This window comes from Lathyrus oleraceus, chromosome 7 (assembly GCF_024323335.1).
Source record: "Lathyrus oleraceus cultivar Zhongwan6 chromosome 7, CAAS_Psat_ZW6_1.0, whole genome shotgun sequence".
Taxonomy (NCBI): domain Eukaryota; kingdom Viridiplantae; phylum Streptophyta; class Magnoliopsida; order Fabales; family Fabaceae; genus Lathyrus; species Lathyrus oleraceus.
The window spans coordinates 506,802,472-506,873,424 of NC_066585.1; the positions used below are offsets into that span (position 1 = coordinate 506,802,472).

General features: G+C 32.8%; 6 protein-coding genes across 6 annotated transcripts; 4 read left to right on the plus strand and 2 right to left on the minus strand.

Moving 5' to 3' along the window:
• Positions 1 to 2,792: 2,792 nt before the first annotated feature.
• LOC127105962 (two-component response regulator 24) lies at positions 2,793 to 3,573 on the plus strand. Its single transcript, XM_051043187.1, has 2 exons — positions 2,793 to 3,188; positions 3,288 to 3,573. The coding sequence occupies exons 1-2, from the start codon at positions 2,898 to 2,900 to the stop codon at positions 3,558 to 3,560; spliced, it is 564 nt and encodes a 187-aa protein (XP_050899144.1). The 5' UTR covers positions 2,793 to 2,897; the 3' UTR covers positions 3,561 to 3,573.
• A 9,939-nt stretch (positions 3,574 to 13,512) lies between these two features.
• LOC127105963 (uncharacterized) lies at positions 13,513 to 20,634 on the plus strand. The gene is made up of 10 exons (XM_051043188.1): positions 13,513 to 13,801; positions 13,899 to 14,073; positions 14,879 to 15,037; positions 16,278 to 16,371; positions 17,955 to 18,025; positions 18,296 to 18,347; positions 19,143 to 19,191; positions 19,294 to 19,428; positions 19,902 to 20,021; positions 20,206 to 20,634. Exons 1-10 carry the CDS (start codon positions 13,566 to 13,568, stop codon positions 20,393 to 20,395), a joined length of 1,281 nt encoding a protein of 426 aa, XP_050899145.1. The 5' UTR covers positions 13,513 to 13,565; the 3' UTR covers positions 20,396 to 20,634.
• An 8,629-nt stretch (positions 20,635 to 29,263) lies between these two features.
• Positions 29,264 to 34,722, plus strand: LOC127105964 (pseudouridine-5'-phosphate glycosidase). Its single transcript, XM_051043189.1, has 14 exons — positions 29,264 to 29,453; positions 30,017 to 30,094; positions 30,243 to 30,360; positions 30,452 to 30,562; positions 30,957 to 31,039; positions 31,796 to 31,855; positions 31,975 to 32,035; positions 32,583 to 32,689; positions 32,784 to 32,861; positions 33,501 to 33,546; positions 33,643 to 33,763; positions 33,907 to 33,992; positions 34,148 to 34,229; positions 34,388 to 34,722. Exons 2-14 carry the CDS (start codon positions 30,023 to 30,025, stop codon positions 34,404 to 34,406), a joined length of 1,044 nt encoding a protein of 347 aa, XP_050899146.1. The 5' UTR covers positions 29,264 to 29,453; positions 30,017 to 30,022; the 3' UTR covers positions 34,407 to 34,722.
• An 892-nt stretch (positions 34,723 to 35,614) lies between these two features.
• On the plus strand, positions 35,615 to 38,346 carry LOC127105965 (pentatricopeptide repeat-containing protein At3g49170, chloroplastic). Its single transcript, XM_051043190.1, has one exon. It carries the CDS (start codon positions 35,656 to 35,658, stop codon positions 38,182 to 38,184), a length of 2,529 nt encoding a protein of 842 aa, XP_050899147.1. The 5' UTR covers positions 35,615 to 35,655; the 3' UTR covers positions 38,185 to 38,346.
• Positions 38,347 to 38,452: 106 nt separating this feature from the next.
• On the minus strand, positions 38,453 to 43,320 carry LOC127105966 (ethylene receptor). The gene is made up of 7 exons (XM_051043191.1): positions 43,170 to 43,320; positions 41,430 to 42,389; positions 40,944 to 41,312; positions 40,562 to 40,828; positions 40,355 to 40,479; positions 40,061 to 40,258; positions 38,453 to 39,006 (listed from the first exon to the last, which is right to left on the minus strand). Exons 2-7 carry the CDS (start codon positions 42,351 to 42,353, stop codon positions 38,652 to 38,654), a joined length of 2,238 nt encoding a protein of 745 aa, XP_050899148.1. The 5' UTR covers positions 42,354 to 42,389; positions 43,170 to 43,320; the 3' UTR covers positions 38,453 to 38,651.
• A 7,379-nt stretch (positions 43,321 to 50,699) lies between these two features.
• LOC127104632 (two-component response regulator ORR24) lies at positions 50,700 to 52,107 on the minus strand. Its single transcript, XM_051041809.1, has 3 exons — positions 51,972 to 52,107; positions 51,805 to 51,881; positions 50,700 to 51,494 (listed from the first exon to the last, which is right to left on the minus strand). The coding sequence occupies exons 1-3, from the start codon at positions 52,105 to 52,107 to the stop codon at positions 50,700 to 50,702; spliced, it is 1,008 nt and encodes a 335-aa protein (XP_050897766.1).
• Between the last annotated feature and the right edge of the window lie 18,846 nt (positions 52,108 to 70,953).

Sequence of the window (70,953 nt, forward strand, 5' to 3'; positions counted from 1 at the left end):
AAGAAGGTGAGAGTGGTAACCTCTCCCTTTCCAAGTATCTTAGCAGTTGCAAAAAAGAGGAAAAAATCCTCTGAATCTGATGCACACACATGTATCAAGGCCAAACTAATTGTTTCTTAATTGTTTATGTTTTCATTTTTGCACTTTTATTTCTGCAAAATTTCCTTCTTGTACTTTAAAATCCAAGCAATAAATAAAAGCAATATTTTTCCCTTCCAAAATGTTTATTTGTCTATTTCGTAAAAGTTCATGGCAAAATCACACACACACAAAACATCTTTTCAAATTGATTTTTATCAAGAAAATACTTTTTAAAATATCTTGAAGTTGTGTCAAATGAGTTAGGAGTTGTCTAAAAAGCTTTGGGGAATTTTTTTTATTTAACAAATTGATTGGGACCTTATCCCAATAGACTGGGAGAGTTCAAAAATATGCCCTAATGATTAGGACAACATATTAATGATGTACTGAATATCTTTTATTTCCTTTTTTGAACTTTATAATAGATTATTTCATGATATTTAATCGATTGGTGTTACGTGTTAATCGATTAGCAAGCTTTAAAAAGGATTAAAATCATTTTTTTAGCCAACATCTAGCCTATAAATAAAGATCTCTTCCCTTATTTCAAATTATCCGGAACCATGTTTTGACACTTCTCACTCTCTCCCCCTCTCTCTAAAGTTTTCTTTTACTTTCTCTCACCATGTGTTTAGTCGAATTGTTTTTTGAGAAAGTTCTTTTGTGAATGAGGATAAATTATAATTCTGTAAGGATGTTTATTTTATACATTGGTTGAACATTTTATCATATTAGGGATTGTTTGTTTGAGTTAAAAGTTAAACCCGTAAAAAGCTTTGGTTTGAGGATTGTGTGATCAAACTCTTGTTTAGGTTCAAAAGTTCAATCTGTATTAAAAATTTTCATACGTTCTTGGTTATCCCGTGGCAAATCAAGGTTAGGTTAAAGCTTATCCCAATATTAAAAGTTTGGATAAGGTTCAAGATTATCCTGATATTAAAATCTCTCAGGTTATCGGTTAGCCTGTAGTAAAAGTAAGGTTTAAGGTTCGTGAGCTCAGTCTGTGATAAAAGCTTGCGAAGTTTGTTTAGAAGGTTGAAGATTAACCGTTCCAATATTCCCGTGGAAAGAAGACTAATTGCTTCAATCTACTGTTTGGAAAGAAGACTAACCGCTTTGATCTGCCGTTTGGAAGGAAGACTCACCGCTTCACTCCGTTGTTTATTGTTTTGTTAGAAGTCAATATTGAACTCCATTATTCCTTGTATAAGGAAGGTTCGCGAATACAACCTACTAAAAGCTCTCGAGTTTATTGGATTCTCTCAATATCAATTTTTGAGGACATGACTAAGTCGTTTTTTCATTGAACCTGTATAACTTTTGATTTTCATCTCTTCCCTTAACTTTTTACATTTATGCTGATTTATTTTCCGTTGCTTAACATTAAACTAAATGTTAAAATATTTTTAAACTCTGATGTTAAATAAAAAAGTTTTTCAGAACCATATTTTACGGAACCATAAAATTCACCTTCCTCCCTCTTGTATGGAAAGTCACGTGTCCAACAACTATCTCCCATGATTATTTGAGTTTCAACCATCCATTCCCGCAAGAGTCGCGAGCTTGAGGGGGGACTTGCTTCACTTGATCCAAGATCTCTGAAAAACTATAATTACACGACACCTTGTTACTTAGGGGACAATCTCTAACACAGATAAATCAACCATACAAAACTTCTCGATTTGTCATGTGTGAGTTAACTTTAATTCTCAACAAATCCTATAACCTCTTATAACCGTTATCCATTTGTGATAGTCATGCTCATAGCAGATTTATCCAATACACTAAGTTACTTATTGCATGGATAGTGGTGCATAATTCTATAGCTATTAATTACAACTTAATTGAAAAAGGAATGCAAAAACTTTCAATGTGCTCTCTTTGTAACCCTAACGTTGAATCAGTTGCTCACATTTTCCTAGATTACAATCATACACTAAGGTTTTGGACTTGTCTTGCATAGTTTCTTGACATAAACATCTAATTTTGAAAATCTTTTCAGCATTGCTACTTCTGGATGGAGCTCTTAGCTTAGAAATCTAATTTTGACACTTATCATTCTCATCAACTATAAAATTTGTCACACTAGGAATGACATTATCCTTAGGAAATGACACAAAAACTACTCTTTTTCTGTTACATTAGTTCATTGTACATTAAAAGATCATAGAGAAAAATGTCTTCAATACACTATTCTTTATTTTCTCCTTTGATTTCCATGAAGTATAAGCAGGTTCATATAATTGTGTGACTTATTTTATGGAATAACAATTTCCTTTTCTCAAAATTCTTATTTTCCTTTCCTTGATCCTAACTCTAAACTTAGCAAAAACCAACTACTTTGATTATTTAAGTTCCTTTAATTACATGAATATTGATTCTAAGGAGTTATGCCATGCTCTTGTAAATACTTTTTAACTTTTTTTTAAGTTGTTGTTTAAAAACAGAATGAGATACAAAGTTAGCAACGAGAATAACTAACAAACTAACCGACTTTAATCCGTTGCAAACACCTAGAGTCTACATATCATCAACAACAAAACACGAGTTAGTTAATTAGTTATACAAAATCCTAACCTAACACATTCTCTATAACTAACTTTTCATCCTTTTCTTGAAGTTAGTTAGTTAGTTATTCATACAGTACTTATCATTCATATTCATTCATCTTCACTCCACACACAGTTGCTTTCTTTCTCCAATCCCAAGAGAAACAAGCTAGTGTTCTTCACAAGGCAAGTGTTATTGCAATACATATATGTATATCTATCTATCTTTATCAAGAAACTCACATTCTTGTATTTGTTACACAGAATATGGAAGATAAAGTTGACAACAAATGCAAAGCTATAGTGGCACCTAAAGATGATAATGGTCATAATCAGGATCTTCCAGCTCCCTCCAGAAAAGTAAAAGTACTTATTGTGGACAATGATCCTCGCACTCTAAGGATTCATGAAAACCTATTGAAATCACTTGGTGTGGAAACTCGTACTGTCAAAGATGGAAGAGAAGCCATAAACACGACTGCTTGGAATGATTATTCTCTTCCAGCCTATGACCTAATTCTCATTGGTAGGCAGTTACCTTTGATAAATGGGATTGAGGTACGTATAGAAAGATTCATTTTACATTCATCTTGTTTCTGTAATATTGCGTTTGCATGTATGCATGCATGCATGAAATCATGTGTTTTGTTTATCAAGGTGACGAAGAGACTGCGAGCTATAGGGTACCCTAGCAGGATTGTTGGAGTGACACGTTCTCTAACAGAAGCTGAACGGGAAGAGTTTCTGAGTGCAGGGGTAGATGATATAGTTGATTATGAGAAGCCAATGTCCATTGAAACGGTTAAGATGCTACTTGCAGCAACTCCCCGTCCCCGAGTGTGGAGGGAAAAAGTTATTTATGATGATGATGTTAATGGTAATAGTTCTGGTTCCACTTCAGGTTCTAGAAAAGTTTCTAGAAAAGAGTAAGTAGCATGGCCTTTTGAGGATGATCCATCCATATTGTACAAAAATATAGTTAATGATCACTGTTTAGGATCTTTTTTACATTAGCTTTCATGCAGTTGTAATTAACTTACATATAGTATATTCTCATTTCTTATTAATTATGTAAATGACTGTGTGTTACTGTTGATGATGAATGTGGAGAATATAAAGATTGTTTGTTAAATAAATGTCTCTGGTAAGAATTTATAAGAGCAAAGATCAAACTATCAAGTACATCACACCATCTAACATGTGATTTTCTAACCCATTTATGCATTCTGCTACGCTTTCTATCATGCACATACAGCGGGAGTTATAATTAAAAGAATATACTGTATTTGTCCTGATTTGGAGTAAAGGATGGCTGAATCGGTAAGGGTGATGAAGACTATTTTTTCAAATGTTTTCAACGCGGTTAAGATGGTTCTCACGTTAAGGGAGAGTGTACTTACGACTTGCATGGGAGAGTGTACTTACGACTTGCATAAATAAAATGTTAGCATTCTAACACTTAAATTATTAAAAGATTGAAGTGAAATTTTGCAAGTGTATATCGAATCGTATGCGTGTTTGTGACTTAAGGTCGCACTTATATATGAAAGACCGTTGTAACCGTCTATATATTGTCCAGTGTGGAACAATGGTAACCATTGGATCATGATCTAATGATTCAGAAAGATAGGAATATGCGCTTCTACGTGGATAGTCGATCTTATGGGTCATGCACTACAAGAAAAACTAATATTAGTTGGGCAATTTTGCTGAGTGAATTTCACCTAAAAAAAATACGGTTGTCGAAATGATAATCACCTCGCAATTCATCTATCCAAATTAAAAAAATAATATATATTTTTAAATATATCACCTCGCAAGTCATCCGGAAGAAAATGGAATTTTTAAAAATAATATTTGAAAGGTGTTTTTTACCTCACAAATCAATTTTTGAAATTTTAAATTTCAACTTAAAAAAAGGCAATTCAATACAAATTTTAAAAAAGGCGTGTCAGAAGGTTGCGAGGTACAATTAATTCAATAAAGATCACATACATTGCGACGTGTTTAACACCCAGCAACAACATGCTTTGCAAGGTGTCTAACACTCTGCAATGTTCACATGCATTGTGGTGTGTTAAACACCCCGCAAACTGACATGCACAGTTTCCAAAAACACTGCAAAGATCATATGTGCATATAGTCTATTTATTAATCGATTTTCTCTTTCTTCAACTTCATAATCGTGCTTTCAACATCTTCTTCTTTCACAAGCACACCAATTTTTTTCAAAAACTTAATCTCAGTCTAAAATTCTAAATTCTGTCATCTTCTCTATTCTAGTATCTAACTTTTCATTAAGGGTTCATTATCATATAAGGTACACACTTAATTTTAAAAAAAATCTTATCAATATTGAGTTATTCTGATTCAAATTTGTTTGTGGATGTTTCTATAACTGTTTATGTTGTTTTAAATTTTATTTTTGCAAATATTATTTATGCGAATATTAATTTTGTTTATGTGTTTATAATGTTTAGTTGAGATTTATTATTTATAACTTTTAGTTAGTATAATATGGTATTAATTCTATTTTAATTGAGAATATTAATTTTGTTTTATATAAAATATTATTAACAGTATATATTTTGTTTTAGTTAGTATAATATGGTATTAAAATTTATAATTAGGAATATAAATTGTTGTTAGGTGATTTACATTTGACAAATGAATGATTTACGAGGTAATTTTCATCCGGCTAAATCATGCAAACAAAAAATTGTAATATTTTTATTATTTTAAGTATTTATCAAATTGTTATTGTTAATAAATTCTGAATTTAAATATTATTTAATAAAAAAATATTCTGTTATAGTATATTGTTACAAATTTATTATAATTAAATTTGTAAAATATAAATATATAAGAATATTTTATTATTTAATAAAAAATATTTTATTATATTATATTATTACAAATTTATTATAATTAAATTTGTATAATATAAATATATAAGAATATTGTTTTATTAAATACGTTTAAAATTTATCAAGTGATTTTCACCTAACAATTGCATTAAACGTTGTCGAGTGAATTTCATCCAGTAAACGAATGATTTGATCAAGGTGAATTGCACACACCAAAACTTGCGTTCTACACACTGCTATGCCCACCTGCTCTCTTCATGTTTGCGTTGTCTGCTCTCTGCACGCTTGTGTTGTCTACTTGGGAAAGTAAGTTGCGAAGTGATATTCGCCTAGCAACTTGCAAAGTGATATTCACCTAGCAACTTGCGAGGTGATTTTCTCTCAACAAAAAAGTTGCGACTAACGTTTTAGCAAATTGAGTGAAACACGTGAATTTTGTACGTTGCGAGGTGACTAGCACCTAGCAAATTTAAGTTTTTTTTTAGTGGTGGTCTAACCTCACTACTACAAAAAATACATGTAATCTCGGATGCAAAGTTGATTTAATCTCGGTTAAAAATATGAAATAACGAAGGGCGTCATGAAAATTTGTCACTTTATCAATCAGTTTAAGAATAACCGAGGGGTTAGTTGAAATGGTCATGAGTTCGATCTCCAACAATATATTTATTATATTTTCCAAACTAGCATCATATACATCTTGAATAACAAAGCTGAAGGGAAAGATATATATATATATATATATATATATATATATATATATATATATATATATATATATATATATATATATATATATATATATATATATATATATATATATATATATATATATATATAATTCGTATTACTTTGTTTACACATAATATTAATAAATTAATTTCTTTACAAACTTCATTGTTTACACAAAATATTGCATTGTTTACATAGAATATTAAAGTAAAAATATTGAATATGATTCATCGTCATCGCTATCGGTGAAGAACAAATGTTGAATATCTTGGAGAAGAGAAAATGTTAGAGATCTCCGTTCCATTGATCTTGAGGAAGATCAAATGTCAACCTTGAACCCAAATAATTTTATACTGTTGCAATCCATCCTTGAGAACTTTTCGCAAACAAAAACAAACGTCTTTTTAAGCTTCAAAGTTTTCATGTCAAATGTTTAATTATCAAACTTTAATATTTAGAATGCTTTTATAACGAGGGTTTTAGGTGTCACGAGGATCACTAATGGTAGTGACTTGAGCGTTAATGCTCATTAAATGAATGACAAATATTTGTTTATATATATATATATATATATATATATATATATATATATATATATATATATATATATATATATATATATATATATATACATTGTTTACACATAATATTAAAATAAATTATTTAAATAAATCAAGATTTTGACAATGGATTCTTGGAGAACAACATATCTTTTCAAATTTATGATAAGTTATATATTCCAACAAAGATTTTTTATGTACTTGCAATCCATCCCAAAGAGATTTCATTATCTTGAGCAAATATTTTCATGACAAATGCTTTCACATGAAAGATAACTTGATGATTGTGTTTAGGAATAAATTTCTCACTCTTCTCAACCGAGAAAAATAATAAATTTCTCAATGTTTTCTTTGATTGACAACATAAGAAGGTTATTACAAAAACACAACAACAACGTCAACATAATTATGTGAGATAGATTGTAAGGGCGGGAAAAATATTTTGTTCAAGATTGATGAACATTGAAGATTTTTTTGGTCTTGCAATTCATCCCAAAGAATGATGCTTAAGACTTTGGAGTGGATATATATAAGTTAGGTTTATAGTAAAATCGGTTTAACAGATATGATAATATAATCTTCCGGTTATTAAATATAACCGAAGATATAAATCATTAATTCAAATTTAAAAATAAAATAAAAAGAAAGACATTACTTTTAAAGAAATAAAAACATAAATTGGTGTTGATGGGATTCAAAGCATGTCATGAATTATATTTCCCCTCGGTTATATTTAGAAACATATGGATATGTGGTATTTATTAAAAATAAAATGAAACATGACGCGTCTTGACATTTTACCTCGATTTTTGGTTGGGTGAGGTGAAAGTTTTGTCATGAAATATATTATTTGTAGCAGTGCCTAAAACAATTGTCCCTCAAGTCTTTTATGTCAGTCATGAAACGACAATTGTTTATATAAAAGTATGTGATCTTGTCCCGTAAGTCTGAATCATGGTGATGTCGTTCGTTGAGTGAAAACTCCTTGCTTAGTGGGAGCAGTTATCATGCAGAGCATGGGCATTAAATGTGTATCAAGTTGATGAAACGCTTTTTTTACGATGATGGTCTTTATGTGCCCCATGTGCGTAGGGATAAGGGTGATGCACTTAGGGACACACAAGTGCAATTGTCATTTTGAGATGTGATATGAATCATTGGGCGACTTCTTTGAACTTCCAATGGATCATGGTAATTGAATCTTGGTGTTACTTTTATATAAAGCGGGAACTTTTGTCTCATTCATACTTTTTGAATTATCTATTATTGGTTATTTTGGGATTTACTACATTATGCAAAACAACATGGAGTTTGTTTAAGTTGGTTCTCGTGAAGAAGGGACACGTGTTGAACACGATGTTCCAACATGTGGACTGTAACATTTGGTCTCTTGGAAACAAACTGATGAAAATTACAGTTGGTTAAGATTTTCTCTATCCAAGATTCACGTCACAACAGAAGATCTACTAGATATGGAGTGAAGTTAATTTGAATGTACTGGTGCAACATGTGGAATACGATGTTCCAGCATGTGCAATACAACATATGGCCTTGTTTAGTAAGCCTTAATGGACGGTTTGCAATTTTTTTTATTGAGATTCAATCTGATTTGCTGCAATTATTTTAGCAATGTTTGGTTGATTTGTTTAATAACTGAAGATGTTAAAATAAGATTAAAATGTGATTTAAATTTGAATTTGAAATATAAGAAATCATATCTTTGGGAGAGATTTAAGGAGAAAATCATATCCAATTGATTCAGCTATTTTCTAGACGAATTAAATGCAGATATCCAAGAAGAAAAGTCCAGAAGACATTGATATATAAGGAGATTCAATTCTCATTATTTGATAAGAGTTTTGGTGCGCAAGAACTAGGTTCTCTGTGCTAGGGTTTGAGTCCTTTTTACTTGTATTCCATGCTAATTCCATAACTAGATTAGTGTTGAATCTACTATTATACACCACTATGTTTCAGTAACTTGGCATAATTGTTTTATCTTAGTTGAGTTATAATATTCAACATTGTTCATTAAGTTGTAAACACCAATCACGGGCTTTGTGATTAAGAAGAAAGTGAGTAGGTTCTCATATTTAGGGGAAGTCCTTAAATAGAAAGACACTAGGATTATGAAGAGGCTTTGAATAATATATGAGTTATTGGTTCTTGTAAGACTAAGTGTACTAATTCAAAGTAGTGGATTTCCTCTCATAGATAAAGTGTCCCCCATACGTAGGTGTGGTTTCATCGAACTAGGTTACCAATCACTTGTGTTATTTTTACAGCTTTCTACATTGTTTCCTTATTGTTGTCTAACTATTTTGGTAATGGTGTAAAAAGTTTAACAAATTGTCTCAATATCTGGTCAAACATCTTTCCCCTAAGGATTAGAATTTTAATTAGCATCAGAGCAGACACCCTGTTCTATTTGGGTGAGCTCTAGGGAAGATATTTTCTGTTCAAATGGACAACACTAAGGATTAAGGGTATGACAATAGACCACCTGTATTGGATGACACAAACTATGATTATTGAAAAGCAAAAATGGTTGCTTTTCTCAAATCCATGGACAATAAAACATGGAAGGAAAAAATGCATGGGAGATTGTCAAAACGGCTCATAAAGGCACATCTAAGATTGGGATGTTAAAGTTGCAGCTCCTTACGACAAAAATTGAGAATCTGAGAATGGATGAAGATGAATCTATCTCTGATTTCAACATCAGACTTAGAGACATTGCCAACACCTCTTTTTCCTTAGGAGAGAATATGTCTGAAGAAAAGCTTGCCAGAAAAATCCTAAGGTCTCTTCCTAAGAAGTTTTATATGAAGGTAATTGCAGTAGAAGAAGCCCAAGACCTCAACAACATCAAAGTTGATGAACTCATTGGTTCTTTACAAACCTTTGTGATGGCCTTGAATGATAAATCCGAAAAGAAGAACAAAAGCATAACTTTTGTGTCCAACATTGAAGAGGATGAAGATCAAGGTGAAGAAAGTTTTCCAAAGGCTATAGCCCTTGTAGGGAGAAAATTCAACAACTCCTTACAAAAATTTAATAGAAGATGGAATACAAATGTCCCAGACAAGGTGTCAGACAATAGTCCCTTGAACATATGCAAAGGAATAAAATTTTATGAATGTGAAGGGTTTGGACACATTAAAATTTTATGAATCCTAGTCAATTTTTATTTAAGGAAGGCTTTTGGCTTTATAAGATCAAGTCAATGTTTTCTTTCCCCTTAGTAATTTTACTTAGGATGTCATGCAAATTTGTCACTTCCTTTTTTTTAACGAGACATAAGTCTCACAAACTTCTGTTGAGATTCTAATATTGGTTATTTCTAACTTAAGAGATTTATTGATTTACTTGAGGTCTAGGTTGAATTTTTTTAATCCTATCATTTTCTTCAACAAATTTAACACTGATTTTAAAATATTTCTTGTAAGATGGTTTAGTTACCTCGTAGTCATCTTTCTCTTAGGATGCCTTTAAGCAAACTTCATCTTCTTCGTTTGAAGATGGTTCTTCTATGATTCTCCCCAAGGTCGACTCTTCTTTGTTTATGAATGCTCTGTCTCTTCTTCTTTCAAATATTCTATTGGACGATGCTTCTTCTTCACAGTTTCTTATAAACGAGGTTTCTTCATTTGATGTTGAATCCTCTGAAGACCGTTAAACTAATGAGTATGTTATTTTGAAGGAAGTAAGGGAGTTATTTAATTGGAGTTTGATGAAGTTAATGATTCTTAAGTCTTTGAGCTAATACCTTCATCTTTAAGTAATTTATCTAGTTCGTTCAAAATATTAATGATTTTCTGCTTCTTTGATTTTTACCAAAATTTACAAACATTCTCATCTTTTGATTAATGGATTGAAATGTATTTTCAATTCTTAATTATTAGATATTGATTAGTTACAAAAGTTCCAACATAATTTCTAGCAACTTTAAACTTTAAAAAATATTGATGAATAGTATCTTCATCTTCTTTGTCTCGTGTGTTCATCTCCTATTGTTCGATACTTGGAGAAACTCTATATATCATTTCAAGAGTATCCCATATTTTCTTGGCGATTTTAGAATTATAGATATAAAGAAGTTTATTATCATCTAAAGGCATCACTATAAAGTTCTTGGCTTTGAAATCTATTTCAAATTTTATCGTTTCTTCTACGGTCCAAAGAAAATAAAATTTATCTACTACGTCTCTATCTATTTGGTGAGTAGGAATAAACAAACCTTTGATTACAGTTTCCTAAAATTAAAAAACAATACTTTGAATAAAAATTCTAAATTTAGCTTTCCATATTTCAAACCTAGCACCATTAAATGGTGGGGGTGTGTTTAGAAAAGAGCTCTTGTTTAAAGATGTGTTAGAAGACATCTTCCTCTTAAGACAATTATTCCTTGAATACGAGTTAGGCTCTGAAGCCACTTATCAGATATAAGACTCCACATACAAGATGAGGTGAGTTATGGGTTTCAGAAAAACTTGAGTTTGAAAAATATTTATAAATATTTTTAGAGTTTAAAATCATTTTTAAAATGTTGTACAAATTAGCAGCGGGAATTAAGAATGCAGAAAATAAAATGCGGAATATAAAAAGTTAAGGAATAAAGAGATAACACTCAAAATTATAGAGGTTCGGTCAAAAAGAAAAAGACTTAATCTTCTCCCCAAGATTTGTTCTTGAGAGTATCAGGTAAATCTTAGGAGGTTTTAGTAAGTTAAACAATCGAACCCCTTAATATAAGAAAAATAAAGTTTCTAGCTAACTTCCAACCAAACAACGAACAATGAAGTGAAACAACTAGTCTCCAAGCTAAACCGAGATTTTGCATGAGCTTATCTCGAACCAAGATGAACTTTTAAACCGGGCTGAACTCACAAACCGAACTGAGATTTTGAATAGGCTGATCATGAACCACTAATATTTTATATCGGGCTTATCTCGAACCTAAGCAAGCTTTTAAACCAGGTTAAGCTTACAAATAGAACTAGGGATTTTAATAGGATCACCACAAACTAAGTTGATATTTTATACCATGTTGATCTCGAACCGATGAAAACTTTTGAATAGAATGAACTTACGAACTGAAATAATGACTTAGTAACTAAATCCCCAGACCAAAGCTTTTAAAGGGTTTAGCTTCAAACCTAAACAAAACAATCCCTTATGAATACATTATTCAACCAAGTTAAAAATGTTCCTTGGTGAATTTAAATATTACCCTTCTAGAATTACAAAGAATTCTTTACTAAACAAAATGATTTTCTCATAAGCGTTATGACTAAATATAAGTAAGAGAAAGGTGAAAAATATTTTTAGAGAGAGTGAGGTGTGAAATAGAGGGCTAGTGATTCTGGATGTGAAAATATGAAGAAAGGGACCTCTATTTATAGGCTAGAAGATGGTATAAAAATGGAAATTTTCTTGGGTAAAAATTAATAGGACAATCAATTGGCATCTTGCTTCAATTGACTAGAAGACTTCAAATTAATTGTTTAGGATGTTTGAAAAGGAAAAAAAATATTTGTTTCCGTTCATTAAGAAATTTTCCTAATGACTGCTTTTTCACTTACCCAATCGATTGGGTATAGGTGCGAATCGATTGGACATACAAATTTTATCCAAAATCATTTAGACAATTCATGATTCAACTAACAGGACTTCAAAACAATTTTATGAATAACTATTTGATAAAAATAGGCTTGAAAACATGTTTTTAGTGTGTGTGTGTGATTTAGACGTACAATTTTACGAAAAATATCATTTTGCTTTTACAACATATTATTCACTCAAACACGATAATGCGAGCTTTCACATTTCGAAGCTTTAAGACTTGTCAGATAATTGCATCTTATAGAAACTTGTTTGAATTCTACTCGGAGATGAGGCTTGAGTTATATTCCATTTAATTGCCATCATCAAAGGATGTTCGTAGTGATCATCAAATGCTATTAAGTCTGATTGCATCTTTAACCGCTTGTTATGCTTGCATTTAGTTGTCGTCATTAAAAGCATATTCGTCATGAAAACTTCCTTACCTGCAAAATATGATTCCACAAGATGGACTTCACACGAGGATTGACCACATGCTTGCGCATTTGCCCCGTTCAAAGGGAATCAAGTGATAGAGCCGTACATGGTATTTATTGATCGAACTCTAGCAAATGACATATACTTTTTCCTGTATGACAGTCCCCGTCAGACGCATCCATTGGATGATATAGCCTTTTACTCTTGATGGTTAGCCTGTGGGTCATGTTTGATGTATCCACATCTTGAACGGGTCATGTGACAGTTCGAGTTTCTTTAGATTATTCCAAGACCTCCATCTGTGTCCGCTCCTTTGACAATCCGCCACATAGATCTTCAAATAATCCTTAACTAATTACGAAGATGCATGTACAAAACACCTTTAACTAAGTACGAAGATGCATCTTCAAATATTTTTTGTTGTTGACAAATTTAGGGTGGACGGTTCATTTATAAAGCAGAAAGTGTCTTTCGGAATTAATCTAAAAATGTATCTATATGATTATTTTGGAGTAATTCGGGAGATCAATCTCCCACCATTTTTTTATAAATATGAGGTGAATGGCTTATTTAGTAGTGACTATGTACATTTGAAGGTGTATTTTCAAAATAAAAAAAAAATAAAAATAAAAATAAAAAGTTAAAATTGGGTTTTATGCTCATTCCATGGAAGGATAAAGTAACGCCTTTAGATTGTATCCCTTCAAAAGTATTCTAAAACCAAAACAGGGTTTATGCAACAACCAATACACAAAGAAGGGTTTATAGAAAAGATGAAGTTATTCGAGGTGAAAAAAGCATGGAGCAGCAGCGTTAGAATCGGAGCACTCGAATTCGGAAACTGCTCCATAGAAACACCCGCTCTTCTCTTATCAACCCGCAAAGGTCTCCCTCATTTCACACCTCCTGATCTTCTTCCTTCTCTCCCCTCTCCCGATTCTCATCTCCTTCAAGTCTCGCCACTCCACTTGTAATAACCGCCACTTTCTTCATCATCGTCGCTCTTTTTAATCTTCCTTTTGCTCGCATTGTTGATTTTGTTTGTTGTTGTTTTTGTTGTTGTCTAGTTTGGAAGGACTTTCTCCGGCGACTATAGCGAAAATCGGAGGGGTTCATAAATTGATTGCTTTGCATGATTATGGAATTGCTGCTGTTGCTAGGGATTCTATTTATTCGCTCCCGGAATCTAAGGGAGCTAACAAATTTGGTGCCACTTTCGAGACTCCGTGTGGTAGGCTATTGGTAAGTTTATATCTTACAAAAGATTGATTCTCTGAAGCACCGACACTTCTGGAAAAAAGGTGTGTCCGTGTCAATAACCGAACTTGTCAATGTCGGTGTTTTATAGGTTTGGATTTAGTTCAGAATTACTTATATGAACTTGTTTAGTGATTTAAACACTTGTCACACATGTTTGCGAGAATAACTTATATATAAGTGCTTATGTTATAAGCTTTTATTTACATAGCAATTTGAATAATTGCTTGATTAAATTGTTCATTGAAATTCACCCTTTATCACTTGTGAAAAACTACTTATAAGCTTGAAGATATTCTTGGAGTTAAGTGAGAGGGCTTAAAAAATAGAATGCATACATAGTTTGAATAAATCGTAGTTATCATAACATTCTTTGAATATTTTTCGTTGGCTTGTTTGGAATTACAACTTGATTAAGCGTTTGTTTATCATTAAGTGCTGATGTATAGCCTATTTTTATAACAAGATACCGGCATTAAGTCAAACTATTTTTATATAAGTTATTAGTTGTTTTCATAAGTTGTATTAGAGAGCTTATGGAAATAAACTCAAAATAGCTTATGGATATGTAATAACTTGTTTCCATAAGATTTCTGAAGTAGTCTCACAAGTGTGTATACCAGTAGATTAGTTGAAACAAGTCGATTAAAACAAGCTTATCCATTAGTACTTCGTGAGAAGCTTATCCAAAAATGTATATACTTTTGCTATCCACATTCTTTAGTTTTACTTTTAAATAATGGTGGGGAGAATTTTGATGTATCTTCTGATTCTTATTTGACATGGCTAGGTTAAACCCAAAGATTATCTTGTAATGATATCTTGCATGAGGCCAAACATATGGGCTACTTTGGCTGATGAGGTACCTGCTTGGGTGTCAGATAAAAGGAACAAAACCTCGGTGGATAGAACTTTGAGATGGCTTGACGATTGCCTGGAATTGGATCCGGTAAGTGACGCATTATGTTTTTCTTCTCTAGGGATATGAATTGCATTCTTTATGAAAATTTTAGTAGCTGAAAATGCTTGTGGTTTTGGTTCATGTTTGTTAGCAAGATGCAAGAGATGCAAAAATAAGTTGTAAATTCTAAATAGTAATGAATTTGAAAATGTTGTGATCCTAAATCTGTTGAGTTTATATATAGTTTTGTAATCAATAAGTCATCATGGTATTCAAGAAGGACTCTAGAGTTTAGACCATTTAGCATGCCTTGGATTGGATTGATAGATTATTTATATGTCAAGTGGCATGATCCAAAGATGATGTAGTTATCTCTTAGAGGAAGTGTGTTAAGTACATCCGTGGAGGAAGTCTGTTGAATGCAGAGTTTATATTCATTTGGATCCTAATGTCAAACAACATCAACTAAATTAAGGGAAGCTGCTATCACACCTAGGAAGATGAAGAAGATTTGTAGGAGGCAAAACTGCTTTAGTTTTTCATCAAAATCGAGGCATGCATTTTTGAATGACGTGGATTGTCATTATTTAAACTCACCATGTGGGCAATTGAATGTGGATATCTCTGAAGTACGAGTACTTCTAAAATTGTGAAGTACCGAACCATGGTCATGTTACTTCATTTTTTTCATTTTTTTCATTATTCTGTTTCAAGTGAAATTTGTAATTTTTTCATATATTAACATAATAGATTTATGTGTTTTAGTTTTTTTGTTATAGTAACTTAACATAATATTTTATTTTTAAAATTTTTGTTGTGGTGTTTTATTATGAATTGAACAATCTAGTTCTCCACTAATATATTTTATAGAGAAAGTCTTATTTTTAATACACATACCCGTACTTTGATTTTTTCGTACCACCGGATACCGTAGCCGTACCTATGCATCATAGGTGGATATCCTTATCTTGAAATATATTAAAGGATCTTTGAGAAATAAAAGGTATTGAGAGTGTTTGTCTGTTGGAATGTGTGTTTTCCTTGTTTTATTATCTAAAAAGGAAGTTGAGTAAGGAGTGAGATGTGTAAGTATCACTAATCTTATTCATCTCATTATTCATCTCAGTATCGTGTCATTAAACTCTAAGCTTAGTATAATAGTATCAATTTGATATTAGATATTTAGTCCTGCTCTCCTTCAATTTTTTTCAGCTGTATTTAATATAATTTCCTGTCTACAACGAGCTCTATTAACTAATTCAACGTGATTTGGACTCTCAAAATTTAGGCTGTTGGATCAGTTTTTGGTGCCATAGTGGGGGGCCCAAGTTTGGATGAAAGAAAGCGATGTGCAGAGGAGGTAGCCAAGCGAAATGTAGCAGGTTTCTTTTTCTTTAGTTGTTTTTCTGCTAATCATCTGGACCTACTTATGAATAATTATGTTCATCCGTTCCATCCTCATAAGCCATTTTTATGCCAATTTATTAGACTCATGTAGTTTGTCTATGCAAATCTCTACATTATATTTTAGGCTAGTTATCACAAATAAAAATAAATCCTAATAATCATCTAGGATACTCTAAATATAATATAGATATTATTAGATATTTATCAAATGTTTTAAGAATGAGGTAAACTTCTATTGATGAAATCAATTTTGTGATGTCATGTGATTTTCCGGCACCCAATTATGTTTTCAATTTTTTTTTATGTATATTTATTTCTTTTATTTCTTCCAACCCAGCAGAACGCAACCTTGCTGACAACCTGAAACACAAATATTTGCTTGTATTGTATTCTTTTGGCATATTTAGTCCCCAAGTCCCTTAACTTAATTTACTGTTTCGCTTTAGTCCCTTAACTAAAAAACGTTAGTCCCTAAGATTCACTTCCGTTACTCTATTTGGTCCATTCCGTTAAATTCTGGCAAAAAAAAAAACGTTAAGTTATGGTGACGTGGATGTACAACTAGGCTCAAGGTCCAAATGTGATCAAGCATTTGTACTATAAAATAGGGTTTCCACTTAAGTTTCTCAAATTATCGCTAAAATCCTACCTTATAGTACAAATGAGTCACATTTGGACCTTGAGCCTTGCAGTACATCCACGTCACCATAACTTAACTTTTTTTTGCCATAAATTGACGAAAGGGACCAAATAGTGTAACATAAATGAAGTTAACGGACTAACTTGTAACGTTTTTTAGTTAAGGGATTAAAGCGGAATATTAAATTAAGTTAAGGGACTAAAACATGTATTAAGCCTATTCTTTTCATCTATATGATTCAAAATGACTACTATTTATTTTACCATTAGGGGAAACATGTTTTGGCAGAACATGACTTTCTTTTTAGTAGAAGTAATATTAGGAATGTAGAATTACCAAAAGGAATATAATTCTAGCCTAGGGAAGGGGTAAGAATTAGAAAACATTTGTACCACAAATCCCACAATAGAGTTTCAAGCAAGGTGGGGATGAGCGTTTGAATTGTAATTTGTGATAGAAGAGTCTCAAGTGAGGGAAAGTCTTACTGCATATATGTAGGACATGCAATGTTGTATAAGATTGAATGTTATAAGTGATACATAAAACAAGATAGGATTATGAATGAGATCATCAAACAGAAAGATAGAGTTGCACTTATTGCGGGCCTGTGAAAAGAGCCCCGTCGAAGCATCAATAATGTGGGTTAGATTAGATGGAGTATGATCCAATAGTTTGAGTTGGAGGAAGATCAAGGAAAACAATAGGTTAATTCATTAAGAAATTTGGACTTAAATGGACAATTTTAGATATGATATTTCAGAGTATCATGGTGTTGTTTAACCCTGGTAGCTTACTCGGAATAGACTTTGATTGTTACATTGTGTTGTTTTCTCTTTATGTCATGTGATACATTTGAGACACCTATAAATGCCTATATTTTGTGTAGATATGGTTACATAACTCTGGTTATTCATGTAGGTTATTGGATTGGTGGATTTGGTCTTGGAGAGGCCATTGACGAGCGACCTGCTCTTCTATGTGCTATTGTTGTAAGTGCAATCTGCAGTACTTGTTCACTTCATTAAGACTTTATTCAAATTGGATTTAATTTAACGAGTGATAGATAGATGCTGAAATTATAATACAGCTAAAAAAAAGCTCTCCTTTATAGTTCTGCTCGGCAACAGAGGTATAAAAACTATGCAACAGTTAGATATAAAAACTTTTGATGAAATTTCCCCCAGAATTTTATGCTTTTAGGAGAGTTGGTCCTCGACATATTTATGACTTTTGATATAACAAAGTTACCTTATTCTCAGGATGTCTTGCCAAATGAAAAGCCGCGCATGATCTGTGGTCTTGGACTCCCAGGTATACAACTACGCAATTCTTCATGTTTAGTGGCCTGCTTTGCTCAATGGATGTGTTTATTCTTTTATTTCTATGTTCTTATCTTAACATCTGCCTCAATTATCTTACTTTGGCTAATAATTCATTGATAATGAATTTATCACATGTCATGAACCGACTAATGGAATCAACTAGAGTTATATCATGCATGATTAAGAACTTTTAGTCATTATGATGGTTAAATCATATACTAGCTCCATGCCTAAATATAAGACCCTCTTGGAGATTTTTACCTCTTCCTTTTTTTATGTCCCTTTTCAAAATTTCAAATGCATCAATTCTTTTTTTACTAACAGACCCTTAATTATGTTACATCTTTTTTTGCAACTTACAATAAATATTATAGGGAACCAAAAACTTAGGGACGGAGGTTGTATATGATTCTGTTGACTAGGCATTTAGTTAGTAAAAATAATCAATCATTATCTTTTGTTCACTCTTCCATGCTACTAATCTATTCCACAAGCTTTTATTGTTTGGTGTAGAGACATGAGTGGTTTTTATATTATCTCTCCAAAACATCTGTTTACGAGAAAGCACCGTAGGCTAGAAGCGCGGGCAATGCACAGGCTTACTTTGACTGTGCTGAAAATTATTTTTTTATTAGATGATGGTGGCGGTTAGGGGTGTGAACTCAAGATCATTTGGTCATAGAAGCTCTGACATCATATTGTGCACCATTTATTGAACACACTTTTGATTAAGTTTGAATATATACAAATTTGTTGCACATAAAAGCTTACTGTAACTTTGCAGAGGAGATCTTGCAGGGGATTGCTGCTGGAATTGATCTTTTTGACTCATCGTAAGTACCTATTTCCAATTTTTGTTTGTTCTATATATACCCCTATTCACCCTGGTGCATTATTTCACGTAAAATTTGGATGGTTTTTGTGATTACTCATAGATACATCTATACCCTCACACTTGGAGGATTTGCGCTAACCTTTTCACTGGACAAGAATGGGAATCAAGATAATTTTCAGCCAAGTCAGATTGGAAGTGACTCGAGTAAAATTAATTTGCGAGCGACAGTTTATAGGTAGCATAATCATTTTAACTGCCGTTTGTACTTTCTCAAATTCAATCTTATGATTATGATACTGGGTTGAAGTATTAGGTCGGTGTCTTTCACAGATTTTACTAAACATTGATAGAAAAAGGCCATTTTAAGCTGCAGGGTAAGTTTCAAAACATGGTTATAAACAATAATGACTTCAGATATGCGAAAATTAGATCTATTGACTCTCAAAGCTAGTGATTTTGGATGTCTGAATACTAAAATTTTATCATTGTGTGGTTATAAACCTAAGACTTAATGCCTTTAGAGTAATACTGAAAACAAATTTTTATTACCTTCATAAAATACAAGTCCAAAGGAATATGATTAAAGCAAAGGTTTGTTTTTTGTTGTAATGATTATGAAAACAAATGAACTGAAGATGAAAACTGAAAATAAAACCAGCAGTAACAAGCACCTTATTTACTAATTCCTCTGCTTGTGTTTCATTGCAGGAAAGACATGTCTCCGATTTTAGGAGACTGCACCTGTCATACATGCCAGAATTATACAAAAGCATACATCAATCACCTATTCAATACTCATGAAATGCTGGCACAAACTCTGCTAGAAATGTATGATTTTCATTGCTTCAAATCTTCAATGATACTCTTGATTAAATATATGACACCGACACGTGCGTGTGTACTCTTGATTAAATATAGGACACCGACACGTGCATGCTTGTGCGTGTGTAGCAACCATAGTTACACTTATACTTTTTAAGATGAGTTAATATTGTTATGGTGAATACTGCAGCCACAATACACACCACTATCTTAGGTTCTTTCGTGTGATAAGAGAAGCAATCCAAGAGGGGAGGTTTGAGGAATATCGACAGACATTCATCGAAAGCAGGCGCGGGCATTATGAAAGGGTTGTGGTCTGTGGAGATGTAGGGTGGTTTGACAGAATATCACGGTTTGTTTTTAAGTGCTGTGCGTTTTAACTGACATTATCCTGTTGGGAACCTATGTATCTTTGAGTTCATAGAAATTTCAGAGTAAAAATAGGGCATAGAAATTCTGACAAAGGTCGATTACATAGTCTACGTTAGGTTGAGACTAGATTCTTTTTTTATTTAAAAATTATGAAGTCAAAGTTTTGTAAGGGAGTTGCTATTTGCACCCTCCTGTTTTTTCTTAATTTTTCCCACTCTTTGCCTAAATATATTAATTTTTTTCTCGATTCTTTTTTGCAGTATATGTCAGGATTGTTTCAATATCTGTCTCAAAATTAATTTCTGGATCAAAAATGTGTTTCAGATACTAATTTATTTTAGGAAGTACATGTTTGGCGTTTTATGAAAATTTAATTTGGACACACATTTAAGTATTTAAGTTTTGTTTGACAAAAATAGTTTATGGTAGTTGGCGGCTAATAGTTGATGGCTCTTAGTTGATAATTATTATATGTAATAATTGAGATAATTACATAAATCACAAGATATAATATTTGATAATTTTGAACAACATTAAAATTATATATTTCATGATGATCGGAGATCAATCAAGACACAAAAAATTTGTATGTTCGAATTAACATTATAGTTATATTGTAAAATAATAGTTATATTGTAAAATATTAGATAATAAATTTATTTGTATTATTATTTTAGATTATATAATCGAATTCAAAATTATAATGCTGTTCGTTAAATTTTATAATAAAATTTATATAGTCTAATATAAATTGATGTTACAATGTAGTTCGTTAAATTTTATTATACAATGTATTCAAAATTACAATGTAGTTCGTTACTAAATGAGTTTTGTGGTTAAGGTGGCTGAAAATTTAAAAACTATTTTTTTAGTTTTATCAAACAAAGTCTTACTCTCAAAAGTTTGTTTCCATGGAGTAATAATTATAAATAAATGTATATATATATATATATATATATATATATATATATATATATATTAGATATATATATATATAATAGATATATATATATATATAATATATATATATATATATAGATATATATATAGATATATATATATATATATATATATATATATAATAGATATAGATATATATATATATATATATATATATATCTATATATATATATATATATATATATATATAATATATATATATATATATATATATATATATATATAATATATATATATATATATATAGATATATAATATATATATCATATCGTATATATCTATATATATAGATATAGATAGATATAGATATATAGGATATATATATCTAGAGAGATATATAGGGAGGAGATATATATATATATATTGATATTAGATATATATATATATAATATATATATATATATTATATATATATATATATATATATATAGAGATAGATAGATAGAATAGATATATATAGAGCATATATAGATTATATATATATAGAATAAGTATATATAGCAGATTATAGGCGGCATCTAGGCGGATATTTATTCATATATATAATATGGTGCAATATGTATCCTGATATCTGCTTTTTCTTTATGAGAGAGTGATTGTTTATTTAACTTAGAGATGCATCTCCAAAATATGTTTGTAGATGTATCTCCGTAACATATGTGCAACAGAAACAGAAAACCAGACAGTTGTATTTTGACAAAATAAAATTATCATTCATATAACATAAAATCAACATTACATAGGATCTCAACATAAAATAAAATATTACATTTCAATATCTAGGTTGACGCTTCAACATCTTCACAATATCTTCAACCGAGCTTGAAATTGTCGCTTTCAACTTGAGCGAGACTTTTGTTTTGAAATAGAAATATATATTCCACATAATCCTTACATATGCATTCGTCTTGAGCTCATAGTTGTTGAACTCAATCCTACATTTGTTGTTGACGATGAACAATACTCGAGCTTCACAAATTTTTCGATTATCTCCGCAAGGTAGGAGATTATGCACTTCGTATTGCAAATATGCAAAAGAGGTGTACTCGTTGAGCTTAAACTTTTGTTCGGGTGTCGCACTGAAGAAGGAGACATTTGTGACATATTTTATTTCTATGAAATAAAAAACAAGAGCCCCAAAATTTATAGAAGTTGTAGACAAATGTGGACCTCAAAAATTCTATAGTGTATAAGTGCTAGTTTCAGAGATACATTTTCCGTACCACCCTATTATCCTATTCCAGATATATATCTCTAAAATCTCTCCTGAACTAGGCAGAAAACAAAACCGGTGTGTTTTGTTTGGCAAATGGACAACCTTTTTGGCAAACATCAAAATGTATTAAATTTTTTGAAATTGTATATATTAAACTTCATTAATATTAATACACAATTACATAAACTTAATTGATGACGAAAAATTAAAACGAAACGAAAGATTTGTCGCCGGCTAAATCTATAAGTATGTGTGGTACCCCCTTTGACTTTTGTGCATTTGATTCTAGAACTCTTGCATCCTTTCCATAAATTGGTCTGACAAAGTCTCGAATTTTGTTGTTGAATGAGTCGTCCGCTCCATTGATGCAAGTGGTATAGAACATCCCGATTTCAAATAAACTTGAACAAAGTGACATGATTTTGAAAGCTACTTAATACACATAATACGATCATTTGGATTTTGAGGTGGGGCGGTGCGCTGTGGGAAAAATGTTTCTGAAAAATCGTATCTTGTAATATCAATACATATTTTATCATACACATTTGCTATAAGATGACTCATTTTAGGGAAGCACGTCCATTTTGCCTCTGGTGTCGGTCCAGTAATGCAAGGAACAAGAGACTCATAAATTGCATCAAAGTTTTCTTTCTTTCCGTAAAGTCGTTTGTATGATTTTTTATGGGACCTCAACTCATGGATAAGTTGATGGCGGACATGTGTGTGATCATCTTATCCTTTACCAAATCCAAAACAACTCAATAACAACAATTACTGTCACCCTAAACATTGACGATCTACTCGATGTATTTATGCATATAAACCGACATCTCGTTAATGAATAAATTTTTTGGTGGAGGCGGTGAAATGGGTGGTTTGCTAATGCAATCTCCTTTAAAAAAGCGTTTTTTTTGTTGAGATTTTGGAGTTGTCGAGCCCGGAAAAACTTTATCAACATGTTCAAAATACGAAGGAGACCGCACCGTTGAATTGTCACTCAATGTAAGCTTGAGCATATTCGGAGCACCATTTATTTTTACCGATTAAGAGGGTGGTTTTAAGTCAGTGGTTTCCGGACAAGTAATCTTCCTCAACTGTTCTTTGATGTGGAGTTTCATATTGTCATCGACTTTTAAAAATCTCTCTTGTATCACTTCTCATTCGGTCAAGATAGGGATATTTGATTTACCGTCTTTCATGGCACCGTCATCATCAAACCTAATCATTTTCCAATGACTGCAAACTTCATCCATTCTTATTGGGCTACCAAGTTTCAGCTTCTTTGCTATAAGACATGCACATGGTAGACCATAGGTTTTCATAATTGTGAAACCACACTTTGTGCTATTGGAGCCTACATTATCAACTTGTTTTACTTCGAGAAAAATATAATTCAAACCTGCTCGAGATATGTTGTCGATCAACTGGGGATAAAGATTGTTGTCTTAAAATTAGGGCATCCTGGTGGACTGAAAGCTTCAACGAAGCGGTCCAGGCAAAACAAGGGATAAAAATCAATCAAAAGAGGTCATCAAATCCTCATCAAAATTAAAGGAAAAGCATAAATAAGGTGACTGTCATTTCAAGAAAATCTCATCTTGAATCCTTATCTTTACTCTAACATTGTCAAACTCTCTTGAGATTTGAATGGGTATTACCGAATTAATTGAACTTTAGGACTGGAGATCATCAAGAAGAAGGGTGAGTTAAAATTAAAAATTTGAGTCATATATCATATGTTTCAAAAGTCGTGAACCAAGCCATGTTAAAACCCTTAAAAGACCTGATTGAGGCATGATTTCTTTTAAAAACATATTACAACAAGGTTGTGTTAACCTGACTCCAAAAGATCTTTGCTGATCATTTGTGTTGATCACACCACCTTGCACACTGTGAATGGATAGATCAACATTGAGTTTTGATCATTGACTCATTCACTGTATTTCACCATCATCTCAATAATGATTGATTTCAAAATTTTCATTTGCATTGCATAAAAATTACCATTTTGAATGAACTATTTTAATTACAAGTCAGCACTCGGCATCAAAGGAATCCCAATAAAATCACAGTCAATTAAGGAACTTGATCACGTGAAAGAAGTCTAGTCAGGGGAAAATCACTTCGAGTATCAGTCAATCTAAGCTAATCACTCCAAGAATCGGTTAGTCAAGAGAAAATCCATTCAAGTCTCAGACTGGGGCAAGATATCACAAAGAGTTCAATGGGTCCAACCCTTCAAAGGTGGTCGATCAGAAGCCTACCATTCCAAGAATTTGATAATCAGAGGTAAAATGATGCAAGATTCAAACATTGGGGAAAGTCATCTCAAGGTCATATTATGATAAGCTATTTCCAAACTCCTTTTAAGGTGAACGTCTTCAAAGACCCAACAGACTAGAGCAAGATACGTTACAGAAGGAAAAGTCCTCTCCTTGCTTTCAAGTTGCTCAAGCGAACTCTGCCACATGCCAGTGACTGTTAAGTTCAAGACGAGTGCTTGGAAATCATGCTAGCACAATCCATCAATCCTCCGAAAGAATCCTTTTGGATAAGTTGTAACTGTCAATCTTGATAGAATTCTCATTTGAATACATCTATCACAAACACTTGGTTGAGTCATCAGTGTTGAGGAATTAGAACGCCCACATTTGCATATCATGTATCATGCATAAAATCAAAATTAAATCATGCATAGCCCGAAGTGCACTTCGCATATCATGTATCATGCATAAAATCAAAATTAAATCATGCATATCCCGAAGTGCACTTCGCATTCATCTGCATTGACCCCGGTCTTATTGTTGATTTTTATCCCTTAACTTGAAGTCCGGTTGTTACCGACATATTTTAAAGTCCAGTTGTCACTGGCAACCATTTCCAAATCCCAATTGTCATTGTCACTCAGTTTTAATCCAATTCTTATTGGTATCCTAAGTCCAGTAGTCACTAGCACTCTTTTTAAAGTCCAATTGTAATTGGAATCTTTGAAGTCCAATTATACTGGCGTTACCTAAAACCCAATTGTCATTGGCACCTAAAGTACAGTTGTTACTGGCATCCCCTCTAAAGTCCAGTTGTCATTGGCCTTCATTTCATTTTCAAAATCCAATTTTCATTGATACCTAAAGTCCATTAGTAACTAGCACCCTATTTTTAAAGTCCAATTTTTATTGACATCTCTAAAGTCCAATTGTAACTAGCCCCCCGTTTTAAAATCCAATTGTAATTAGTACCTAAAGTCTGGTTTTCACCGGCATCATTTAAAAAGTCCAATTGTTATTGGTACCCGTAAAGTCCAGTTGTCACTGGTCTTATCTTTGAAAGTCCAGTTGTAATTGACACCAATCTGTTAGAAGCTGGTTGTAACCAATGCTTACGGTCAATGTCCAACTTTGTTGGCACATACAAGGAGGTTTTATTACCCTATTTGTCCGAATGTTTCTTAGAAATTCATGTATGACTCTTCATTTTAAGGAATTCCCAGAAGATTGGAAGTTGTTCTTGTTTAAAAGCTCCAATATTTTTTTCTTCATTGGTTTATTTGTAAAGAATCATCACAGCCTTTTGTGTGGATGATTTTCTTGTTAGAAAACTCCCGAGTTTTGTCTCAGATAATTTCTTTGTAAAGAACCTCCAAGTTTCTTTTTGCGTTGATGGCTTATCTTATGAGAAAGGTCCCGAGTTTGTTGGATGAGTTCCTTGTTATATAACTTCATTTTTATTGGATGATTTTCTTGTTAGAGAACTCCAGAACATTGTGTTGGATAATTTCCTTGTTAAGGATCTCCAAAATCTTCGATTGAGTGATTTTCTTATCAAAAATCTCCATAACTACTCAGATATTCTAAAGTTTATGCTTGTCATCTCTAACCAGTTGATAACCTTCATTTTTAAATATTTCTCATTGTCTTTTCTCCAACAAATTGTTACCCTAGTGTGTCTTCACCCCTTGTCGTTTTCATTTCCTGTAGATCTCCATTACCATATTGACATCATTCCCCACATGTCCATTTTCTATTCATCATAAACATCGTGCTAGGGTTCACTTCCTATCACATCATATCCCTAGTAAATCAAAATGAAAAAAAAAGTATTTCATACATTCATAGCATATCATATTATTTCATATGTATTCAGGGACAAAATTTGGATCTTTTAATCTTTAACTATCTCCCACTGCGATCATATGAAGAATGACATTTTTCATATTCTCTGGTTGAAGATATTTAAATAGCGGCGGTTGTCATACCTCAACTTTGTCATAGTATTTTAAATTCATCTGATACATGTCTATTTGTCAAGTTTACATTTTTAGCCATATGCATTTTTATCAACAAATAAAGTAACCATAATCATGCATATATGCATTATAGTAAAAAAGTTAACATAAAATCAACATTTTACATATTGAAGAAATATACTAAAATTGCATTTTTTTCATTATTCATTTTGAAAATTAAATTTATGATCATTTGATTTATCAGCAAAATATTCATTTAAATTGTATTAATCATTTTCATTCATCATAAAACAAAAATTAATGTTTCTATAAGGTCTAAAATATCTCTCATTTATTACATCATTATTCTTTACGTATATTACATAATTATTCCATTCATATATTGCATTATTATTCACTATTTAATTAAATAAGTTTCTAAAAGACACTCACACTCTTTGCATAATTCTTAAATTATATTTTCTAAAGCCTATAAAAAAATCTCATTTCATTCACAAATGACATCAATAATCACTCACAAGAATAAGCCAAAACTTTGCACAAATTTCTTTCCAATTTTCAAGTCACTTTTTATTATTATTTATTTAGTTAGGTTTTTAATTTTTGTATATTTAATTCTTTGCATTATTATTCTTGTTGCACTTAATTAGTACCTTAATCATCACTATTTTGCATGGAAACCATTGATTCAAAATCAAGAGTTTAAAGTGTTCTTGAATCTCCATAAACAAACGTGATTAAATATGATTTAATTTTTGTTTATTTAATTTTTTTTGCATTATTAATTTTGTCACACTTAATTAGTACCTTAATCATCACCATTTTGCATGGAAATTCCAGTGATTCAAAATCAAGAGTTTAAAGTGTTCGTGAACCTCTATGACTCAAAGTGATTAAATATGATTTAATTTTTTATTAGACTTAAAGAATATTTTATTCACGGTAAGTTTGCGTGTTTTTGTTTTTCGTCCCTGTATTTTTTTCCCTAGATAAAGTCCTTAAATGTTGAATTTCATTTGATTTTAATCTCTGTTAAAATCCACAGGTTTCCTGCAGATTTTAACTTTTAGAACTAAAATCAAAAGGAATTTCACATTCAGGGACTATTTCCCAGAAAAAAAGATAGAGGGATGAAAATGAAAAACACGCAAACTTACAACAACTAACAAACTATTTAAACCTTTCATTAATTTAATTTCCTTTACATTATTATTCTTGTTGCAATTAATTAATATATTAATCACCATTATTTTGTATGAAAACTCCATTGATTCAAAATTAAGAGTTTAAAGTGTTCTTGAACTTTCATGAACAAAAATGGTAAAATACAAATTGATGCTTGTTTTACATAAATAATGTATCCAATAGTTTTCTAATATCACCTCGAACATGAATTGATGGTTCGTTTGTCATAAGGGTGTATAAGAGATTGAATTAAACAAATATATGTTGTTGCATTTTTGTTGATTTTTGAATTCTATGGTTGTTTATTTGCTGATTCTAAAACATTCATCATTCACTTATAAAACATTCAACAAATCCAAATTCTTTTAATCGAAAAGGTATTTCGTCTCTAGACGATGAAAAACAACGCGTCATCCACTTGAATGTGTTAGTAAGCTAGCGACGTTTCCCACAAACGTTGATTTGTAAATCCATTATGTCGTCATGTAAACGTTCTCTTCTCCACTTGTTTAGGGTAGCAAACAATGTTATTCATTCGATGGACACAAAAATAGTTTTCGCTAAAATGGACCAACAAACAAAATATTTTTCTACCCCAAAATATTGAGTTCCTCATTGTACCAGAAGATACATAGGAGAGACCCGCAATCTCGTCAAGCATCCTAATAAAAAACATTTTTGCGAATCCTTTCTTTCGCAAATCTAACTAAAAGGTCATCGTTTAGTACAACAGACGTGATGTGCATTAATACATTCCCTTTGTGTAATCGATTCCCGAATCCGAATTTGTTTGCGACAACCATTTTCTATTTCATTTAAGAGTTTTATCGATATTTTCCCTTTTTTCTTTTGAAATAAATAAAATTCGATAGCGACTCTGTTCAATATCATTATCCGCAAGCGTGCGATTGCCTCACGAAGGACCTATTTTTTGAGGTACGACATAGAGAAAATAATGTGAAGACTTTTGTGATGCACATTGTACCGGTGACCATTAATATTAACATTTTCGACAATCAATAAGGTCAGATCAATCTCCATACAAATTCTCGCAAACCTCCCATTTTCTTCGTTAAGGTGTTAGTATCTTCTTAACGGACGGCCGCAAAGTAGAAACAGGAAAACAAAAACCATCTGAATAACCTTTCTTTCTTTTCTCTAACTAATTCTCTGAATTTTCCTTTTATTGAAATATATTTTATGTTTATTTATTTTAAAATAATAAAATATATTCTATGTCTATTTATTTAAAAATAATTTAAAATGAATTTATCTCGCAAGTATCGTTCAAAACTAGCTGAAGTAATCACAGTGTTTGATTTCTCTGCTCCTTCCTTCCTTCTCTCCCTCTCTGATATAAAATCCAAACTGACGGATAAATCGAATCCTTCTTTTCCGTTCCGCCGCCGCGTGCAGTGACGCAATTTTCCCGATATTCTTCGCACCACTCTCACCTCTATCTGTAAGTCTGCACGTTGCCTCTCCCTCATTCAATATCACATTCTCCGATGTACTTCTTTTAGGTTTTCATTATATTCTCCATTCGTTGACTTCTCCGATAGTTTATGTTTTGATATCGTAAAACGAGCAAAGCGAAATGGAGCGGAACGGAGTGAAATGGAATAAAGATGTTCTCCACTATAGCTTACTCTCAGCTTACCTTTTAGTTTATTAATACTGGTTAAGAGTTGCTTGAAATACACATCTGAGATAATGTAAAATGTAAGTTTTTTCATTAGATTTGATGAAAATTGAGATTCGGAGTGTTGAAATTCTAAGTTTGGGTGAGAAGATTTGAATGAACATGGATGAAATCTAATGATGTGGTTACTTTGCTGCTGTAGACGTGATTAGGTTACACGGTAATTGTGAGGCGATGCCGTTGCAAAGGCTACCACATTTATTTGCAGCCTATATGAGATTCTATATTGTATTTGATAATTTGAGTCTAATGAGTCAATTACTTACCTGTATAAAAAACATTGAGCTGTTAAAAAGCTAAATCATCAAGTATTGTGTAAGCAGGGGGTTATGGCATCTTCAGCAGCCTTGCGGCTAAACAATCTTCGAAGACACTTGGATTTGGACGACACTGCCAACAAGGTACGAAATATGGATTTCTGCAAATCTTTTTATGAACTTACAAGTTATGTTGTTCCGTTTCTAAAACCCTTACATCCGTTGTGTCTCAATGTAGTGAAAGTTTGAAACATTATTTATAAGCAATGTGTAACATAGGTTTGATATGTAGGCTGCAGGAGTAAATCCTGCTGGAGCTTCAATCAACGTGAAGGTAGCTCCAGAGGTTTCTGAAGCATTATCACTAGGGCGTGCAGTTGTTGCTCTGGAATCTACCATTATTTCACATGGTTTTCTATATTATTTTATATGTTTTTTTGTATTTTTCTTTTCATGTCCAACGCCTACATCTTAATTTTTTGTTTATGCTCTTGTTTTTAGGGATGCCGTATCCCCAAAATTTGGAAACTGCAAAAGCGGTTGAAGCTGTTGTGAGAGATAACGGTGCGGTTCCTGCAACTATTGCAATTTTAGACGGTGTGCCTCGCATAGGTATTTGTCATCATCTTTTATCATTCATTTTAAGCACAAGTCATTTGATCTGATAAGAATGATGCAGTGCTTTCAGTTAACTACTTGTGAATCTCCTTCGCATGTTTTTCTTGTGGATATAGCATATGATGTCAATACTCAATTCTGTTCTAAGTCTTCTCTTTATTCCTACATATTGATGTTGGATTTGAAATGGGTGCTTGCTTGCAACTATGCTGCAAAGTGAGTGAAAAATAAATTCTAGAAATATTCATCTCATGTGTCCACAAACTCTAAAAGAAACTTAAATTTCATCCCATTTTGACTTTGCTGCTGCAATTATGGCAAATGTTTATTGTATCTTTTTGTTTGAATTTGACAAATTTTCTGCGGTTTGCTTGTTTTATTTGAATAGGTCTAAGTGGGGAAGAACTTGAAAGGTTAGCTACTTTGGGAACCAAAGCACAGAAAACAGCTCGAAGGGATATTGCATATGTTGTGAGTGCTTTTGATATCACCATGGACTATATTTATGTATATATATCGTTATGAATGTTCTTAGCAATGACAATCTGTTGGCCTTCTAGCCAAAGAAGTGGAAAGATGTACTTATTCATAGTACACAATCAGAAAGAATGGAAAGATGTACTTATATATATACTACATTATGTTAAAAAAAACGATTAAAGATATTCAGAATACATTTTCATGGTAATAGCCATAGGCCCAATGATATTACCAAAATAAAGCTCATCAAATATGTTAAAGTTAAAGGAATAATGGAATAAATCAAAAGTTCTTGCTGGCATCAAATAAGTCGTTTATTTGCTTACACCTACTCTCTCATGCCTTCAATAATGCAAGCTTTACTGTTGATAATGATGGAAGTCTTAGTAATCCTCTTGCTAGTTTTATCATGTGCAGCAGTCGTTTCACTGATAAAATGAACTAAACAAATACTGTAGAATCTTATAAACTGTCTGAGTTTTTAAATTTAGATACTTTTCATGAGCTAAATTTTGCATGACAGGTTGTCAAATTTCTTAGTCGCTATGTGAATTTTTTTTTCATTATTTTAAAGTGATCTATATTAAATAGTCAAAGTAACCTTCAGAAGTGAAGTTTCCATGTTAATGCTGTATTGGCAGAAAAAATTGACATCTTTTCCTCAACTATAACAACTGTGCACCTTCATGGTCGTTCACTATTTCGCTATGACTTTACATATTGATAGTAATTGATCTACTTTTTTAGGTGGCTAGAGGTGGAAATGGTGCTACTACTGTTTCTGGCACAATGTTCTTGGCTTCTATGGTAATTTTCTCATATATTGTATCCATAGTTTCATAATGTGATCTGTTTCATGATCAGTCCCTATAATAATAATATATCAATTTGGTTTCACAGTCTGCACTTTTTAAAATTCTCTGCAGGTTGGTATTCATATCTTTGTGACTGGTGGGATGGGGGGAGTGCACAGGCAAGGGGAATATAGTACGTTAACCTCCTATATCTTAACAATAGAAACAATCGGTTTTCAAAATGAATATTGAATGCTGACAAATCTAGTAAGATGCAACATGTTCTGGTATAAATTTTCGAACCAAATGAATCATCCTTTGCATTTTTTTTTTGCCTCATAGAAACAACAATTTATAAGATAAACAAGACAAGGGATAAATGGCCAGCCAAGCTTGGCCTTTCATAGAAGAGACCTTAAACATTTATGTGCAGGCCAAAAATACTTGTAGTAGTATTTAGTCCTTATAAAAGCAAAATAGGGACCAAATTTGGACAAAACTTACGTAGAAACTAAACTCGAAAAATTGTGAGTTTTATAGGAATTTAAAACATATTTAACTTCAAGTTATATAAAAGGAACCAATATATAGTGTGAATTTATGTGTAGTATGATATTTTCATGTAACCCTCTTGAAACTTAAGAACTGAAAATGTTTTTTATTTATGGTTTTTAATGAGGTTTACATAAATAAGACTTGTATTTTTATTGAGCATATCATTTTCATTTTTCTTTGGGCAGCTATGGACGTTTCTTCAGATCTCACCCATCTTGGAAGAACACCAATAGCAGTTATATGTGCCGGTGTAAAGTCAATATTGGATATCCCTAGGACCCTTGAATATCTGGTATGAAATTACTTTTGTGATAATATTACTGAAGTAATTCTGCATGCTTAATGGATCGAGCTTATAATCACTTTTTTTTTTAAATCTTGAATAGGAAACACAGGGAGTTTGTGTAGCTGCCTACAAGACCAATGAGTTTCCTGCCTTTTTCACAGCATCAAGCGGCTGCATGGTACTTTAAATTTTGGTTTACCTAATACTTTCTTAAGCTTGCTGTATAGTAAAATCAAACAATGTTTTGCTCATATTTTCCTTTTCACACCAGTGTATAAATGCTTTCACACTGGAAGTTAAATCTGCGAATTACAATATTAGTTTTTCCTTCTTCTAAATAAAGTGTAACTACTCTCTTGTTCTTCCTTTAAAAAAAATAAATAATAACATGTTGGGCACAATACCTCTAATAAATGCAAATATTGTTTTTGTAAATGTAATATCCATAAAATTTTAGCTTTTACTGTATGACTTGATTTCTTTTCAAGTTTTGATTTCAAGTTGTTGACTATATAATGAGTTATTTTATTTGGTAATGTAAAAATATCTGAATATTTCTAGTGTTTCTTAATGTAGTGTTTCTTTTTAGTTTTAGGGATTGATCATTCACAATACATTTCAATTCACTGGTTACAAAATAGGTCTTTTTATTAGTGATCCAAATCATGATTTCTCAAACATGTTTTTGCTTGACATTATTATTGTAACATTTTAGATTTGGCGTGTGCGATTGGAATGTAAGCAGTATGACCATCTGACGTACTAAAAAACAAGTGTAATTGACAATCTTTTGTTTGATCATGGCATTAACTTCCAGGTTCCATGCCGGGTAGATACCCCTGAAGAATGTGCTTCCTTAATAGGCAAGGGAAACATCGTTATTCGTTTTCATTTTTAACATTTTCAATGTAAATTTATGTTACCTATGTGATTTCTTCTAATTTTTATTCTTCTAGCAGAAGCAAACATCAAACTCAAGCTTGGATCTGGAATTTTGATAGGAGTTCCTATTCCTCAAGAGCACTCAACATCTGGACATATAATTGAATCTGCCATCAATAAAGCCATTAAAGAAACAAAGTTCGCTCTCTCGCTTTCTTTCTATTTTCTTAGACATTTTGCATTTTGTAGCTTATTGACTGGTTCATGCTAATGCTTTCATGATAATTGATATATTTAGTATTAATTTCACTAAAATTAAAGTTAATATGTGCTATTTATAGGGAAAATAATATATCAGGAAACGCCATAACTCCTTTCTTGCTTGATAGAGTAAATGCACTCACCGGGGGTGTCTCCCTTGCTTCAAGTATCCTCTTTTGAAGTTTTTCAACAATACATTATCATAGCATAACAAGCTAACAGTGTATATTTTAAATCATGTTTTAATTTTAATATGAAACTTTTATTTGTTAATATGATTTACGACCTTGTCCAAATTAAATATTTCTTAACCATATTTAGACATTGCTCTTGTGAAGAATAATGCCCAACTTGGGGCTAAAGTCGCTGTTGCCCTTGCTCTTCTAAGAGAAAACAGTCAAAGGTGAGTTTATAGTTTCTTGATTTTATGATTGAAACTGATCCTTACCAATGTAAAATTTGAATGTTCCTTTACATGATCCTAAAAATTCCAAAGGGTTCCTTACCAATGTAAAATATGAATGTTCCTTTGCTGATAATTCAACTCACTCATATTTACAGGAAACAAGAGACAGAATAGCACAATAGAAGATATGTTGAAGAAAATGTTTTATTAGCTTACATGGCTGGGATTAAGAAATTTTAGGGACATAAATTTGTTTAACTGAAGTGTTAATCAGTATCTATTTATCTTACACCATGTCTGGCTTTGGAAAGAAACATGGAGAGTGGAAAATAAGGAGGGTTTCACTTGTTTGGCAGGAGAGAAGGGAAAGAAAATTTTAAGAATTGTCTCACTTTATTTAATTGTATAGAATGTGAGAGGAAAATTCATACTGTAAAAATTAATTTTACAAAAATGTTTTCTTAAATATTAAAAGTTTATAATTTTTTTACTTTTGAATTTCATTAATATAAATATATATTATTGAATCTTGAAAAATAGTTAAAATTACATAATTCAAAAAAAAATAAAATCAAAATAGCTTTTAATTTTAATAATATTTTAAAATTTTGATATTCAAGAAAATTTATAGTGAAGTAATGAAATACTTACAATAATATTTTTAAAAAACTGTTTAATTTTTTTAAAATATTCTTAATAAGTTTTTATAAATAAAACTATATAATATTATAAAAGTCATTAAAAAAATTAGAAGAATCTGAAATTGACCTAATATCAACTAATAAAATCAAATGATGTGTATTGGAAGGTAATGGATGTTCATCTATGTAAATTTTTCAATATTTTATCTTCAACTAATGTGATATTTAAAATATTTTTAATACATCTTTCACGGTCACCCAACACTCTTTTGAGTTTAGTGTATGAATATTAAAGATGAACGGTCTATGTCCGATTGATAGACTCCGATACCAAATTAAAGTTTGACCTAATTTACCCTTATAAAATCGATTTATAAAGTGAAATATGTCACTTTATATAAACTCTTTGAATATTCTATTTCAAACTAATGTGGAATTTAATATCTTCAACTACAGTTTCACATTTGTCTTTTTAAAATATTTGTTTTTTTTTAATATTAATATAATATTTATTATGATTTTTTATTAATTTATTTTTATTTATTGTATTTTAAATAATGTAATTATTATACTTTATTTTTAGTAAAGTTAAATAATATTCATTTTATTATTGAAATCAATAAAATTAAATATATATTTATGTATAAATATTTTATTGCATGCATTATATATTTATTTATCTCTTAATTTTTTTTTACTTTCATTGGTTGAGATAAAGAATTAAAGGAGTTTAAAGGTACTACAACATTATCCCAAAGTGTTTAAACAATGTAAATTGAGAAATGCCATTCCCAATCATAAACCTATCTCTTCCTCTTCCTTCTCATCTCAATCTCAAAAATCCCTCACAAAAACAACCAAACTTCAACAATTTCAACCCCTCACAACTCCACAAAGCCATTTCAACCCTAAACCTAACTCCAACAGAACCCACCCCTAACAAACTCATCACCTCCTCTCTTCTCCTCAAAGCATGCATCCGAACCGGCAACTCCCACCTCGGCAAACTCCTCCACCACAAACTCACCCACTCCCAACTCGTCCTCGACTCAGTCCTCCTCAACTCCCTCATCAGCCTCTACTCAAAATGCGGCGACACAGAAACCGCACTTTCCATTTTCCAAAACATGGATACAAACAAAAGAGACATCGTTTCATACAGTTCGATGATTTCTTGTTACGCAAACAATGGAAACTCGTCGAAAGCAGTTAATATGTTTGTTGAATTGCTTCACCAAGATGGGATTTTCCCTAATGAATATTGCTTCACTGCGGCCATCCGTTCGTGTTTGGATTCGGGGTTTTTTGAAACTGGGTTGGGTTTGTTTGGGTTTGTTTTGAAGGCGGGTTACTTTGATTCTCATGTTTGTGTTGGTTGTGAGTTGATTGATATGTTTGTGAAAGGTGGTGGTGGGGATTTAGATTCTGCGCGTAAGGTGTTTGATAGAATGCGTGAGAAGAATGTTGTTACTTGGACTTTGATGATTACTAGGTTGGCGCAATTTGGGTTTCATGGGGATGCTATTGGGTTGTTTTTGGATATGTTGGTGAGTAGTGGTTATGTGCCGGATAGGTTTACGTTAACTGGTTTGATATCGGTGTGTGCTGAGATTGAGTTTTTGTCATTTGGGAAGGAATTGCATTCTTGGGTTATTAGGTCTGGATTGGCTTTGGATTTGTGTGTTGGGTGTAGTTTGATTGACATGTATGCAAAATGTGGGTTAATAAGAGATTCTAGGAGAGTGTTTGATGGTATGGTGGATCATAATGTGATGTCGTGGACTGCGCTTATTAATGGATATGTGCGAGGTGGGGGAGGACAAGAAAGGGAAGCTATGAGATTGTTTAGTGATATGATGCTTCAAGGTTGTGTTGCGCCGAATTGCTTCACGTTCTCGGGTGTTCTCAAGGCTTGTGCTAGTCTTCCTGATTTTGGGTTTGGTGAACAGATTCACGGGCAATCGATTAAATTAGGCCTTTCTGAGATTGATTGTGTAGGGAATGGTCTTGTTAGTTTGTATGCAAGGTCTGGCAGAACGGAATGTGCTCAAAAGTGTTTTGATGTTTTGTTTGAGAAGAATTTGGTTTTGTGTAGTGGGGTTGATGATGATGCAAGTGTGAAAGATTCGAATTTGAATTCTGAACAAGACTTGGACCGCAAAATTGATTACACTGGAAAGGGAGCTAGTTCATTTACATATGCTAGCCTCTTGAGTGGTGCTGCTTGTATTGGTACAATTGGTAAGGGTGAACAAATTCATGCCAGGGTGGTGAAGATGGGATTTGGGACTGACCTAAGTGTAAATAATGCTTTGATCTCTATGTATTCCAAGTGTGGAAACAAAGAAGCTGCTTTACAGGTCTTTAATGACATGGAGGATCGCAATGTCATAACATGGACCTCTATCATAAATGGTTTTGCAAAGCATGGTTTTGCTACAAAAGCACTAGAATTGTTCTATGATATGCTTCAAACAGGTGTGAAGCCTAATGATGTAACTTACATTGCAGTTTTATCGGCATGTAGTCACGTCGGTTTGATTGACGAGGCATGGAAACACTTCACTTCCATGCGCAATAGCCATGGAATTGTTCCAAGGATGGAGCATTATGCATGTATGGTTGATTTGTTTGGTCGATCTGGATTGCTTTCAGAGGCTATTGAATTTATTAACTCAATGCCTTTTGATGCCGATGCATTGGTGTGGCGAACATTTCTCGGTTCTTGTCGGGTTCATGGGAACACCGAGCTTGGAGAACATGCAGCAAAAATGATTCTTGAACAGGAACCTCACGATCCGGCTACCTATATACTATTGTCGAACTTGTATGCTTCAGAAGGGCGTTGGGATGATGTTTCAGCCATTAGAAAAAGAATGAAACAAAAACAGATTACAAAAGAAGCAGGTTCTAGTTGGATTGAAGTTGAGAACCAAGTGCACAAATTCCATGTAGGAGATACTTTACACCCTAAAGCTAAAAAAATATATGAAAAACTTGATGAATTGGCTTTAAAAATAAAGAATGTAGGTTATGTTCCAAATACAGATTTTGTTCTTCATGATGTGGAGGATGAACAAAAGGAACAATATCTATTTCAACACAGTGAGAAACTTGCAGTTGCGTTCGCACTTATTAGTACACCAAATTCAAAACCTATAAGGGTATTTAAGAACCTTCGTGTTTGTGGCGACTGCCATTCGGCGATAAAGTATATATCAACTGTTACTGGAAGAGAGATTGTTGTGAGAGATGCAAACCGGTTTCATCACATCAAGGATGGTAAATGCTCTTGCAATGATTATTGGTAATCCACATACATCCACATGAGTTTCAACTTGGCCTGTAAATTTTGTAGATTTATTCACCTTCTTGTTGCTTAGACTGTACAAATGTTGTGAATGTGGAAGCTCAGCTTTGAACTACTAGCCGATTGTCAATGACAGTGAAATAGAAGCATTTATTTTTCCATCTGTTTTCAGAATGTTGAGACATGATCCTGATCTTAACTTCAAATATTTATTAAAACAGTCTGTTAATGAAATTTCACCACCACTGCAAAACATCAAAAACCTGAAATTATACAAAAATGAATATGTTTATATATGAACTTCGTTCACAAAAATGGATTTAACAATCCAGACTCAGCAGTGGCCTAGGGCCTCCTTTACGCCTATTTCATTTGAGTTCCTCCATACATTATAAATTCGCATCTCTGCTAATTTGGTTTTGCTATGTACAACAAAAGTTTTTCATAATAGGAAGACATTATGGTAGTTTAAACTGTTTCAAACACAAATCGCCGCTCCAAGAGTTCTGTTAAAACACCCTTCATCTTCTCAACCGAAACAGGTTTCAAAACAAGGCCATTCACACCAGCTCTCGTACAGTTTTCTCTACTCCACTTGTTGGTGTTTCCGGTGAGAGCAACTATAAGTGGTCTATCTTGACGATTCACAAACTTCTCTTGTATACGAACCGCTAATTCATAACCATCTAACCCTGTACAAACATCCATGAAGACCACTTTGTGTTCCTGCGAAACAACACGCATACATTCTTCGCTCAAGCCTACAGTAGTGACGTCGCATCCTAAATGCATAAGAAGCCCCTTTGTAGCTGACCTGCTCACCCTGCATTACAAGTTTCACCGTGCGTTATGAGACAAGCAAGCAAAAGAGTAAACACAGCAAATATATCAGCCACTAAACAATTCTTTTGATTTATGAGTTCTTTAGATTGCAAGTAGAAGGTGAATAACTGAATAAGACTGCATACATTATGGATATTTTCTTTTCAAGCTATGAAGTGAAAATGACAAGGAACATACAAATTGTTAAATATAAACTCACGTATCTCCACCAAAGAGTTTAAATTTATACTAGAAATATTTATTGATATGGTTTGGACAAACAGCTTAACTAAAAGCTTATAGAATAAGTGCTTATCATATAATGTATTTATGTATTTCTATAACAAAAGATAAAATAAAGTCAAACTGTTTTTATATAAATTGTTTTCAGAAGCAATATTGGAAAGTTTATAGAAATAAGTTGAAAACAACTTGTGGTATATAATAAATTATTTTCCTAAGTTTTCCATACTTCTGACAATAGATAAACTCACAGAAGCCAATACAAAAAGGCCCGCAACTTAATACACCAACAACCACCATCATGTCTTTTATTATTAAGTGGAATCAACTAAATAGATCAAACTATGTCATAGACAATATTTTAAAAACCAAACCAGACGGTTGAATCGGTTGAATTGTGATCTAGCAGTCTCTACGGTTCAGTTATTTGAACAGTTCAAACGCAGTTTTGTCCTGGTTCAATAGGTTTAAAATTGTCGAACCATGACCAGGAGGTCCTACTAGTTTGTTATTCGGTTCAATTTTTAAAACATTGCTTCGTCTAGGGATTGTAAATTAAAAACTTTAGCAATTATACCTTGATGTATATAGACTTATTTACTTTGGACTAGTAACAAGCAATATCAGCATTCAGCAGTATTATCATGCTTTCAAGAATATATTCGATCCCAAGACATAGGGGCTTAACGCTTAAAGTAAGAAATCAAGCTTAGTTTACTTTTCTAAAAAATAACCAGAATACTTAAATAGCTAGTAAGTGACATAGTAACAAATTTTTGAACTGAAAGTGTGGAAATGAAGCTGTTACTGACCCATTATCATCCATGACGAGAATTTTGAGACCGGCAATGTTTGTAGATCCATGGTTTACAAGAGCTTTAGGTTTATAAGGTAGCTTAAACTCATTTGATCGGTCTGGGATTCCGAGTTTTACAATAAAACTGACTGTACATCCTTTACCAATACCCTCGCTTTCGATCCAAATATGGCCTTCCATGAGATTCACAAACCTGCTCACAATTTAAAAATAATGTACACAATCAATAGGAAATCACAAATAAGGATTTTGAGGGGAGCAAATTCCAATTTTGTAATGATATAATTACCTCCTACAAATTGCAAGGCCAAGCCCATTTCCAACGGGATTTCTTGTCGCTAATTGGTTTTGTGCAAACTTAGTGAATAACTTCGGGATATCTTGTGGATTGACTCCTGATCCTGAATCTTTTACCTATAATGCGGTGGAAAAAAATCATATTTCACCGGATACAATACGCCACAGAAGAATATTAGTCAAGCTTGAAGAAACAAACCTGTACTCGCAAATAAAAATGGCCATCACTTGGCACTGGTAGGAAATCAGGAAATCTGATATCCCGGAAGGATTCAGGCTTTGCAACAAACGCGGTGATTGAAATGCTTCCCTCTTTTGAGAACTTAACAGCATTACCAACAACATTGAGAAGAGTTTGCATGAGACGCTTTTCATCACCAATTATATACACCGGCAAATCTGATGCGAAATGTAAAGTGAGTGACAGCTTTTTAACACATGCAACAGGTTTAATCAAGTTAAGCACCTGCAATCAGAATAACAAAATGTAACATCATCAAGCTTTTTAAGAAAATCAAAGAGCATAAGCTACAAAACAGACTACTACAGTTGAGTTTTTTAGGATTTGCACGAAAATTTACCTCTCTAAACATTGAATGAAGGTTAAACGTTGCTGTTTCAAGTTGAAAACTGCCATCTTCGAGCCGTGAAAGATCTAAAACATCATTGATGAGCGTAGCCAATAGATTGCTGCTTTTCAATATTGTTTCCACCATCAGACGTTGCTCGGCAGTCATATCTGTTTCCTGTAACAATGAAGAGAGTGCAATAATTGCATGCATCGGAGTTCTCATCTCGTGATTCATAACAGCCAAAAAGTCATTGCGAGCATGAATTGCAGTTTCTGCTTCTCTTCTAGCCATATCAAGTGCAACATTCTGCTCCATAAGCTGGTCCCTTGCCCTCATCGACTCTTCTAAAATTGCAGCATGCGAAAGAGCAACAGCTACCTGGTGTAGGAGACAATTGTAATAAGTAATTTTGGTCTGATTAAAATAAACGAAAAGCAAATGACATGTAAGGAAATATGATTGAAAAGGAAATGAATAAAAAGGAAAATTACTAACCTGATCAGCAACTACCTCAACGAGCTCTAACTCATGTACATGCCACTGTCTAGCACTATCAGATGGAAGCATCAAAACCATCAGAGCATAGCTTCTAGTTGAAACCTCAGGCCAATCATATATTTGAAAATTAGAAAGATTTAAGAGTGGCACCCGAATAGCAACTACAGCCCCGGGCATGAATTTTGCAGAATGAGGCCGTAATCTAGCAACTGGAACATTTGATGAAATTTTAACTGCGCGGTTGCTACTAAATACTTGGTTAATCACAGGAAGATTAATAGGTACTGTATATCCAACAGGGTTCTGCTGTCGCAACGTGTAAGAGAGTTGAAGCTCCAACCCAGTACGTGTCGGCATCCATAACGCGCATTCCTCTAGTCCAAGAGTTCTACCGAGTTCAACAAGTGTTGTTTTCAGTATTGTATGTCTATCAAGAGTACTTCTGATCTCATGAGTCAACATCCTAACATGTCGACCGGTTTCTTCCTGCGTACGAATCATACCCATTTCTCTATCAAGATCCGCCGCCTTTTTCTTCAAAAATAACTCCCTAGTTTTAACGCTTAATAGATCAGGAATAATATGTACAAGCATAAGGGCAGTGGCGCATGATACCGCAGCAGTTAAAATCTTAGCGGTGGCCATTACAATCGCTACGGTTCTTGTATGAATCGTAAAGGTCCATAAATTAATTAGATGTGTAGCTCCACATAGAACTATGAAGGCACCAAACTGAACAAGAACCCATCTATATGGAAATACCGCTGATTTCTTAACGAAGTAGATAAGCTCGAGCGGGATTGAGAAATAAGCAAGGGCAATGAAGAAATCAGAGATATATTGGTACTTCATTAATAAATCATCCGCCGGCCATTGCGGCTCCACACAATTGCAGGATTCCATAGTGATTGAATTGAACATTGAACCACCTCCGCCGATTCACCCTTTATCACATAACTACATTACAAAAATAGGAAAATCTAAGCATCATATACATGAATTAAACAGAAAACACAACTATAAACAATGTTGTCAATCAGGGATCACCAAAAATAGCAGTTCTCTAGTTATCCGGTGTTAGACGGTAAGTAAAATCTAGTCAAAGACGGTTCCAATCTGAATTCAAACTTCGGTACTCACGATCAATTCAACCTTCACTAAAACCCATTAACCACTTGAATCCAACCACTTGGTTATATCACTTATATCAATATAAACTCCCTCAGAATCAACATAAGTAGAGAGCTAAAAAACCAGCAAAGACACATTCATTCCAAATGAACATCAATAACAAAGTCAAAAATACAAACAACCTTCAAAATATGGTCTTTCTCTACACCCAATTACCACAAAAGCTACCATGAATTAAAAACTAAACCTTTTTTTATTAATAACAACAAAAAAATTATCCTAATCTCAAAACCCAGCAGCATTATCCCAGTGCTAACTAAACCCCCAAAATCACCTTAACCTTAATTTCATATAGCTATCAAAAAACAAAAATTGTGTACCCAGTGTTCAGATTAAAATTAAACACTATCATAAACCAAATTAGTATCTGAAATTCAGCTCCTAACACTCTACCATTTACATACTTCACAAAAAATTCAAGGTAATTTAAAAATATATATAATTTTGGGTATACATTAATTAAACAATAATAAAATTAACAAATCGGAGTGAATTTAAATTTGAACATAAAAATAGAAAAGAATAAGTGTGATCTATGAAACTTACATGGAAATGAAATGAATATAGCTGCAAAGGAAGAAGAGAAGAGAACTGAACAAAGAGGAAAAGAAAAAGAAAAGAAAAGAATAATAATTTTTGTAATATAATATTAATATAATAGAAACAAGTTGTGTTTTTGATATTAGAAGAACAAGTTGTATAAAATAATATAAAGTTATAAATAAAATTAGAATAAAATATTATTATATAATAAAAAAGTAATATTTATGAGGGTCAAGTTCAATGAATTTAGGTGTATGGAAAAGTAACGTTACCGTATATGACAGAGACACAAAACTAAACATATTATCTATAAAATGGAATAAAGTTACAAATAGTCAAATTAGCTTAGAATTGATTCTAATGTTCTTAGGTTTTCAATGAAATATCTAAATAAAACACTCATAGATTTTCTAGTTAATTCAAGACAAGTAACATTAAAATAGTATAATGTATTTAGATATTGTATCGTATAGTATAAGACACGTAATAATATTTTTCTCTTTTAAATTTTAAGTTGTTCAGTAGATAATTTGTTTTAAATTATAAGTTATTTAAATATACCAATGAATTATTTTTCTTTCAGTCGTGCACAAGTATTTTACAGATTGAATTTAATTAAAATATATTGATATTGTAAAAGGATTTTACAAAATCAGTATGTTGATAGTGCATAATAATTAATCTCTTACGGATTTATCATCAAATTTATGTTTGGATTAATTTTTTAAAGAGTTAAAAATAATTTTAGAGGTGTAAAATTATTTTTGAAATAATTTTAAGATATCTAACTCTTTTAAAATATAATTGATTTTGTATCTAAAATTGATTTTACAGTTATAATTTGTAGTTTTTGAGTTTAAATGTAATTTTCATATTAAAGTTTAGTGTTCAACTCAATGTTGCATAAATTTATCCAAACATGACATTTTATCTTCAACTCACTTTTAGTTAGAATTGATTTTACATAATCAATTTTTTCAAACTCAATTTTTTTCATCTCAGGACCAAACACGCGCTACAAATGATAGATAAAATGTTAAGTTTGTTCCCTATAAAAAGTGACAAATGGTTTAAATTCCAGTAAAATGTTTAATGAGGATGATTGATCTCTCATTTTTAAATGTTGAGAATGTGCCAACAAATATTTTTGACAATCAAATCAATAGAGATTGTGAGTGTGGAGTTTTAAGATTTAAATTAGTGTGCTTTCAAGTCTGGACGATTAAATACACATAGCAAGGGTTTAGAGGCCATAACACATTTACAGGACAATGGTCTCTACTGGTCTTCCCCATCGCACACGACTTAACCTAATATGTGTTTAGACATGTTCAACGCATAGTACAACCATATATACTCAATTTTTTTGCTTAACGTAATATGTGCTTAGGCATGTTCACCACATATTGGTCTTTTCATATATATGATTTATTACATCATATTTTACCTGTTTGTTTATAAATTACCTATATTTAAAAGGTTATACGTGATGTTTAGGGTGTTGATAATGCTTAGAGTTAGCTCACACAGAGTGGTACAAAGTTATATTTATGTGGTTTCTAGGTGAATGATGATCCCCATCCTCTCAACCTAAAGTTGGGGCATTTATAGAGACTTGTTAGGCTTGGATCCTTGCATCCAGGAGTGGTATTCTCCATCTTCCCTCGGGAGCATGACATACGTGAGAAAACATTTTTCTCTTATAATCATGGAATACATGGTTTTCCTCTTTGACTGTCTCATTTATCATGTTGGCGCATAAGTTCACGTCTTTACCCACGTTCATTGGACAAGGTGAAAATTACAATGGATAGCCCAAATCCAATATGGGCGCCTTATGATAAGTCATGGGAGATCTAAGCGCCACACTAGCACTCTTTCGAGTAAGTTTTGTATTACTTCTTCTAGGCCATCTTCTTTTAGGCTTGACAAACTAATCTGGTTCATATCCCCTCAAGCATGAGGATATGTAATGGGCGAAGTGATTTAGTTTGAGTATTTCACGCCTTTAGAAATATGTGACAAAGATCGTCTTAATTCGACCGCCCAAGATAATCCTTAGGGACCGAGACTTTAAGTTGAGTCCATAAGGTGAGACTTTAAGTAGAGTCCCTCACGCGAGACTTTAAGTTGAGTTCCTCGGACGAGACTTTAAGTAGAGTCCCTCATGCGAGACTTTAAATTGAGTCCCTCGTGCGAGACTTTAAGTAGAGTTCCTCATGAGAGACTTTAAGTTGAGTCCCCCAAGTGAGAATTACAATGTCTCGTTCATTCCATTTCCTATTAAATGGTCCATGTCATAATGTACTTTAGGATATGGCCAGAGGCCCAACATCGAGGAGTTTGTAAAATCCTAAGAGTCTTTTATACTGATCTAGCATCCATATTGCCCCTTAAGCGACAAGGATTCTTCAGAGAAGATCCAACAATCATGTTGCCTTTTGAGCGACAAGGATTATGTAAAAAGATCCAACATTCATGTTGCCTCTTAGGCAGTAAGGATTCTTCAGAGAAGATCCAACATTCATATTGCCTCTTGGGCGACAAAAAATTCTTCATAGAAGATTCAACATTCATATTTCCTCTTGGGCATCAAGGAATCTTCAAAGAAGATCTAACGTTCATATTGCCACCTAGGCTACAAGGATTCTTCAGAGAAGATCCAACATCCATATATTACCTCTTGGGCGACAAGGATTCTTCAAAGAAGATCCACCATTTATATTGTTAGTCAGTTATAACGATGACCCTCCTTTTGAAAGTTTTCCAATTTATAAGATGGTGCTAACAAAAAAAATTAAGAAATTTCATACATTGGTACACTAAATGTCTCTCTCCTTATTGAATAGAAAACATTAATTGGATAAATGTAATAGTATCTCAAGTTAGATAAGTTCCACGTTCTAGGGATGATTCTTCCATCTAGCTCCTTAAGTTTGTAAGCTCCATGAGGTAACTTTTGACATACGTGGTATGGACCTTCCTAGTTGGGCTATAGTTTTTGCCACAGTGCGAGAAATACCCTAGGGTGCTTGCACGCTCGAGGTGATAAAAGAGTCTTCACTGAACATTATTTATTCCAGAAGGAAAGGATAAATATTGATAAAACCCTTAAAAGAAAAAGAAAATGGTCTTCGTAACCAAATTCGGGTTCAGTAGTCGATTATGCAACGGGAAGATATTAACACCCCTCACATCCATTGTACTCAACGGGAACCATTTAGTTAGATTTATAAATAAAATGTTAGTTTATGTTATTTGCTTTCTTCGAGTTATTAAAATGTTTGAAAAGAGAAAGAAAAGGATCCCAAAAAGGTTTTTATTAGGGTGCTTGACAAGATTGCGAGTCTTTCTCCTACGTATCCTCAGGTGCGATAAAGCGATGTAGTCCTCGGCAAAACAAAAGGTATTTTGGGGTTTTTTGTTATAGTGCTTGACGATATGGGGAACTACATACCTTTGAGTTCCCCGTTCTGGGCAAGACAAAAGTATTTTTGGAATAAATGTTTTTGTTTTGATATTGAAAACGGTTTGATCGATGGTAAAAGGGTCGAAAAGAGATAAGAGACGCGAATTACAACGTGGGGTTGTGAGTTCAAATATGAGGGTGCAAACTCTAACACGGGGCGTAACTTAATGTAATAAATCGCACGAAACGCAATGTCACACACCAACACGAAATAACATAACAAAAGGATTGAAGCACATATAATATATTCAGAGCAAGCACACATTCATCCCAAATGAATTGAAAATTAAACGTGACAAAGTATATCCATACCCCATTAATAAAAGCGCCATGGAAACATGACAAAGTGGAGGATCTCGAGTGACACATGATATAAGTTAGCATGCTTCTGACATCTGTCACATCTTTTGATGAATTATGCATTGTCCTTCGTCAGAGTGGACCAATAATAACCCATCTTGAGCAAATTATGAGCAAGAGCTTAACTGCCAATTGACTACCGTACGTTTCATATATGTTATCTAAAAGTCTATGAAACGTTCAGATAGTTCACAAACCTTTTTCATAAATTTGATCAGCTTTGGTTCCTTTGTTTGGTATCCTGAAGACCTGATTTACCATCAACTGTGAATCACTCATAGCCTTGAGGCTTGAATTTTCCATATCTAGGCAGAAAACTATGTCAAAAATGAGGGCTTCATACTCGCCGTAGTTGTTGTTGACTTTAAACTCAAACTTTAAAGATTGTTATATCAGGAGGTAGTATGGCCCCTCTAGTACTATTTCAACGCCATTTCCCTTCAGGTTCGAGGCACTGTCTACGAATAGTATTCATATGCAGAGAGTCTCCTCGCCTTTCGACAAGCTTAACTCTATTAGGAAATTAACTAGCACTTGCAACTTGGTGCTCCCTTGGGGTATATACTAGATATCATACTCAAATAACTCCAAATCACAAGATACCATTCCACCTGGTAGATTCAACTTTATCAAATCTTGGTGAATGAGGTAATTGATTTTTTACCATAATATGGTGCTCTTAAAAGTAAGGTATGAGCTTCCTCGTCGTAATCACAACCGCCCAGGCGAGTCTCTCGGTCTTCTGGTACTTGTCTCGATAACTTTAAACACCTTGCTTACGAAGTAAACATGTCACTCATTTTTGTTTTTCTCTTGGACGAGCATAAATCTCATTGTATGTTCATTAACAAACAAATACAGATAGAGGGGTACACCCACCTCTAGGCGTGTCAACATGGGAGGTGTCGCTTGTCCATGCAAATTTCTCATTCTTCTTCAAAGTGGGAGAGAAATGAAAGATCTTGTCACCTCCACAAGAAATAAAATGGGTTAGCGTGGCTAACTCTCATATATAAAAGACCTCACATGAAAGGAAATGTATGATTCAAATACATTCTCACTCTTACATCATTTTTCATTCTCTCACAGGCTTGAGTGTTGAAGTGTTAACCTTACAGGTCACCCCTTCTTCGTTATATTAGATGATTACTCCATCGTGGTAAGGTTCTATTCAACGTTCACCAAACAATTATGGTTCCTTTACGGAATAATTGTGTTGTATATGGTCAGTGATTCAAAGCTATTTGAAGTTATCCAGAGAAGCTTCAACACCTGCTCCTCAAAGTCACAAAAAGGTAGTTTTCCCTTCAATCTTGAAAATATGCACTCATAGAACAGAATCGAGAAACCGTCATAGGAGTTACAAATTCTCTTTGAACCCTTGACATGGGAGAATGACCAGTCATAGGACGACCCCCACCTCAGTATGGGTGCTCTCCAGACGGACGATACTGTTAAAGTAAGAAACCGGTCCCAAGGATTCCTCATCCACCTGGAGGTATTGAATGACGTCTTCAGGTAGCGCCAAACCTTGATGTTCCTTCTTGACCATATCTTCCCAGCTTTCATGAAAAAGATAATGTCAGTCATGAATCTTGGAATGGATTTTAAAGATGATATGGTCTCTAATTAACCTGACATTGGGATCCCAACCACACTCTGCCCTAAAAGATTTAATGAAATAATGAGCCACTCGTTCGTTTCGGGAAACCGTAGCAAGTTTCATATCTATAGAAAGCAGAAGAGGAAGGAAGGGATCAGGATCCATGACATCTCCAACATCATGAAAACTATAGGGCTCGTAACCATCTTCAACAAAACCCCCTCAAATCCATAGAGGTATCGCTAAGTACGACAAGGTTGCCAACATGTTGGTTAACTTCTAAAGGGTCATTCGCCATTCATGGGTTACAATCCTAGTAACGAAAGAAGAATTATCACTATTGGATATATTATCACATTTGTGGGTACATTTCCTATGTGAGTCATATCTAGAGCAACAAGGGAGAGCAATGAATTTTATACAGAAAAGAGAAAGATGGTACATGAGGAAATAGAAAACAAAGATAATTGTTATAGGAGATAGCTTAGAAGGTGCGCTGAACCAGGGAATGTCTAACCTAGAGAAGGGAAAAAGATTGAAGAAATGAGTGTTGATAAAGTTCGGAGAAGAAAATCAATGTGTGGAGAAGAAAAAGGGGTTTATAGTTCGTGTAAAGAGCGAAAAGAGTTTTTAAATCCCAAGTTACCATTATATAGAAAAGCGAGACAAATCAATCAATGGTTTAGAAAGAAAAGAAAATGGAAAGGTAAAAAAAAATAGATCTTGCCTGGAGAATACAACGACACTTGAGTGCACTTGAGTATCCTAGGAAGAAACGCCATTCTCCCTGGTCTAGAAACCTAGGGTCACGTGTCAAACAAATTTTGTGAAACGTCTTCATGATGAGACTCACATTTAATGCACTTATTCTCTAGATTGTTCTCGTCGAATGCTAAACTTCTTTCACTTCTCAAAGCAACGATCTTGGTGTAGGGAACTCGACCCCTATAAAATCGGTGCCATGCCACGAGAAATCTTAGGGACAATTATTTTGCAAAGGAGGAAGCATACCTTCGATCTAGATCTGGACCGCTTCTATTAACTCTCATATATTAACGGACTCCACGTGAATGAAAAAATATGATTTAAATTCATTTTCACTCTCACATCAATTTTTATTCTCTTATTGATTTGACGTTCAAATGATACCCTTACATGTCAATTCCCTCTCCGTCATAAATGAAGTGTTAAATTATTTATTTCTATAAAATTTATAAATTAAATTAATTGATTTCAATTCTGAACCCATCTAAAAAGTGTTAAATTGTTTATTTCTAAAAAGTTTATAAATTAAATTAATTAATTTCAATTAACATAAGTTAACCATGAAATAGAACTGGTGGAGTTGTGATGGGTGAAAGAATACACTTGTCGGATGCTAAATGACAGAAAATTGATTTAGGCAGACACATCATTCATGCTTTCACTTTTTCACTTATGTGTGTGCACAAAGCCTTTTCATGTGAAGTTGTTGCTCGTGGATACCATTATTATATATAGAATAATAATGTATTAGTATTATAAACCACATACCTAAAACAAACATAACACATACTTTACTTGAGAAATAAAATTACTATATATAATCTATATCAGAAAATTGCTCATTCGGCTCAGTTTGTAACTAACCAACATTAAATAATCATAAACCATATGCAGACAGAAAATATTGTACCATCTCCAAGTTCTCTCATACTTTTAAAACAAGTCACTGTCTATGGCTTTCTTGAATAACAAGGCATTTGTTCAACTCATGCAAGTTTTAAGTGGTAAGTAGTAGAGTTGAACTTATATGATTCTGTTTTGAAATTATTGGAACAAGATATGTTAGATTAGCTTCACAAGGTTCAAAACATGAGTAGCATAGAACCATATCTATGTCTGTTGTTACTATGTTAAAATTATTATGAAACTGCATAATCAAACATTGATAAACAAGAGTTGTAAGTACTAAAACAAGAAACAAAGTTTGCAATAAGCTCTAAATACTTGTCAACTCAAAAGTGGTTGCAGTATAAGTTGTTACAGTGTCTTTTAAACTAAAATAATTGTTAATTGATTAAGAAGCATCAACATATAGTGATGCCTGCAAGCTTTAATATTAATAAGTTTGTTGAGGAGCTTCATAACATAAAGGCTGGATAGCATTTGTGACATCCTCTTCCTCTTCTAAGCACTTCCAAACATTCATGAAATCCTCTTGTTCTAAGCTTCCCCACATATTTGTGAGATCCTCTTGTTCTAGGCATCCCCAGTCTGAAGTTTTAGAATTTGTTTCTTCAACCGAAAAGGCAACTGGACTATTATCATAACAGAAATTATAATCCTGGATGTTTGTGTCTTCCAAAGAAGCAGCAGATCCAACAATAAACGGCTCTACATTGTGTGTCTGCATTTCACTTGTTTTGTCAGACTCCAATACCGGCAAATAATGGTTGGGAAATTGAAGCAACTGAGGTTCACTTTTCATGTAATTTGTATGCCAATCATAATCCCAAATGCTTGTGCTTTTTGAAGAAGAATCAGATCCAACAAGATCATGTGAATTCATTTGGAGCAATGAAGGGCAGTTAGCAGCCATACTATCATGGAAGTCGAACGGTGTCGCAGATTGGTTAAGAACAGTTGGAAATAAACTTGAGCTTTGATATTGAATAGGCCGAATTAGTGTTGAAGGGCCGACTCCACTCATGTTAGGGAGGAGTAAAGTTGAGGTTTGGTTTACAGGAAAGTTGTAGGATTGTGGATGAATGGTAAACGAGGTTTGAGATTGAGATTGTGGATGAATGGTAAAGGAGATTTGTTGAGATTGAGTAGGGTTCAGAATCATGGTTGAAGGAAGTGTGTCATCTTGTTGATGGATATGGATAGCCTTTTTCTTACTGAGTCTATATTTCTGCATCACAATCAATATAGTTAGTGCCTTTGGTCAACCATAACCACAATATTCATCATCAATATATATATCTATATGTATGCAGATCGGACATTATTCATCAACATTTATCAACAAGAATCATCAACGTTTATCAAGAATCATCAAGAACATTCATCAAGAACATCTATCAAGAATCATCAAGGTTTTTGAACAAGAATCATCAAGATTTATCAAGAAAACTATGATCAAGAATATACATGCATGCTGCGGATGGGAAAATATTGATCAAGAAGGATAAAGATTTATCAAGATTTGGGAAGAAGTATACCTGGAGATGGCTTGCAACATGTTCCCTGGTAATTCCATCAACATTCATCAAAGCAACAATTTTTCTAGGAACAGCCTCTGCAAACAAGAAAGAATGTCGTATATATTAGGAATGAAAGAATTGACGGAGTGAAAGAACAAGTTTGTAGTAGTAAACAACATAGATACCGTGTAAGCCAAGTAAATGAACAGCATGGAGAAACTTTGCATGAAGGTGAGGAGTCCAGACACAACGAGGTTTCTTATTATGTGACAGAGAGACATTGTCATCATCATCATCTTGCTCTTTCTTCCTTTTAGCCATCTTAGTAACAATTGAAGTGAAAGTATACTATTATATAGACAGCTTTGGGTGAAAGTGATGTAATAATAGGTAGAGAGCGATTGTGTTATTAAATAAGGAATATATAGACAGCTTGTGTTATATACACACAAATTTTACTTGTCAATCCAACTATTTAACTTATTTTTTTGGAAAACTCCGATATTTTTTAATTTTTTTCTAAAAATAATTAATTTTTTATCAAAAGTTTTAGAAAATTCCGATATTCTTTTAAAAATTTCCAAAAATAAAATTGTTAGAGTATAAATATAATGGCAGCAACTAAGTGGGATAGTGGGATGTTAAGTTTAATTGAATGGGTGATAGGTTAAATATCCACCGAAGTTTAGATATTGAAGAAATTTAATTATATAATTTTAATGAGCCAATTGAAAAAGTTAAATTAAACATTTGAAATTTAGTACTACTGATCTTAATGTCGAGTAATCTTAAGAACATGTTGCGATTAAAAATTTATTCTATCTTCAAATCTCAAATAAATGATATTCATCTTCATCACTATCAACAAGAGTGATCTCAATAACAGAAAATACAAACAGAATGTATTTTCACCCTTGACAAAAACTTGGAAACTTTACTTGCATCATTTTTTTTCAATACAAATTAAATAAGAAAAATAAAGTGGATTGTTAGGTCACAAGAGGCATTTTTATATTGAGGTCTTCTTGTATGTATGAGTAATAGAAATTGTAAGAAACATTTTGCATATTCGTCTAAAATCTTAAAATGATAGATGTATGTATTATTTGATTTATAAAATGTTCAATCTCTATTTTTTCAATCAATGTGAAGTATCTTTACATTTTATTTTTCAAATTTTTTAACTCAAAGTTTTTTATCGACATGGATTAATAGGTGCTAGATGCTTAATTCTAACATTTCCCAATCTTTTAATATTTTATTTATTAATTACTTTTCATATTTTTTTAACGGTTAGATTAATCCAACAATTAAAAACATGATATGTCATGAGAGAGAACCTGACACATTCCGCAAGAGACGGTCCTAATCCAACTCATTTAGTAGAGTGACTCTTGCGGTATACAAATCCTCCTTGATACAGATTCTGATTCACTGCAGTCAGTGAATGACACATTCACACAATCACATTATCATGTTCATTCGATCAAGATCAGACGATCCATATTTTAAAGTCTATATTTTTATTATTTTAAAAACCCAAATCTATATTAAATATGAATTTTCTAATATCAATCCAACGATTATAAATCATTTGACTGTGTGAATGCGGTAAAAGATTGACAACATGAAATCCAATTTTCCTTGATATACCATTTTGGATTATGTTCATTATAGTTTATTTTTTCTAAAATTTCTATAAGTAATAAAAATAATACCTTATAAAATATATTTATATTACATAATATAAAATATATTTTAGAAATTAATTTTTTTAATTCTGTGACAAAATATTGTGACGTGATGCCACTATAGGTATCAAAAAAAGTCATATATGACAAAGCATCATTATTGAGGTCTTGCCTCTTATTTTCATGCCCTTTATTAAATGAATATTTTTTTATCCTTTATTTTTAAGTCTTCTAATATTATCCTTTTTTGGGATCTAAATAGGAGGTTTAAAGCTTTTTTTTAAAGTTTCTAATACATTGTTTTTGTCGTGCCTTAATAGGATGCATCTTTGGATTTGGTCTGCATTAGGGAGACACATTTCCGGATTGGACTTGGGCAAAAATTTGGTTGATTTTGCGGAATTTGTGAATTTGTCCTGACATGATGTTTATATATGTCTCTATTTCTAACGCATATGCAATGGCTGAAAATATCATTGATTGAATTAGGCTCATGTGTGTGTCCCAAACCGCATTGGTACGACGTGAGAGGATCGTAGCGAGGACCACTGGGCCATGAGTTGTTGATAACTCATTTGAAATTGCATCTACTTTACAGCCCCATGGTTCCTATTCGTCTAGTTCTCGTAGCCGACTCTCTCTAGCATATGATGCAATGGATCCTGAAGTTCATGAAGCCCTTGAAGCACAGGAGGAAACCAATGTATATGTTCATTTATAGAGTTATCCAGGAGGCCCATTTGACACCTCCTTACTTCATTTATATGATGACCATATTGCAAAGCATGTATGGGAAGTGAAGGTATATTTAATTTCTTTTGAAATTCATATGTTTTCACCGACCTGATTTCGAATCACGGATACATATGTGTGTGTGTGTGCGTGTGTGTGTGTGTCCGTGTGTGTGTGTGTGTGTGGATGTGTGTGTGTGTGTGTATGTGTGTGTGCGCGTGTGTGCGTGTGTGTTGTGTGTGTGTAAATCTTTTCACCATGACTTTTAACAAAACTTGTAATAACCGTGGCAATATGTATTTTAATATTAATATATTTTAATAAAATATAAAAAAAAATGCATTTCACAACTGTTGTTATAAAAACTCGAAATGAAATGTATTTCAATTAAAAAAGTTCAATAAGAAGATGAGAAGAACAACTGGCAATAGATCTATTATTGTGCATAAGTTCAATGAGGCTATAAAACATTTATAAACAGAAATAAAATATGCCCAGATACAAGGGTCATCAAACTGAAAGAAAAACTTAAATCTTCAAGATCGAAAGCCCCATTTATCATTGAAGCCTTCAGACTCCATGCCCAATTAGATCTAAGAAGTTATCCCGATCTTCATCTGACTCTGAGTCACTTGATTCCATTATCTCTTCAACAACAACTTTTATCTTGCTTATCTTCTCAAGATTCAGATTGGTAATCATTATCTTCTTAGTGCCAAGTGTCCCACTAGAAGGTTCAACAATGGTGATGTTATTCCTAACATCTCCTGCTTCCTTGACCTTATATATATGTAAAACTTATCACTGCGGCTGTTAGCAAAATTCGTAATAAAATGTAAGTACTATTTTAATATATTTATTAGACTATAAGGACAAGTCATTTTTGTAACGAAAAAAAATATTGGTGTTGGGAATCGAACCAAGTAACCTTTCATATATCACAACAGTTGTTATTATGGACCATGATGAAATGTCTTTCAATAAAATAATGAAAAATTCAGGCAAGCGAAAATGAGATATTATTACCATTTTTGAAACGGCCGATGTAAGATGGTGTTATCAAAGGTATATTTTGTAGTAGTATTTGAAGTTCGCATCGTTTGAAAAATTACTATGATTGGTCTTTATATTAGATATTACGAGTGATATTTATATCATATTCGATTAATCATTGTATCATTAGAGAGTGTATTTCTAGATCGTGCAAATAAGAATCTTACATTATAGAATTTGATTGTTTTATCCTAGTCATTTTGATTGACTATTTTGCACAATACTAAATAATATCGTAAAATATTTTAAAGAAAACAGTTTGATTCGCGATTCGAACCAACCGTTTTTTCAATGACAATTTTCAAAAATCATGAAACAACAATTAGTATATTAAGCATTGATTAAATCCAATAAAAAAGTTCTAATTTTAAGTGATTTTTATCATTGGAACTCACAACCCTTAATTTATTTGGATTATAATAATATTTATAAATTGATGTGTTTTAATTTTATTTTGTGAAGAAGGAATACTTCACAATGGCTTGTACTATCTCTCGTAATCTTTTTTCATGACACGTCTTATACTTTCAGTATATACATTTTTATTTAGTTTTTCATAATATAATATTTTGTTATATGTCACATATTCAAATATTTGTTGAAAAAGAAATGGTGATTTGTCATGTGCATGTTTTTCTGAAATTTTTACTTAAGAAATTAATTTTTTCAAAAAAAATCTTAAAATAATTCACTTTTCAGATTAATTCCTAAACTATACAACTTTTAAAAGGTGGCGTCAGATGACGTATACTCTCTAAATCAAAGAGGTGACGTCAATTGAATTGGCTTGTGCGCATGATGTTGTCAATCAAATTGGCGTATGTGTGTTAGGTTTTAAAGGAAGTGCCAATTGGTTTGACACCTATGTGTGTTGGTCCATGAATCTTTGATTATGACCTAGTTCATTGTATATCTTGTGCCTTCCTAGAGTTTTTGTTTCATGCTTGACATTGTTCATCCAAGTTATGGTCATGTCCATTGATCCATGATTAGAAATTCATCAAGTTCATCACTTAGTCTATTCCATGCCATTTTCATTGGTGTTTGGTCCATGAATCGTTAGATAGGTCCTAATCATTGTCCATTTTGGTCCTTAGGTCTTGATTCATTCAAAATTTGTGTCCATTGATTCATGTTATCATGTTCATTCATTTCAATATCTTTCATATCCATACAATTAATTTCAAACCGTCAATGCATTCAAATATCAAATATCATTTCATACAATCACATCCAAAGTTCATACATGTACAAAGGCTACAAAATTGACCATACAACAGTTGACTTTTTGCGCGACAACCACAACATTTAAAAACAACATTTCTAACGGATCACATCAATCAAACTGATATCATTTGGTTCAAACATCACTTCCCTAACATCCTTATCATTTTTACTCGCACCCATCCACGTAAGACGCCGAGTCTCTTAATACTTATAATTTTTTCCCCTTCAGGTATGTTTCCGTCTAACCAACTCGCTCTGTAGTTGCTCGAAACGACAGATGTTCTAGAAGAGCATCTCTATCAGAGACTTGTCTCTCGAATAAATCACTTTTCCATAGCGGCGACGAAGACGAACCATTTTTGCAATATAATGAAAAGAGATGTGGAAAAATTAATCACACAACATCTCTACTTATACAAAAAAAAATTACGCAATACACAGAGGCGTCAGACCAATTGACGCCTCCTCTTTTTTTTTACGCATGAACGTCAATTGGATTGGCAACACCATGTGCATAAGTCAATACAATTAGCGTCACCTCTTTAATTTAGAAAGCAAACACCAATTTATCTGACGTCTCCTCTTAAAAGTGAGGTAGTTTGAGAATTAATATGAAAAGTGAGTTATTTTGGAGAGAAAAGATTGAAAAAATGGGTTAGTTGAGTAAAAAAATTGTTTTTCTCTTAACATTCTATTTTTTTTTATGATTGTGCTTTTATAAATTTCTTAGAAATTTTATATATTTATTCTTAATTCAATTCTCAATTATATTAGAAGATTTTCCAATTTTTCAAAAATAGTTTTTTTTATAGTTAAATTTGATATTTTACAACAATAATATTTTTTAAATCAATAAGTACATATATTTATTTACCTAATGTTTCTTCCTTCTTCTTCTTTTCAAAAAGAAACTTATTCAAGTAAAAAAATTAATTTGTAAACAGTTTTTTGAAAAATTAATTAAAATATTTAATTACAACATAATATGACATAAGCATAAAATAGATTTAAATGAACGTAAAACTAAAATATTTTTGGATTAAATATACGACATCTTCCGACAATATAAGCGAGATTAATTTATAACTTCGTAAAAAAATTCTTTTATTCTCCATTTAAATGTAAAGATTCTCCGTCTATGGTCCATGAGTGCACTATTTGCTAGCGTGATTTGTTTATGTATCATTTTATTTTATTTTAAATTCATGTGAATTTTATTTTACTTTTTAAAAAAAATATTTTTTTTAATTTTCTTTTTTTTAGATTTTTTATTATGAGGGATAAATGAAAATTTACTCACATTGCAGGGAGTAAAATATTCTTTTTTTCTGTTTTCATGATAAATAAGTCGTCAAGGTAACAAAAAACTGCTGCATCCATTCAAGTAAATATTTTTACCGAATATCAAACATTCTCCGATGTCTCATAATTCTCTACAAATAGTGACACATGGTACCAAGAACAATAACATGATGAAAATTCAGATCCCGGATTCCACACTATATGTGTTATGTTGTTATCACTTTCATCAAGGAAACAATCAAGTCAATAGCTTGAATGCAACCTGGTTGTTAATTTGTGGACTAACCAACCTACTATTTGCAGCGCTCCCAGATGTGAATCATTAAAAGTTTGGCTTTCAGTTTAACATGGTAGGCTTCTAATGCTCCAGAAGCTTCCTAACTTGCTAGTGGAAAGTTTCTCATCGTCGAAAGCCACATTTCTGCAAAAAGTGGAAAGACAGAGTGATGACACAATAAATTAACGTCAATATTGTCAAATAGCGCTATTTAGTAAACTTTTATTTTTCACAATCCATGATTCACAACACTAGCTAACATTAACACTAACCAACTTCACCCAAAATTGATAACTAATATCACATATCCACTTCCTATTACCCTATCAATTTTCAATAGTTGAAACATAAGAGCAAATAGAAGCTTCTTTAGGAACATCATTCATGGTCAATTAATTGCCGGCTACTGTCAATTTTAATCACTTGAGCCAAACCAGATGAAAATCACTACAGAATGTTATCCATTTGCCAATTAACTTCTCTATTACTCTGAGATCACAACAGCCAGAGCTTTATAGCAGAATATAATTTACATGCACTATACCTGCAAAAAAATCAAAATTTATGTATATCATATACTTTTCCAATATCCACAACATCCAAACTAGTTCTGATAGATACCTCGATCAGCAAGTCACTCCAATATCTAACAAAACAATTCTCATAATTGTTCCATCGAACACATGACATGCATCCTCCATTCTCCTAACTTTTCCATACATACCCACCAATTCATTCACCACAATAATATCTCATTTCAACATTAGACAATTTCAACATTTCCATAAGTCAATGCATTCATTTGCAGGTTTCTTCCATAAGTGATTCAAATGGAGCAAAACTAATAAGAAATGAAAGAAGTCCAAAGAGTTTCAACTTGAAAGAAGGTTGCTTCATGAAAAAAATCGTCATCCAACCAAAAACAACACACGGATAACCAACAGCCATCACTCTCACTACGCCAAAAATGACTTTTAACAGCGCATCTTAGACAGCGCTTTTAAAAGAAAGCGCTGTCTAAAGTTAAAATTAAAATAAAGCGCTGAAAATGTTCCAAGAAAATAATGAAAGCGCTTTTTAATATAGACCTTAGACAGCGCTTTTGATAAAGCGCTGTCTAAAGTCTTTAAATTAAAAAATAAAATAAAAAACAAAAGCGCTGTCTAAGGTGGGGTTTAGAAAGCGCTTTTGGAAAGCGCTGTCTAAGGCATACCTTAGAAAGCGCTTTCCACAAAAGCGCTGTCTAAGGTCTAATAAAAATAAAATTTCAGACCTTAGCGCTTTCGTTTTCTGTTCATTTGTTTTCCCTCTTCTTCACTCACGCAGTCGTAACCTTCTTCTTCTCAGTCTCCAACAGCCATAACCTTCTTCTCCAAAACACGACATCACGCATATCACCCTATTTTCCTTCAACTTCCGAAAACCCTAGTTTCTGCCTTCAAGGGTCCCTCCGCCGTCACCCGCCGCACTCGCCTCTCACCTCCGAACCTCCGCCGTCACCCAAACAATCAAAGGTTGCAGCGCAAGGAGACACTTGAATACGGTACGTTCTGCTCTAATGCACTTCCTCTTCTTCCATTGTCAATTACAATAAGAAAAATTAATGAACTCAGTGGGATTTCTGTCATAGAATGAAGTTAGAATGTTGGAGTGTTCTTGGATTTGTTACTGCAATAGTTTCTTTCTTTTATACTTGTTGCAGTTGTATGTTTTGCCTATGTTAATTGCTCTGCTTGAATGGACCCGTTGTTGTTTATTATAGCCTTGTATGTGTGCAATTAGATCCATGGCTGAACGTATGTGTATGGGTTGGTGTTAGCATATGGCTGCCCTGTTTCAAGATACTTCTTTTTTCGTTTTTATTGTTTTTCTTGTGTTTGTGTGTTTTTTCTGAGCTAGGGTGATTCTATGAGTACCATGTTCAATTTCTAAATTGTTTGGAGCCTCCTTAGGTTTAAAGTTTTTGCAGGCAGTTTATTTATTTGCATGCGCACTTGTGAGACTTTTTAAAGAACTTATGGAAACAACTTATAAGTTATAACATGTCCATAAGTTGTTTTCAGCTTATTTATTTGCATAGAGTATAATAAGTGCTTATGCCTTAAGTACTTATTTATTGGATATAGAGTCTAAATCAAATATTTGAGAATTAAAGTGAGGATTATTACAGCATATAGGATGGTAGAAAGCTCTTCTATTGATTGTATCTTCCACTTTTCAAAATCATTTTCTGTAAAGGCTGCTATGATCAAGAATTGGATCAATCTAAAGAAACATGTGAATGAAGTCATTGTGAGTTTAGCTGGATACTTTTTCACAACAGGATCCTGCACAAAAATTTACAATTCTTGTTATAAAATTGATAATTGAAAATGTTTAGGGTTTAAACTTTAGGTATTTCCCGGTGTATGATTATTGATAATTATACCTGAAAAACTATCCAACCGGCCCATGATAAACAATGTCCAAGCAAGAATATGCAACCCCATGTCCAATTTTGATTTTTTGTTGAAGAGGTGATGTTTTCTTGCATTTGAATAGGTAGTTTTTTTTCTTTTTAACTGTGAAAGTGTTGTTCATCTCACTTTCATTCTAAAGTAGGAAAACCATGGATAAAACATGGATCTGTGCCGATCGAATGACCAAAGAGTACGAGAGTGGGGTTTTGGAATTCGTTAAGTATGCTGTTCAACACGCTGAAAACCCCAGACGAATGCATTGTCCTTGCTTGCGTTGTTGTTATATTGGTAAGGTTGACGCACATGGATTGAAATCGCATTTGCTGAGGCATGGAATTGATCAAAGTTATCAATGTTGGATATTTCATGGTGAGAAAATTAACGAGAATGTTGAATCGAGTGGAAAAAGTAGTACGACCTATGCTTCATACGACAAAGACACGGAAACATACGATTGTGATCGAGTTGAAGAGATTGTAGAAGCACTGGAAGAAGATCTTCATGATTGTCCTGAAATGTTTGAGAGGATGGTAAGCGATGCTGAGAAACCGTTGTACAAAGGTTGCACTAAATTCTCAAGACTTTCTGCGGTATTAAAGTTGTACAACTTAAAGGCGGGTAATGGATGGTCGGATAAAAGTTTCACAGAGTTGTTGGCCCTTATGAGAGAAATGCTACCGGATGATAATGTTCTTCCTAATCGAACCTATGAGGCAAAAAAATGTTGTGCTCTATTGGCATGAGCTATGATAAGATACATGCTTGTCCTAACGATTGCATTTTGTTTCGTAACGAATATGCAATGTTAACTGAGTGCCCTAAATGCGGTTTGTCTCGATATAAGAAAAGATTATCTCCCGCAAAAGTCTTATGGTATTTTCCGATAATTCCGAGATTTAGGCGCATGTTTCGTAGTGAAACCGATGCAAGACATCTTACTTGGCATGCAGATGAAAGAATTATTGATGGAATGTATCGGCATCCGGCTGATTCACCACAGTGGTCGAAGATTGATAATGATTATCCTGAGTTTGGATCAGAAGCAAGAAACCTTCGATTGGCATTATCTACTGATGGAATGAACCCACATGGTCTTCAAAGTATCTCACATACCACATGGCCTGTGATTCTTATGATTTATAACCTACCTCCGTCGCTATGTATGAAGCGTAAGTACATGATGTTATCTATGTTAATCTCTGGGCCTAAACAACCAGGGAATGACATAGACGTATACTTGACACCTCTGATCGAAGATTTAAAGATTTTGTGGGAGAACGGTGTGGAGGTTTATGATGGATATAGGAAAGAAAGTTTCAATTTGAGGGCGATGTTGTTTGGCACAATTAATGATTTTCCAGCATACGGGAATCTATCTGGGTATAGCATTAAAGGTCAACGTGCGTGTCCTGTTTGTGAAGACGGAACCGATACGATTCGATTGGAACTTTGCCAGAAGAATGTGTTTCTCGGTCATCGTAGATTCTTACATTCTAAACATCACTACCGTGGGTGGAGAAAAGCATTCAATGGAGACACCGAACATCGTAGAGCTCCACCCGCATTGTCAGGTGAACAAGTTTTTGAAAAGGTGAAAGATGTGCGTACTGAGTTTGGCAAGCCTTTTGCACATAAGATTGTGAAAGGTGGGTGGAAGAAAAGGTCGATATTTTTTGAATTGCCATATTGGAAGTCTTTGTACGTGAGACATTTTCTCGATGTTATGCATATTGAAAAAAACGTATTTGAAAGTGTTATCGGTACATTACTCAATATAAAAGGCAAGTCTAAGGATGGCCTTAAAGCAAGGGAGGACATGTTAAAAATGGGAATGAGAACTGAATTAGCACCCGTGAAGAAAGGAAGACGAACATATCTACCACCTGCTGCTTTTACTTTATCTAGAAAGGAGAAAAAAAATTTGTGTAAGTCTCTGAGTGAAGTTAAGGTTCCAGAAGGATACTCATCTGATATCAGAAGACTTGTTTCTATGAAAGACCTCAAGTTGAAGAATTTGAAGACACATGATTGCCATGTTATAATGGAACATTTTCTACCGATAGGTATACGTTCTATTTTGCCAGAAAAAGTAAGAAGTGCCATAACTAAATTGTGTTTTTTCTTTAGGTCAATTTGTAGTAAGGTGATCGATCCCGAGATCTTACCAACACTACAAAAAGAGATTGTAATTACCTTGTGTGAGCTTGAAATGTATTTTCCTCCGTCTTTTTTTGACATAATGGTTCATTTAGTTGTTCATCTTGTGAAAGAGACACAGTTGTGTGGACCAGCTTATATGAGATGGATGTACCCTGCTGAACGGTATATGAAAATATTAAAAGGGTACGTGAAATCCCGAAGTCGACCAGAGGGTTGTATTGTTGAACGATACATTGTTGAAGAAGCTGTTGAGTTTTGTACTGAATATTTGTCTAACGTTCAATCGATTGGACTCCCCAGAGCTCAGATTTTCGACAAAATGGAAGGTAAAAAATTAATTGGGAATAAAATTGTGACAATATCAAGGGATGAACGGGATCAAGTTCATTTGTATGTTCTGCACAATAATAATGAGGTTGAGCCATATGTTGAAATGCACAAGGATGTACTCCGAAGGTTAAATCCGAACAGAAATGAAAATTGGATAGTTATAGAGCACAATCAAAGTTTCATACAATGGTTGAAGGATCATATTTATTTGAAGCGCTCTTCAGATCCTTCTTCGGTAACAGAAAGGTTGAGATGTTTGGCATATGGTCCAAGTTTGCATGTGTTTTCTCATAGCGCATATTCAATTAATGGATACACATTTTATACCAAAGAACAAGATGATAAGAGTACTATGCAAAATAGTGGTGTCACCGTGCTAGCTGAAGCAATGCATATATCAAGTATGAAGGACTTAAACCCCAAATATGCAAATTTGTCATATTTTGGAGTTATTGAGCACATTTGGGTGTTTGATTACGAGAAGTTTCAGATTCCCATCTTTGGTTGCAAGTGGGTGAATAGTAGTGGCATACGAATGGATAAGTCTGGATTTTTGCAAGTTGATCTTACTAGGGTGGGGTACAAAGATGAACCTTTTATTCTAGCATCTCAAGCTAAACAAGTGTTCTATGTGAATGACCCGAAGAGTACAAAATGGTCTATAGTGCTTTTCTCTAACAAAGTGACTGATGATAGCGGTGTCGATCAATGTGATATTGATGTTGAGAATGAGTCACGCATTAGACGGAATGAGTTGAATAGAAATGATGAAGTTGAGGATCTTATACCGGATGAGTCATATATAAGAAACGATCATAATGAGGGAATTTGGATCAATTCATCCGTACGCATTGCTAAGAAACAAGTGATTAATATTCCAACAAAGAAAAGAAAGAGATGTTAGTGACTTAGTAGGTAAATTATCCATGGTTTCTTTATTTTTTGTTTTCATTTGTTTTGATTATAAGTTATATGTGGTAATGCATGATTTCATTATATTTTTGTATTCAATTGCTTTGATTATAAGTTATATCTGATAATGCATGATTTCTTTATTTTTTTGTTTTCAATTGTTTTGATTATAAGTTATATTTGATATTTGATGGTTTCCTTGGTTTATTACAGGTTAGACATGGCTGATGACCAACATGAGGAAGTTAGTAAAGTATCCGCGGAAGAAGAAATCCGAAGAGGCATCACAGTAATGCGAAGGGTGGTCCAAGGAAGATCTCGAGGCATCATACTAGATGTCTCTTGGAACAACCAGGGACAACTTATAGAACCTAATGGGCATACCTTAACTAGTTTCATCGGTGCACTAGTAAGGAATGAAATTCCCATTACATGTGATGATTGGAGAAATAAAGAGTTGAAAGAGTCCAAAGAAAAAATTTGGAGTGAGATAAAGGTACAATCATTTGGCCCTTAATTATACGGTATCAATTATGTTTTTTCAATTACCGATACTAACTATCAATCTGTATGTTTTTCTTAGCGATGTTTTAACATCGAAGACGAAAGAAGAGGGTTTTGTATGAAATTGGCCGGAAAGCTTCTTAGAGGATTTCGGACATTTTTATCATCCAAGTTCCTTAAGGATGCGGATGGTAATTTTGTGGATGCGGAGCTTCCTAGAAAATATGAAAGTTTGATATCGGCTGAAGAATGGGAAGCTTTCAAATCCAAAAGACAAGACCCGACTTTTCAAAGAATAAGTGCTACAAATCGGGAAAGAGCATCAAGTCCCGCATATCCGTACCGAAAAGGACGTGTCGGATATGGACGCTTAGAACAATCCATGGTAAGTATTTATAAATTGCGAAAACAAATTTGTTCATCATATATTAGTTTTATCTGATCAAATTGTATGACTTAATGTGTAGCTGCAGAAGGAGGAAAGTTCAGAAACATCTCTTCCTGCACATGTTTTGTGGAAGGAAGCCCGTGTGGGCAAATCTGGAGTTCTTCAAGAAGACGTTTTAAACGTATACCAGAAATGTGTAAGTATAACATTTTTTCATTAATTGAATAACATTTTTATACACAAATATTTGACAAGTATACGGTATTCATCTGATTTTTCAGAAGGAGCTATCTCAGACTCTATCTCCCGATGATACTAAGAACATACTTAGTCGGGCATTAGATGTCCCTGAGTATTCTGGTCGGGTGAGGGGTAAGGGATTTGGAGTCACTCCGACCTCCCTCAGTGTTAAAAAAGGAAAGGCTCCTAGTAATCGGGAGCTTCATGCAAGATTGGAAGCCATGCAAGCTGAGCTTGATGCATTGAGGAGAGAAAGAGAGGCTAGCGCCTCAACGGTATACAGAGATGCTTCGGACAAAAACAGTATCAACTGTACCTTTCAACCGAACATTCCAGAGGTAATTACATATAATTGTCTTAAATTGAACTATTTGCTTAAATTATGTATTTGACATATATACACATTAACGATTTCTTGTTATTATTGGTTTTAAGGCATTTCCCATTGTCAGCTGTATTTGTCGTCACCACACTATCGGATGGTTGGCAAGGGAAAAGTGCATAACGTTAGCGGAGTATTACTCCACACTAGAGAGCTCCCTGCTGGATGTTTGAAGGTATCAGTTGATATTGCAGTTGACCCGAATGCATTATTACCATATCCTAGCGATGATTCGGATGCAACAACGGTGCACGAAGCAGTAGGTTCGTTTGTTGCATGGCCGACAAACCTCATATGCGTAGGATATGAGGTATGCTTAAAACTTATGTTAACTTTAATGTGTATATTCAAAGTTTAAAATTTATGCTTAAAATTTTACTTACATATTTTCCTTGATTATGTTAAATAGACTCCCACAAAATCCAAATCAAGAAAAGAGGTAATATACAATTATATGACATATATTCATGGAAGTTGTTACATTCTTAATTTGATCTAACTATTTATATGACATGTAGGTTCAAGAAAATGAGGTTAGCAATGCCTCCGCACAACAAATAAAGGAGGTTAGGAACGCCTCCGCACGGGTAAAAAGTTCTGGTGCTAAGAAGACCGTAGCTAGGAAAAAACGTACCACCAAGTATAGGTCGTGCCTCAGGACATTTATAGAGATGACCGATATACCGACCGGAGGTGTTCGGACTATACATATGGAGGAAGGGATTTTCGGCTTTGCTCACGACCAAATGATTGGTAATGAAGACTTCATGCAAGTTTTTGGTCATGAAGAAATCGGCGTCAACGTTGTCAATACATATATTAGGTAAATCCGGTCTACTTTGTTTTATTAATTAAACAACTTATGTTAATGATGTTTACTTTATGTTAATCCGGTTTACTTTATGTTTCAAAAGAGGTGTTAATGATGTTTTTATATTAGGTTTTTGTATGACAAAATGATGCGCCCCAATGATTTGGACGAGTCATTCGGATTCTTAGCACCCGCGAGCATCAACTTAGGTTTAATCTTAAATAGACCGGATACCGTGACGGAGTACGTTCTTCGGACCCTCAATGACAATAAAGATGCGAAGAAGTTGTTTTTTATACCGTTTAATACCGGGTTAGCATTTCATTCTAAATTCATCTATTATAATTATTTTCCAAGTTACCATCTAACATTTGCCTAATCATTACAGTGGACATTGGTTGTTGCTCGCAATCAATCCTATCCGAGAAATTGTGTATTATCTTGACTCGTTAGGAAATGATTGGACAACATACCCGGATATGAAGTTCCTAATTGACACGTAAGTGAGAATGTTCAAAAATTTTCTTAGTTTATGTGAATTGTTCTAATTGCTTCATTTTTATTTTATTAGCATCCTACAAGCTTTTCGGGCCCAACGAGATATCCAAACCTCAAGGAGGGGCGCCAACCGCATTACATGGATTAAAGTGGCGGTATATTTTTAATTACCACATTTTTTATTATATTAGTGATGACACTTGATAAAACTTAGGATTTATAATCCATATTTTTTTTTCATGTAGTGTCCTCAACAACGTAATCAAATAGATTGCGGGTATTTCGTGTTGAGGTTTATGCGGGATACTCTTGCTTTGGGCCGATTAGTGATTCCCACCGATGTATGTATTTCTAACTTATGAGTTATTTTTATATTTACACATATCTCATATAATTAAATAGTTGGAATTAATTCAAAATATGTTATATTATTATGTAGTACTTTGAGGAATTCAAGTGTGCATTTTATACAAAGGATCAAGTGGACGAAATCAAAGAGGAGTGGTGTCAATTCATGATAGAGCTCAAAGTTTTTTCATAAATTTGTGTAATTTTGTAGTATATTTGTAATATATGTAATGACTTGTAAATGTGTACATAAATTTGTAGTATATGTAATGACTTGTAAATGTGTACATAAATTTGTATATATTTTGATACATTTAAGGCAAAATTGGTTTGAATTGGTATATATATATTTGTTAGCCAAAAATTGGTAGAAAAAAGGCCAAAATGGCATGTATAAAATGTGATTCTGTCTGTCAAAATCTGGTTGAAAACAGGTAGAAATTCTGGTTTATAAACCTGGAAAAAATGTGGTTTAAAACAAAAGCTACAAAAATTTTCGTATACATTAGACAGCGCTTTTGGAAAAAGCGCTGTCTAAGGGGGGTCTTAGAAAGCGCTGTCTAAGGGGGGGGCTTAGACAGCGCTTTATGAAAAGCGCTGTCTAAGCCCCCCCCTTAGACAGCGCTTTTGCCTAAAGCGCTGTCTAAGGTATACCTAAAAAAATTAAAATAGGGGGGCTTAGACAGCGCTTTTCAAAAAGCGCTGTCTAAGCCCCCCCTATTTTAATTTTTTTAGGTATACCTTAGACAGCGCTTTTGCCAAAAGCGCTGTCTAAGGTATACCTAAAAAAATTAAAATAGGAGGGTCTTAGAAAGCGCTTTAGGCCAAAGCGCTGTCTAAGGGGGGGGGCTTAGACATCGCTTTTAAGATTTCAAAAAGCGCTGTCTAAACCTTTAGACAGCGCTTTAAAGCGCTGTCTAAGGCTAAAAAAAGCGCTGTCTAAGGTCTTGTTTGGCGTAGTGTCTCATCAGCACCACAAGCGGAGTTTATCATGGAGGTTATTAGGGTATGTAGGGATGAATTCCATGAAGGAAGAAGAAGAGAGAGAGGCGTGGGGGATGTTGTAAGTGTGGGAGAAAATTCGCCACTCACAAAATATAAACGGAAAAATTAAAAAACATTTAAAACATAAATTAAAAAAAAAGTTTTTAAATTTTATTTAAAACTAATTAATTTAAAAAACAATTAAAAAATAGTTTTTTTAAAATTAACTTTTTTTAAATAAAATAAAATAAAATCCACGTAGATTTTAAAAAATAAAAATAAATTAAATTAAATGACACATAAACAAACCACGTCAACAAATAGTGCACCCAGGAACCACTGACAAAGAATCTTCATACAACAAGAAGGAAATAAAAAAAAAAATCTTTTACAGGATGTAAACCAAATATCGTTTACATTGAAGTGGGTATCGTATATTTAATCCATAACTAATTTGATACAACTAATTATATATGACTGTGCATGTGATACTGATCACATACTTACACTAAATCAGGCGACGATCCTATATTAAAAAATCAAGTGACTCACACTAAAGACCTTACCGAGAAGAACTATTTTTATCTTATTTTTTAATGGCAAAGTGTAAGTAGTTAGTGTTATCGATTGGTCATAAGGCTCAATAATTATAACCTAGAAGGAAAAACGCTATAATGCGTCATTGACGGAACAAATATGTTATCCTAGTCAGGAAGTCAGATGATCGCAATCCAAGATTCATCATACAGATCTCCGCATTTTACACCTATAAATCAGCAAGATGTTCTAACTGTCATCACAATTTCTCATATACTTTTGAATTTAAATTTCATTCACTCATCTTATTGTCATACTGACTTGATCGTTATAGTGAAAATCTTACAGATTAAGCCCTCTTCCATCACACTAGAAGCTCAAGTCCATCATTACTATCCATATTCACTTATCACCGAACAATTATGATTCTTACGTGTAATAATTAGTATTATATTTACATCTTTACCAATGATTAAACCTAGAACCTCCAACTCATTTAACCCTTTAATGCTACCTCTTTCAAAGAAAATATTTTTAACATTTTTTTGATATAAATGATTTATTAAATAAAATACTATTAATTTTATTCATTTTAATGGTATAAGGATTTTAATTAAATTGTTTAATTAATCAAATCATTTAAAAAAATTAATTAATATTTTATTATAACAAATATTAACTTTATATATATATATATATATATATATATATATATATATATATATATATATATATATATATATATATATATATATATATATATATATATAGATATATATATATATATATATATATATATATATATATATATATATATATATATATATATATATATATATATATATATATATATATATATATATATATATATATATATATATATATAACCAAGTGCAAGGGGACACCATTTGAAATGGAGTTAATAAGAAAAGAAAATCTCATTTTGTCATAAAATAAGGTAATTTAAAAATTATTTTCTCCGTAACAATTTATAAGAATAAAAACTCATTTTTCTATTATATATTTTATTGAAGAATTAATATATCTTGGTCTAAATATACTAATTTTATAATAAATTTAAAAAATAAACTTTTTTTTCTATATTAGTGGCGGGACTATAAGTTTTGAAAAATCCACACACACACAAAAAAAAAAAAACATATATTCCATCTTACATAAATGTCATTATGATCAAAGGCGAGTGAATAGTTTTTTTGAATAATAATGATAGATGTCTAGAACTTCTTTTACACCATAATGTCTCAAACTTTTAACCATTAATATGTAGGGCTTTAAATTTTTTCAATTTTATATCAAAATAACCATGTTTTCAATTGATTTACCAAATTAATCATGTTTGTGGGAACATGTGACATTGTAATTGGCGCACGCATGCAAATGTAAGAGTATGTGTTACTACAATTGACGCATGCATGTAAAATATAAAAGAATACACCACTGCAATTGATGAATATATGTAAAATGTAGAAACATGCGTCCCTCCAATTGGCGCATGCATGTGGCTACTCTTTATTTTCTTTTACATGCATGCGTCAATTGCAATTGCGCATGCTCCTACATTTTACATGCATGCGCCAATTGCAGTGACACATGCTCCCACGTCATATATGCTTTTACATGCATGCGTCAATTGCAATGGCGCATGCTCCTACATTTACATGCATGTGTCAATTGCAGTGACACATACTCTTACATTTTACATGCATGCGCAAATTACAATGACACATGCTTCTACATTTTACATGTTTTTATTTGCACGCAGCAATTACAGTGTCGCATGCTCCTATATTTTATATACATGCGTCAATTGTAGTGACACATACTCTTACATTTTGCATGCGTGCGCCAATTACAATGTCACATGCTTCCACAAACATGATTAATTTGGTAAATCAATTGAAAACATGGTTATTTTGATATAAAATTGAAAAAATTTAATTATTTAAAAAAAATCCAATGACTTAATGAGATAATTTAATATTTAATTCTAAAGTTGAGTTATTCGACCAAGCTAGTCAATGAAAAAATCTATGAAAAATAGAGTAAATTTAAACTCTTCATTCAACATTTAATTTTGGAGTTACTTTATTCAAAGACTCAATTTTCAATATTATATCTGACATCCTATAGTATTATCATCTTTCAAATTTTTTTTATCACATATATTTTACACATTTAAAAAATATATTAATATACCTAAAAAACAAAGGTACATGTGCGATATAAAAAAGTTTATATACATTTCTCTAATTCTAGTTTTATTTTTTTAAAGTTGTTTAGTGACTGAAAATTTATTTTTTAAAAGTATAAA

Bases quoted from the DNA above. Each gene is read 5' to 3' on its own strand.
- LOC127105966 (XM_051043191.1), bottom strand. From the start codon at position 42,353: ATGTTCAATTCAATCACTATGGAATCCTGCAATTGTGTGGAGCCGCAA. The intron at 40,829-40,943 runs GTAAATTTTCGT...TTCTGATTGCAG, and splicing joins TTCATTCAATGTTTAGAGAG to GTGCTTAACTTGATTAAACC. The intron at 40,259-40,354 runs GTAATTATATCA...AATTGTGAGCAG, and splicing joins GGCCTTGCAATTTGTAGGAG to GTTTGTGAATCTCATGGAAG.
- LOC127104632 (XM_051041809.1), bottom strand. From the start codon at position 52,107: ATGGCTAAAAGGAAGAAAGAGCAAGATGATGATGATGACAATGTCTCT. The intron at 51,882-51,971 runs GTATCTATGTTG...TCTTGTTTGCAG, and splicing joins TCATTTACTTGGCTTACACG to AGGCTGTTCCTAGAAAAATT. The intron at 51,495-51,804 runs GTATACTTCTTC...ATTGTGATGCAG, and splicing joins ATGTTGCAAGCCATCTCCAG to AAATATAGACTCAGTAAGAA.
- LOC127105965 (XM_051043190.1), top strand. From the start codon at position 35,656: ATGCCATTCCCAATCATAAACCTATCTCTTCCTCTTCCTTCTCATCTC.
- LOC127105963 (XM_051043188.1), top strand. From the start codon at position 13,566: ATGCAACAACCAATACACAAAGAAGGGTTTATAGAAAAGATGAAGTTA. The intron at 18,026-18,295 runs GTAAGTGCAATC...CCTTATTCTCAG, and splicing joins CTCTTCTATGTGCTATTGTT to GATGTCTTGCCAAATGAAAA. The intron at 19,429-19,901 runs GTAGCATAATCA...GTTTCATTGCAG, and splicing joins TTGCGAGCGACAGTTTATAG to GAAAGACATGTCTCCGATTT.
- LOC127105964 (XM_051043189.1), top strand. From the start codon at position 30,023: ATGGCATCTTCAGCAGCCTTGCGGCTAAACAATCTTCGAAGACACTTG. The intron at 30,361-30,451 runs GTTTTCTATATT...TCTTGTTTTTAG, and splicing joins ATCTACCATTATTTCACATG to GGATGCCGTATCCCCAAAAT. The intron at 33,547-33,642 runs GCAAGGGAAACA...TTCTTCTAGCAG, and splicing joins AGAATGTGCTTCCTTAATAG to AAGCAAACATCAAACTCAAG.
- LOC127105962 (XM_051043187.1), top strand. From the start codon at position 2,898: ATGGAAGATAAAGTTGACAACAAATGCAAAGCTATAGTGGCACCTAAA. The intron at 3,189-3,287 runs GTACGTATAGAA...TTGTTTATCAAG, and splicing joins CTTTGATAAATGGGATTGAG to GTGACGAAGAGACTGCGAGC.